Source organism: Rousettus aegyptiacus, unplaced genomic scaffold, assembly GCF_014176215.1.
Source record: "Rousettus aegyptiacus isolate mRouAeg1 unplaced genomic scaffold, mRouAeg1.p scaffold_m13_p_5, whole genome shotgun sequence".
In the NCBI taxonomy this organism is placed as follows: Eukaryota; Metazoa; Chordata; class Mammalia; order Chiroptera; family Pteropodidae; genus Rousettus; species Rousettus aegyptiacus.
The window spans coordinates 29,015,613-29,087,701 of NW_023416308.1; the positions used below are offsets into that span (position 1 = coordinate 29,015,613).

Sequence of the window (72,089 nt, forward strand, 5' to 3'; positions counted from 1 at the left end):
TCTGTGCTCAGGAAGCCTCTGACCTCAACTAAGTGTTCCTTCTAACCCTTGCTCAGCTTCAGCACCTACTATGAATTATTTTAAATCTTCTCCTCTCCTCCAAGTTTCCACCTTTATTACCATTACTAGCAGATGACAATTATCTCTTAATTTGATGGAGAAAAAGAATCTGGAGGTACTGAAGGTGATAAGAACAATGGCCTCCTCCTCTCCCTCCAGGGGATGCTAGTCAATTCTCCTCTCACTCTCTAGGCTCAGCTTGGCCTTCTCTGCAGGCTACTTCTTCTTGGTTTATAAACATACTCAATTATAGTCACTCGAAAAAAACCCTTTATATAGCTCTACTACTTGTTCATCTTTTAAGATCTGCCCAAAAGAAAAAAAAATCTGCCTGGTGTATTTCTTTCTCCTCTTAGCATTATTTTATTTTGTTGTTGTATTTTTAGAGCAGTTTTAGGTTCACAACAAATCTGAATGGAAAGTATGGCTCAACTGCGAACCCAGACACCCACTCTCATACAAAAGCAGAGCCTCCACCACTATCGACATACCACACTAGCACGTTATATTTGTTACATTAGATGAGTCAAGATTGACACATCATTATCACCCTAAATTTATAATTGCATTAGAGTAACTATGTGTTGTAATTCTATGGTTTTCGAAAAGTATATAATGATGTGAATTGACTATTGCAGTATCATACAAAGTAGGTTCATTGTCCTAAAAATCACCTGTGTTCTACCTATTTATCTTTTATCTCCTCCCAAACTCTAGCAACTATTGATATTTTTCCTGTCTGTATAGTTTTCCTATTCTAGATTGCTATATATTTGCAATCATACAGTATACGGCCTTTTCAGATTAGCTTCTTTCACTTAGTAGTATTTAAGGTTTCTCTATGTCTTTTAATGACACGATAGCTCATTTATTTTTAGTACTGAATAAGATTGTTTGGACATATCGCAGTTTATCCATTTACACATTGAAAGACATCTGAGTTTCTTCCAAGTTTTGACAATTACAAATAAAGCTGCTACAAATGTCTGTGCACAGATTCTTTGTGGACATGTATTTAATTTCTTTGGGTAAATCTCAGGGAGCACAATTGATGGGCCATATGGAAAGAGTCATTCGGTTTTGTATGAAACTACCAAATTGTTTTCTAATGTGACAATACCATTTTGTATTCTGACCAGCAATGAATGAGAGAGAGCTCTTGTTGTTCTGCATTCTTGTCAGCATTTGGTGTTGTCAGTATTTTGAATTTTAGCAGTTCTAATAGATGTGTGTCTTCTTGTTTAAATTTGCGATTCCCTTACATATGTTTAGTATCTTTTCATATGTTTATTTGCCAACTAGTGAGGTATCTGATCAGATGATCCCCACCCCTTTTTTCTTTTTTTATTCAAGTTGTTCTTTTTTTGATTGTTAAGTTAAAAAAAATTTTTTTGTATGTTTTTGATAACAGTCCTTAATCGATATATCTTTTGCAAATATCTTCTCCCAGTCTGTGGCTCATATTTTTATTCTCTTGACAGTGACTTTCAAGGAGAGAAGTTTTTAATAATAATGAGGTCTAATATATCAATCCTTTCTTTTATAGATGATTTTTATGTTTTATATAAAAACTCATCTGTAAACCTAAGGGCAGGTAGATGTTCTCATATATTATGTTCAAGGAGATTTAGTTTGCATTATCTTCTAAAATTTTTTTCTTTTTCTAAAGCTAACATATGACCATTGTAGATAATAAAAAAAAAATAAAGTGTAAAAATTATTCTACATATTTTTAGACTCATAAAGCTGTAGATTTAATAAATGCACATGCATATATTGTTTATGTATGTGTATACATTAATATGAGCATATACATACCTTTATATGCATACATAATATACATTTTAAAAATTGACATAACACTTTACATGTTTACAGTTTGTTTTTTATGTATAAGTGTATACACATTTTTTCATTATAATATTTTCTACAACATAAATAATAAAGTCTACACAGTATCTAATGGAATTCTTCTACTATGCTGTTCAATTAATTGCCTGTTAAGCATTTATAATGTTTCTCATTTTTAACAATTAAAACAGTACTGAGATGAACACCACATGTATTGTAATTTTTTAATTTCAAAATGTTTTAAGGTTCCAGAACATAACCCAACCTACCATCACCATCCTTTTCATACATTTTAGACTCAATTATTATAATAATTAAAAAATTAAAGAGGAAATAGTCAATGTACTTGCCTGCAAGTTAATTATATTTCACATATTTTGCAATGGCACCGTAAAAAGCCTAAGATGTAATGGGAGGAAAAGCAATATAAATTTCAGCTATCAAATAATATTAAATTAAAAATGCCTTCCTTTATTTCTTCCCCTTGATAACATATTTTCCATGAAATGAAATGGTTACTCTATTCTAAGACCCATGAAAATTGAAGAAACTTCCACAATAAGAAAAGAAGGCTGGTTAAAATAGAAATCCTATGTAAGTAGATATTAAAATGTCTATTAATATGCAAAAATCATCAGTTGATTTGAAGTGAATTTCATGAGCACACAGTTGTGCTTTGTGATTCTGGCCATTGGAAGTCCTACACAAATGAAATGCAGGACCTCAGTCTGGGTGGCACACTTACAGTGCTTTTAGGGTGACATTCTACCAAGGCCCCATGTCTGGTTAGTGACTCTCTGTGTGCATCTCTGGTTATCTCCTTGAAGGAGAGTCCTGATATTCGATTGCTGTGTCAGAGGAAATAACGTGCTTAGATTTAAAAATGCAACTATCATCCAAATAAATTATGTTTTTTTCCTACCACCAGTGTACAAGAACAGCTTTTGTTATAATCTCAGCCAACACTGGATGCAATTATTTTTCAGATCTTTGCTTATTCGATAGAAGAAAATGGTATCTCAGTATTGTTTTAACTTATACTTTTTGTTACTACTAAGATTGAATGTTTTTCATATATTTGTTAGTCATTTCTATTTTCATCTTAAACAATTGCTTATTTTATGAATTGCTTATTTAAATGCTGAGAACATTGATCTCCGTCTTACTGACATGTAACACTAAATATGTTTACTGTTGGCTAATATTTAGCAATATCCTTCTGTTTTATTATTATTTTCTAATATTTGACATTTTAAATGCCTATACATAAGATAAATGTAAGTTATAAATATAGTAATAAAATTAACCTTTGAAACTGAAATCAATTTAAAGAACTAAAATCTTAACAAATACTAATAAATGTTGTGTTCTTTTACCCTCTCTTATTCTTCTGCTCTGTTCAGAGGTGGTCACCACTACACAAAATTTTGTGTTTAAAATATCCTTATGTATTCTTTCTCTCCTTTAGGAAATTGTTATGGATTTTTGTTTATTTTATTTATTAAATTTATTAAATTTACTGGGGTGGCATTGGTTAATAAATTTATATAGATTTCAAGTGTACAGTTCATGAAGGAAAATGTCCTAATATTTTTAATAGATTTATGTTTCATGTGTTTAAGCCATGGACATATATTACTTAATTTTTATTTTGTGCTTTATATAATTGCCACTGTAACAAAGTAATAAAAGGCAGGGATTTTGTGACCGGATAGCCTGGGTTCAAATATGAGGGCTTATCTTCTTTTTTTTGTAATCGTGCATATTAGTACAGCTCCCTGTTCCACCCTTTCTCACTTGTAAAAGGAAGATGATGGTACCTACTACATACATAAGTTGTGAGAAGTAACTAAATTAATATGATGCATGACATATAGTTAAGGATATATAAATATGGTAGGGAGTGAAGTAGGGGGGAGGTAGATGAGGTAAAAGTGGTCAAATATGTGATGACAGAAAGAGATCTAACTATGAGAGGTGAACACACAATGTAAATATATTTATATGCCTTACTGTTAAAGTGTACACCTGAAATTTATTGAATTTAGTTAACCAATGTCACTATTAAATAAAAAAAATTTGACTCACAGATATAGAAGACAATTTTGTGATAGAGGGGACGGGAATTTTGTCCCGGGAGAAGGGTTAAAAAAGTATAAATTAGTATTTGTTAGATGGTCAGGGGATGGGGAGTGCATCAGAGGGAATGCAGTTATCATTAATATATTGGCTAGGTGGAAAGCCAGAGGAGAGAAGGAGCAATTAGGGGGATCATTTTATAAACTATATAAATGTCTAACCAATGTACTGTATACTTGAAAATAATAAAAAATAAATAAAATAAAATAAGTAAATTAGTCATGACATGTTACATATGAAATATGAAAGATATAGGACATTATTTATTATTTGAGCCCCAGGATAAGATGAAAATAATTAGAAGGATATACCATGCTCATATATTGAAATAATTTAAATTCTTAGGATGTCTATACTACTTGAAGAAATCTACAGATTTTATGTTATTTCTATCAAAATACCGATGGTCTTCTTCACAGAACTAAAACAAATAAACCAAAAAATTTATATGGAACCACAAAAGACCCCAAAGAACCAAAGCAATCTTGAAATGAAAAAAAAAAAAAAAGGTGAAGATAGCAAGCTCCCTGATTTCAAACTATACTGCAAGGCTCTAGTAATCAAAATAGCATGGCACCGGCACAAAAACAGTCACAGATATCAAAGGAACAGAATAGAAAGCCAGTTTTATAGAGTACTTTCTGGATATTATCCTTATCTTATACTTTGCTCTTTTTTGTATTCTGAGACATTTTTATTAATAAAGCCATTATTCATATTTGAGACTTTCAAAAGTATTAAATTTTATCTAATGATAATAAAAAATACCTTGATGGATTTAGAATCAAAACACCCAAGTCCCAGTCTTACCTGTGCAATTTATAAAATGTAAAATGGAAAAAGTCAAAAACATCTTTGAGGATCGGTTTCATCATTTATAAAATAGGAGCTAAGATTCTCTTCCCTATTTAACTCACAGTTCTTTCCTTAGGAAGAGATGACAGATAGATGTGAAAGTGTAGAAAATACTATAACACTACTTCTAATAGCAATTGTCATACCCGGAACACATCTCTGTATTAATATTTGAAATGAGTTAATTCAATTCTATGTCAAGAGACTTTAAACAGCCTTAGGTGGTTCCATCACCCTCCCACTAACCAAGGAAGATGTAAATCTCTGCCTCAGAATGTAAAAGGTCCCCATACTGAGAGTAATTTTAATGTTCAAAGGTATACATTTTGTACAACAAAGCATTGCATGTAATTCACCTACTTCATATGATGCTAAACTAAATATATAGCAAACTGTCCCAATGCTACAAAGAATACCAACTATTCTAGACTTAGAGAAAAATATCATGTCTGTCCCCAACATGAGCATTTGCTGACAATCAATTTTCAAGACTAATTGTAATCACAAAAGACCAATTCTAAAATTGGTACACGTGCATACATCCACATGAAGGATGTAATTCTACTATGTCGCATTGTGAAAAATCTAACTTTATGTGTTTGCCTTAGTCTGTTTTGTTTATGACTATAACATAACATGTTGCCACACATTACTAGGCACATAACAGGTAAAAAACATGTGTTGTGCTGTTTTGTTTTTACATAAGCAAATGAATGAAGCACTAAACAATTTTTTTTTTTTTTTTGCTGGGTCCAGCAAGTACTTTCTGCTCAGCCCTGCTTCTCAGGAGCTGGAACTAGGAACCATCTACCCGAATGAGCTTACAATAGTTAAAAGTGGGTTGCATGCCATATAATTGATGTTAGGAAGTGACTTCACAAAATATAAGACTTGAAGACTCTGTGTGTGTGTGTGTGTGTGTGTGTGTGTGTGTGTGTGTGTAAGCAGTGTAAAGTGGAATGGAAAATAGAGTTTGATAAAATTGGGGGTTCAGGAATTAAAGGGCTATAGAATTCAAGACCCCTTTTACTGCTGGTTTTCATCAGTCTTTATCATAATGCACCCTGATCATGCTCATTTCAAACGGAGCCTGAGCAACAGTAGCCATGAGCTTTGAGAAAGTTTACATTAAATGAATTTAGAATGTAATTGGAAACTTTCATTCTGATTCTTGACCAGGAGGTCCATTTTCTGTTACAGCTTAGAAAGTCCAAGGTTTTGCACTGACTCAGAAACATCTATTTCTTCATTCACAGACACAGGCAGATCCCATGGCTTACAGGATTGACTCTTAGCTGTACGAATTCAACAGAATCATACTTGCTCTCATAATTTCTTTAGTGCCATTCACGTAACACAAAAACTAGAAAGAATAACTCTATATTACACATGAAAAACACCCTAGCTTGATTTTCCTCCTTTGAGAGAAGTCCAAGTAGACATGTAGAGCTTAAGTTGCTAACTAAAAGCTATAGTTAAGATGCCCCTTTAAAAATTTTTTCACACATAACTTTTACAAACTCTATTTAGATTTTCATATATTTTTAAATAATCTGAAAGAATGGAACCTAAGTTGAGAAAAAGGTCTATATTTGGTAAGGATGAAACTAAATTAATTTATAGTTTGAGGCTTCAGAAAAGATTAATGATCACATTTAAAAAACAAATTGGAGCACTTCAAATAGTGATAAAGGACATAACAGAGTGCATGCATGTCTGCAACATCAACAAGGTTCCTCCAAAACACAGATATTACTTATCTATTTAGATACATTTCCCTCTAATAAAGAAAATTTTATCAAAGGATAGTAAGTGAATAAGTACAAAAAAATAAAACTACAACCGAGATCAACTATTTTTTATAAATAGAATTATTAAGTGAGATAAAGGGATGGGGTATGAGTATAATTTAAACCATAAATCAAGGATTTAGAAATGCTGAACATCTAAAAAATAAAAAAGCCAATATATCAGTTTTGCTGACTTTCACAAAAACTAAATCACGAACAGAGATTAGAAAAAAAAAGCAAAATTGAAAGTATTATTAAAATCACTTGACTAAGGATTAAGGCATTTTAGAGTAATAATTTTTGTTTGATCGAAATCTAATCGACATCTTATTCCAGAAAAGACTTTGTCTCAATTTGATTTATTCACCAAATGTTTCTTTCAAATTATCATTGCTCTACTACTACCTATAATTTGAAGTATTTATAGCTTAAAATCCACACAGAAATAGCATTAGAAGCCCGTCAAAACAAGAGAGATTCAGTTATTTCCAGGTCTTCTAGCCCTGTGGGTTTAACTTTCTCAATATCAAATAAGTTGAGTTTTTATCTCATTTGGAAAAATTCTGTGATCTGTACAATATCTCTATGGCCTTCCAGACATGCAAGAAAAGTCAAGAATGGTTTTTATTATTTAACATTTTACTTTCTACATTTGTTTTTCCCAATTTGAGTTTTAATTACTACTCACTATTTTATCTCCTGAAAAATGTCTTCTCTCTAAGTCTGCAAATTTAGTCAGCTTCTCCACCTTCATTCCCCCAAAATTATGAATATATGGTCATTGTGCATTATAAGTTTATAATGTATGGACTGTATATTTATAGGACCATATAAAATAGGATAAAATTTATATTGAAATGTGGTTTCTAAATCCTCATGACCTCTCCTCAATAAAAAATTTTTATTTATTGGTCATGTGTCTTGTTGAGTCCTGAGCTAATTACATGTTTTGGCTCCTTTGTCTTTCATACCTCATTCTTAGAATTACAAAAAATTTCAAACATTCCAAATTTGTTTTTTTTTTAATTTTGTGGAAAATGTACTTTCTTATTTGAGTCAATCTTTCCCAGCTATTCTACCACAAAATTTCTCCTCTTTCCCAACAATAAAAACCAACAAACTATTTGCTAAACAAACAAACAAACAAAAAAACAAATAATTCATGTGTCATCCTGAAACAAAACACATTCAACTTTCAAATGAATAATGTTTTTTCATATTACACGATTACTGAAATAAAAATAATAGAATACAGAGAAGCAAAGAATATGAGAAAACAAAATAAGCTTAGTAGAAGGCTAAGATTTAGTTTAGATTTTTAAAATTAAGGTATGTGACTATAAGTAAATCATTAACTGCTTGAACTTTACTTTCTCATCTGTGAAAAAATTATTTTGACAGTCTGTTATGTGTAGGGGTGAGTATGCAGTGGTAAGAAAACCCTATGTCAAAGAAAGCATGATGCCTAGTGTCTACCAGTGCAAACCAGGTTGTACTTGACAGTCTCTATGGAGCTTTTCATGACTTGCATTAAAGAACATGTTTTTGCCCAGTGTAGGGTATAAAGATGGGAGTAGAAGCACATTGTCTGATTTTTCCTTCCAATGGCAAGTGACAGTTAAGGCATTCCCATGACATTATGTCATCTGTTGTTCCTTGATTTGATTGTAAACCAGTCTTCTATTTCCAGAGAGAAAAATAAATGTTCAAAATAATAAAAAAAATCAGAAGATAATAAATTCCTTTCTTAATATTATTATTAAATGTGAAAAAAGATGAGGAAAATAAACTGTGCAAATGGTGAAATAAAAGAGAAGACCTACCCTCAAAAAGAGCAAATAAATTATTGAAAGGAGACTAAAATTTCTTTCAACATGATAATAAATAAAATCGAAGATTGACAATAAAACCTTTAATTAAAATTGAACACACCAAATCTCCACGTCCTCTGACTAACTGCGCGCGCGCGCACATACACACACACACACACACGCACATACACACACACACACACACAATTATTTCTGATCAAAACCTTCTCTTATTTGAATTTTTCTCAAGGCGATTCTAATATCTTTGTTTCTCAGGCTATAGATTAAAGGATTCATCATGGGAACCGTATTGGTGTAAAGGATAGAAGTGATTTTTTCCTCATCCAGAGACCCAGTAGAAGATGGTTTGAGATACATAAATGCACCTGATCCAAAGAAGAGAGAAACAGCAAGTATGTGGGAACTGCAAGTGCTGAAGGCTTTGAACCTGCCCTCCGTGGAGTTGATGCGTAGGATGCTGGAGATGATGAAGCCATAAGAGACAAAGATGATGAGACTAGGCACAATGATGTTAACACCCACCACAGTGTAAACGACCAGCTCGTTGATGTACGTGCTGGTGCAAGAGAGCTTGAGCACAGGGAGGATGTCACACAAATAGTGGTTGATGGTATTCACATCACAGAAGGTCAGTCTCAGCATGCATCCAGTGTGGGCCATAGAACCAGTAAACCCCATCAAGTACGAACTGAGCATAATATTGAAACACATTTTAGGTGACATAACATAGTTATACAAAAGTGGGTTACAGATGGCCACATATCGATCATAGGCCATTGATGTCAGCACATAACATTCAGAAATAACAAAAAAGCAGAAAAAGTAGAGCTGGGTCATGCACCCCATGTAGGAGATAATATTCTTCTTTGAAATGAAGTTAATCAGCATTTTGGGTGTAAACACAGAAGAGTAACAGAGGTCTGTGAAGGACAGGTTAAAGAGGAAAAAGTACATGGGAGTGTGTAGGTGTGAATTCAGCACGATCAGAATCATCAGACCGAAATTTCCCAACACAGTAACCACATACATTACTAGAAACAAGAAGAACAGGGGGAGTTGGAGCTCTGGTCGGTCTGTTAAACCCATGAGAATGAATTCAGTCACAATTGAGCCATTTCCGAGAGGCATTCTTCTCCCAGAAAATCTACAAACACAGGAGAAAAGGGTTATATGGAGAATAACTCAGCTCTTCCTGCAGTATCTTGTCCTATAAGTGGCTGTATACGTGGAATGCCTGGGACTAGCCCAACTGGGACCCAAAGACATTTTTACCATTGTTAGGATACTAAATGACACTAGGTTTCCCTTACCGGAGTCTTAATAAGCTAAATATAGCAAAGTACATCACAAACTTAGTCTACAGAGGGAAGGCCAGGTCTTCCACATGCAAACATAACTACAGAAAAACAAAACAAAACAAACAAACAAAACAAAAAATAAGCGAGAAGTTTGAACCATGGCAGAATTGTCTTTCTCTCATTTCAGTATCTCTTTACTCATGTGAACCCTCCCTTTCTAATAATATTGGAGGCGGGAACACTAGGAACCTAGTGCTAGACTCTAATGCAGAATCTTGTTCCAATTAAGGGAGAGGTTAAGTTACTGTCCTATGTCACTGCATAAAAGCCACAAATGAGGAGCAGTGAGAATTCTATACATTTAAAGAATACTTACTAACTGAGCGACTGCACATCCTAGTCTCCTAATAACTCTGAACATTCTCTGATCTCCCCTCAAACACAATTTTCACCTGTTTTACTTGAATTTCAGAAATTGTCACACTGCAAAGAAATAGGCATATCTTAGCTACCCGGACTTCCATCTGAAAATAAGGAATATATTATAATAAGTGGAATTTAGAAACTCACCTTGGGTGAGAAAATCTCAGTGCTCTCTTATCCTTGTATTAGCTCTCGTGGTCCTGGAAAAGCAATTTCAGGTTCTGAGGCTTCGATTACTTTGATCCTAAGAGAATAAAACCCACACTTAAATTCAGACATACCTTATAAATTTTTCTGAACTATTGATTATACATTCTGATTATGGCTTTGAGTTCTCTCAAGTAGCAGAGAAAAATAAACAGACTTTATAATGACCATATTTGCTACTTGACTAGACACAGAAAATTTAATGAGTTTAATGGTTTAATGCACTTGGTTATAAGTGTAGAAGCCTGCTCAGCCTTTTCCCCAGGGAGTAGATTTTATGTGCAAAAGGGGAATAAGGCGATTATATAAGTGGACTATGATCAGTCTCTAGTTCCTTAGACTCAATACTTCCCTGGTTTTAACTTCACCCAGGGGATTGTACCTCCCTCAGTATGTATCTGAAATAAATCCCCATCTCCCTATTATCATCATTTCTGAAAAGAAGTCTATGGTATTGTTTCATTTCCTGTTTATCACCGTATTTTAAATAGAAATATTTTCTGCAAAAGTTCTGCATCTAGGATTCCTCAGTTCTTCGACTGATTTTTGTTGTTCAAATATTGCAATAATTCACTTCCTGGGTGTCTCCAAAATAATTTGCTGTGTTGTATATCCCATCTAAAGTGTTAACGTTTAAACACCTACTGGAAATTTCTATCTGACCGTCCTCTTGGGTTGTTATATATGGCATTTATGCAACTGAGGTTATTAATTTCTTCTTATCATAGAAAAGAGTAGGGGCTATAGTGTTAGAAGGTATGTATATGGAACTTGCTACTTGCACTTTTACTAACTATAACACCTTGGATGAATTATCTATTCTCTCTGTTCCCCAGGATATCTTTATAACATAAAGATGGTGAAAATGCATCTCTCTTTGGGATGTTGTGTACTTAAATGAAAAAAAAAAAAGTAAAATGATTACAATGCCAGGCATATGTTAGTCAATAAAGGTCAGCTGTCATTATTTATGTTCTGATCATTTCCAGGAGATTCTGCATCTTAACACGTCAGACATTTTTCTTCTTAATTCTTGTGTTCCCCTATAACCTATAAGTTCTTTATGGACAAACATCTCTTCTGTGTTGTTTACTATTTTGCTCCTGGATGTTATGAACAACACAGAGTACATAGAAGGATCACAATAAATATTTCTAAAAATCATGTTGTTTTTTGATCGAAAACCTGAATAGTTTCTGTATTTCTCACATGCTGAGCAGTAATGTCCACTATCCCAATGACCTCTCTTATTTTTCCCTCTGCCACCACTACTCAATTGTAGTGGCTCTTAAATACTCTTCTAGCATCTCCGAATACTCTTATTTAGCCATTTCCACTGCTGTACTCTGAAAGCACAGAACTCTCACTTCCTAGTTCAAACTTTCAATGGTTTTTTAATTACCCACTGGGCAATTGAAATTTTGTAATAAAAGTTTAAGGATCAAAATTACAGAAAAAAATTGAGTTGAAATTTTTAAATTTTTGTACTAATCTTTATGATCCATAATTAACAATAAAAATTTATGTATTTATGTTACATGACTTGATTTGTTTATATTTATAAACAGTGAAATAATTGCTACAATGAAGCTAATTAAAATATCATCTCGCGTTTTCACCCTTTCCTTTTTCCTTTCCTTTCCTTTTTCCTTTCCTTTCCTTTTTCCTAAGGGCCTGGTGGGATTGCTTGCCGTGCTTGCGGACCTTGCCGGCCTTGCTTTTCCTTTCTGTCCTTGTTTCTTTCCTTCTTTGCGTGAAGTCTGGGTTTTCCTTTCTTTCCTTTCTTCCTTCCTTTCCTTTCCTTTCCTTTCCTTTCCTTTCCTTTCCTTTCCTTTCCTTTCCTTTCCTTTCCTTTCCTTTCCTTTCCTTTCCCTTCCCTTCCCTTCCTGTTTTTCCTCTAGTTAGAACATTTAAGATCTACCCTCTAGGGAAATTCCAAGTATGTAATACAATATTATTAACTACAGTCTCATTGGTATACATTAGATTTCCAGAACTTACTTATCTTTGATCTACATCTCTCTTTTCCCCTCCTCCAGATTCTGACAATCCCCATTCTACCCTCTACTTCTACAACTGATGATTTTATATTCCTCATATAATTTAATCATATATTATTTGTCATTCTTTGTCTCACTTATATAAATTAGCATATGTCCCCCAGGTTCATTCAAGTTGCCAGGAAAGGTAGAATTTTTTTACTTGCTGTTTTTAAGGCTACATGATATTCTATTTTATATATGTACTATGTATTACTTTTTAAAAAATACATTAATTCATCAACAGAAATTTAGCTTGTATTTATAACTTGGCTTTAATTATTATGGGAATTCAGAATCTCTTTGAGAAACAGGTTTTACTTCCTCTGTATATATACCTAGAATTGGAATTTCTGGATCATTACATAGTTTCAATTTTAATTTATGCCAAGGTTCCCTTTTCTTCACATTCTCACCAACACTTATCTATTATCTTTTTTTTTTTTTTGGTAACTGTTATTCTAATAGGTGTAAGGTAATATCTCATAGTGGTTTTGAATTGTATTTTCATGATTAGTGATGTTGATACCTTTATGTATACTTGTTGGCCACTAATATATCTTCTTGAAGAAATATCTATTTAGACCTTTTGCTCATTTTTTAATCAAATTATTTATTTTTGTCGATTGGTTTTTGTTTTTGCAATTGCTAGGGGTTCCTAATATATTTTGGATATAATCTCTTATAAGTATATGGTTTATAAATATTTTCTCCCATTCCATAGGTTGCTTTTTAATTTTGCTGTTTGTTTCCTTTGTTGTACGAAACTTTTTTATTTTGATGCAATCCCACTTGTTTATTTTACTTTAGTTGTCTTTGCTTTTGATGATATATCTGAGAAGATCATGGCCCAAAAGAAAGTCAAAAAGCTTTTCCTAAAAGACTTTATTTTTAGAACTGTTATAGAGTCATATAAAAATGAAGAGGAAAGTACAGAGATTCTCATATACCCTTTGGTATGACACTTATATAGCCTCGCTCATTATCAATAAACTTTTTTCATATTTTCTTCTAATTGTTTTTGTAGTTTCAAGTTATACCTTTAAAGTTTTAATCCATTTCGAGTTGATACCTGTATGTGATATGAGATAAAAGTTCAAATTCATTTTTATGCATGTGCATAATTAGTTTTCCTAACACTATTTATAGAACAGTCTATCATTTTTACATTGTGTATGCTTGGCAATCATTTAGATGATCAGTTGAGTGAGTCTATTTCTAAATTCTCTAGTCTGTTCCATTAGTTTATGTGTCCATTTTTATACCAGTACCATATCTTTATTTATTTGAGGTTTGTAATATATTTTGAAATTAGGAAATGTCATGCCACCAGCTTTTTTCTTATTGTTTAAGATTTCTTTGGCTATTGGGGATCTTATGTGGTTCCATATGAATTTTAAGGTAGTTTTTTTTAAATCTATTTTTGTAAAAATATCACTGTGAGTTTGATAAGAATTGCACTGAATCTTCAGATCACTATGATTTGTATGAATATTTGTTAACAATATTAATTTTTCCAGTTCTTGAACATGAGCAGTCTATTTATCTATGGTTTCTTTAATTTTCTTCACCTATGTTTTATAATTTTTGGTGTATAAGTCTCTTTGGTACTTTATTCTTTTTGATGTTATTGTAAATGGAATGTTAAAAAAATTTCCCTTTCAGAGATTTTATTATCTGTATATAGAAATGTGACTAATTTTATATGTTGATTTTATATTCTGCGACTTCACTGAATTTGTCTATTACTAGTAATGTTTTTTGGTGGTAACTGTAGGGTTTTCAAATCACGTCAACTGTATACAGAGATAATTTTACTTCTTTTTGATTTGGTTAACTTCTATATCTTTTTCTTTCTTAGCTTCTCTGGCCAGGATTTGCTAGGTTGAATAGAAGTGGGGAGAATGGGCGTACTTGCTTGTTCCTGATCTTAGAGAAAAAGATTTTAGTTTTTTACCTATCATTGAGTATGAGTTTTGTTAGCTGTAGACTTTTACTATATGGCCTTTGTTATAATGAATTGTATTCCTCCTATACCTTGTTAAGTATTTTTTATCATAAAAGGCATTGAATTTTGCTAAATTATTTGTAGGTGTTTATTGAGATGATTATATAATTGTATACTTTATTTGATTAATGTAACATATCAAAGTTTTTGATTTCCTTATGTTGAACAATATTTACATCTCAGGGATCGGTCTCACTTGATTATGGTGTATGGTCCTTTTGATGTATTGTTGGATTCTGTTTGCTAGTACTTTGTTGAGACTTTTTGCTTCTATAAGGATATTGGCCTATAGTTCTTGTGGTGTCTTTATCTGGTTTTGGTATCAGCATTGTCTTAGAATTTCCTTCTCTTCTATTTTTTTTTTGGAAGAATTTAAGGGTAATTGGTATTAATCCTTCTTGGAATATCTGGTATTATTCACCCATGAAGATATGTGATCCTGAGTATTGTTCTTGAGATGTTTTGAATACAGATTCGATCTTTTTATTTGTTGTTGGCATTTTCAGGCTTTCTGTTTCTTCATGATTCAGTTTTTGTAGATGATATGTTTCTAAGAACTGATCTATTTGTTCTAGGTTATCCAGTTTGTTGTCATGTACTGTTCATGATAGTTTCTTATAATCCTTTTTATTTCTAAGTTATCTGTTGTAATGGCTCTTCTTCATTACTGACTTTATTTTTTGAAGTCCCCACCCCCTTAGTTTACCTAAGCATTCATTGATTTTTGTTACCTTTAAAAACAAAAACTCAGTTTTGTTGCTTTTTCTAGTCTCTACTTGATTTATCTCTGCTCTAATCTGTATCATTTCTTTCTTATGTTAACTTTAGGCTTAGTTTGTTTTTGTTTCTGTTTGTGTGTGTGTTTTTTTTCTTTTTTGTTTGTTTGTTTGTTTTTTAGTTCCTTAAAGTGTAAGGTCAGGCTGCTTATATGAGATCTTTTTTTTTTTTTAAATGTAAGGGTTTATTGTTATAAACCTCTGTCTTAGAACTGCTTTGCTACGTCCCATAATTTCAGTATGTTAGAATTTTATTTCCAGTTGTATCAAGATATTTTTAAATTCCCTTTTGATTTTTCTCTGAGCCAATAGTTTTTCAGGAGTATATCACTGACTTTCCACATATTTGTGATTTCTTTCCATTTTCTTACTGTTACTATATCTAGTATCAGTCAGAAAAAATAGTAGGGAATATTTCTATCTTCTTAATTTGTTAAGACTTATTTTGTGAAATATTGTGATCTATCATAGATAATGTTCCATGTGCACTTGAGAAGAATATGTAATCATTTGTCGTTGAGGAGAATGTTCTGCATACATCTGGTAATTTCAATACAGCTGTAATGTTTATTCAAGTCAGTAATTCCTTACTGATTTTCTGTCTGGATGTTTTCTTCATCATTAAAAGTGGAGTATTAAAGTCACTTAATGTTGTTGTATTGATGTTAATTTCTCCCTTCAGATCTGTCAGTATGTGCCATATATATATATATATATATAAAATCTGATGTTAGGCGTACGTATATTTATAATTATTTTTTTCCTGTTTAATTAACATTTTTATAATTATGTAACAAACTTTTTATTTCTTTTTGACAGTCTTTTTTTTTTCTGATGTACCATCCTGCTATTTTGGGGAGAGGGGTGAGGGTTTACTATTTGTATGCAATATTTTTTTTCATCCCATTGTTACTGGAGAATGGGGTTCCCCTCTTGGTGCATTGTCCAGATTCTTGATGTCTTGAACAAAGAACTGAGCGAAACATCGAAACACAGCAGAAAATAATAGCTTTATTAGAAGCAATAGTACACTTCCGGACATGGAAGCAGGCCCAAGGAAGAGATGAATAGCTCGAAGGCTCAAGGGCTCAAGGGCACAGTAACAAAGTGTTTGAGTTTTTTAAAACTATTTGCTGTGGGTGGTTACTTTTCTTAGAAGAGTGAGCTTTCTTAATTGACAACTAAGATTGACAGGACCCAGTGACTCATCATTTGCTTTCCGCACATGTTTGTTCCTAAAGTTCAGTCAGTTGTAATAATTTTAATGAACCTCTGGGCACGTACCACCTATTATAATGGTGGTATAATGAAACTCAGGTGAGTTGAAGGTCGTTGGGGTCATTGCGCAGGTATGAGTGACTGGCTGAAACTAGTAGCCAATTCCCTCATTACTGTTTTCTTGCATGAGTTAAGTTTAGTCAAACAAATGCCTTCTGGTTTGCTTAATTGTGGGAGGAATAGGGTGGACTTTTTCTAGAATAGGATGACCTCACTGTCTTAGCAGGTAGATTTAAAACCCCCTAACTTTCTTGCCTAAACCTTTTTATTAGTGTGGATATTGAGGGATGGGAGATCTCTTTTGTATCTGCTTCCTGTTGAGAAGGGTCATAGTCCCTGACTTTTGGGGTTTTGTGGAACTCTTTCCCTCCCTGCCTCAGTCAGGATGAGATCTTGAGTATCCCACTGAAGTTCCATCTCTGTCCCTAGATAAGCAAATACAAAGATTCAAACTTGTTACTTGAATCATGTATCTAGTTATGTTTCTATTATTTATTTGCCTACCAAGGGGGTAAAGGAAATCAGCTTTGGTTAATATATTTCTTAAAAAAAAAAGAACTTGGGTTAAAAGACCAATCTCTTTTTGGAATCCAAGGGCCCTGTTTTGTCCTGAAACCATTTCTGCCTTATAATGGGCCAACGAGAATGTCGAGTTTCAATGATCCTTATCAATAGCCAGAGGACCCGAGTTACCATTCTTAAGGTTAATTATCTAATTTTGAAGAAAAAGGTCTTTCTCCAAAGGAGTAAAGTAAAGACTTGGTTTACTAAAAAAGATTAAAAATTTTGCAAGCGATGTCCTTATTACCATGACATTCAACTTATGTTTGTCCTTAAAGCTAAAGTGAGTCTCTGTGGAGGTACAATGGCATGGACTCTGAGCAGCTTCATCAGTTGTGGTCAGCAATGAAGACTGGAGGGTGGGTCCTCTGAATAAAATTTGCTGAGGTCCTTCTATTCTTTTCTTTTCTATCGGAGGAAGCAGCCACTAAAGAATCGCCTCTTGGTGCCAGCTCCGGAATTTATGCCATGTGTTGGTGATAGGGCGAGTGGTGGTTTTGATGGCTTAGGCCTTGGATATGCACAGGAATGGCTCTGGGCCCAGGAGGCCACAGTGACATGGACTCCAGGCCAACCTGTCAGCCTCTGCAAAAACCAAACGGGTCCTTGGTAGCAACTGGTACAGCTATTCACAGCAGCAATGAGGGTTGCTAAGGTCCTCAGCGGTGAAAGCTGCAGTGTCCTCCTGCTCTCCTCATCTCCCATGGGAATCCCCCTTGGCACCAAGCTATGCTGGCCTGAGCGATGGGTTGAGGCAGTTAAACACTCTCATGGACTCAAACTCTTCTATTTCACTATCCTCATACTGTTTGCCTTACTCTTCAGGCTTGCTAACTCATGGTCACAAAACGGCCATTGTCGCTCCAAGAACCACATCTGAAACCAGATATTTCCAAAGGAGAGAGCAAGAAAACAAAGTAAAAGAACTTCTTTTACATATTTTTCTCCTTATATTATAAAATAACTTTCTCTAGAAGTCAATACAGACTTCCCTTTATGTGTCTTTAGTCATGTGATTATGCCACATAGCTGACCAAGTTACAAGAACTGACAATTGATTATCTCCCATTTTCAGCATCTATCATCAGTGTTTTGAAAAAAGTTTCCAAAGAGAAGAGAGTATTATTAATTATATGATTTGAGTTTCAAAATTTAACTAGGAAACAACACAAGTGCTTTTCATATTAAAAGACACTAGCTCCCTTCTGGGACATCTTTGTACCTACCTACATTTCCATCTCAAAGATATTCTGACTACAGACGATAAAAACTTCAAATGCAAGTTATAATGTGTAAGAGCTAAGTCATGGCAAAGCAAAGAGGGAACACTAGGTCTTCAGGGGAAATCCTTCTTACGAAAATCTCAACTGCCTTGAAAATAAAAATGTTCTGTATCAAAACTACTACAGTGTGAAAAATAAATATGTGTTGAGTCTACTTACTTTCAACATTATAATAAATAGAATTGAAGGTTCACAATAAAACTTTTATTAAAATTAAACACAAAAAATCTCCATGTCCTTTGACTAACTGTGCGCACACACACACACACACACAAACTATTTCATATCAAAACCTTTTCCTATTTAGAGTTTTTCTCAAGGCAATTCTAACATCTTTGTTTCTCAGGCTGTAGATTAAAGGATTCATCATGGGAACTGTATTGGTGTAAATGATGGATGAGATTTTTTTCTCACCCAGAGACCCAGCAGAAGATGGTTGAATATACATAAATGCACCTGATCCAAAGAAGAGAACTATAGCAAGTATATGGGAACTGCATGTGCTGAAGACTTTCGACCTCCCCTCCATGGAGCTGATGCGTAGGATGCTAGAGATGATGGAGGCATAAGAGACAAAGAGGGTGAGACAGGGCACAGTGATATTAATGCTCACCAAAATGAAAAGTACCAGCTTGTTGATGTACGTGCTAGTACAGGAGAGCTGGAGCATGGGGAGGATGTCACACAAATAGTGGTTGATGGTATTCATATCACAGAAGGTCAGTCTCAGCATGCATCCTGTGTGGGCCATAGAACAGGAAAATGCCATCAAGTATGAACTAAGTATAATATTGGAACACACTTTAGGTGACATGACATAGTTATACAAAAGTGGGTTACAGATGGCCACATATCGATCATAGGCCATTGATGTCAGCACATAACATTCAGAAATAACAAAAAAGCAGGAAAAAAAGAGCTGGGTCATGCACCCCATGTAGGAGATAATATTCTTCTTTGAAATGAAGTTAATCAGCATTTTGGGTGTAAACACGGAAGAGTAACAGAGGTCTGTGAAGGACAGGTTAAAGAGGAAAAAGTACATGGGAGTGTGTAGGTGTGAATTCAGTACAATTAGAATCATCAGAACCAAATTTCCTAACACAGTAACCACATACATTACTAGAAACAGGGAAAACAGGGGGAATTGGAGCTCTGGTTGGTCTGTTAAACCCATGAGAATGAATTCAGTCATGACTGAGCCATTTCTGAGAGCCATTCTTCTCCAAGAAAATCTACAAACACAGGAGAAAAGGGTTATATGGAGAATAACTCAGCTCTTCCTGCAATATCTTGTCCTATAAGTGGCTGTATACATGGGAATGCCTGAGACTGCCCAAGTTGGACCCAAAGAAGTTTGTACCATTGTTAGGATACTAAATGACACTAGATTTCCTTATTGGAGCTTTATAAGCTAAATATAGCAAAGTGCATCACAAACTTAGCCTACAGAGGGAAGGACAGTTCTTCCATACGCAAACATGACTGCAGAAAAACAAAACATAACAAACAAACCAACCAACCAAACAACAAACAAAGAGACAAGCGAGACATTTGGACCAGGACAGAATCATCTTCTCTCATTTCAACATCTCTTTACTCATGTGAATCCCCCACCACTCTTAAAATTGTAGGCAGGAACCCTAGCACCTGGTGCTAGCCTCTAATATAGATTAGAGTTGGTGGGGTAAGAAACTAGATCGCTGTTCTAATTAAGGGAGAAATTAAGTTACTGTCCCATGTCACAGCATAAAAGCCACAAATGAGGATCAGTGAGAATGCTATCTATTGAGAGAAAACTTATTGACTGAGAGACTGCACATCCTGAGCCCCCTAATACCTCTGAACATTCTCTGATCTCCCCACAAACACAATTTTCCACCAGTTTTACGTGAATACCAGAAATGCACAAACTGCAAAGAAATAGGCATATCTTAGGTCCCTGGGCTTCCATCTGAAGCAAGGAATATATTATTATAAGTGGAATTCAGAAACTCACCTTAGGTCAGAAAATCTCAGTGCTCTCTTATCCTTGGTACTAACTCTCATGGTCCTAGAAAAGCAATTTCAGCTTCTGAGGCTTTGCGTCCTTTGATTCTAAGAGAATACAGTGAACACTTAAATTCAGACATACCTTGTAACTTTTTCTGAAGTACAGATTATACATTCTGATTATGGCTTTGAGTTCTCTCAAGTAGCAGAGAAAAATAAACAGACTTTATTATGATCACCTTTGCTACTTGATTATATATACGTGGTTATAAAAAGAGTAGAAGCTCGCTCAGCCTTTTCCCCAGGGAGTAGATTTTATGTGTAAAAGGCGAATAAGGCAATTATATAAGTGGACCCTGATCTGTCTCTAGTTCCTTAGGGATTCAATATTCCTCCATTTTCTCTTCACCCAGGGGATTGTACCTCCCTCAATGAGTATCTGAAGTAAACTCCCATCTCCCTGTTATCTCCATTTCTGAAAACAAATCTATGGTATTGTTTCATTCCCTGTTTATTCCTGTATTTTAAATGGAAATATTTTCTGCAAAGGTTCTGCAACCAGGCTTCCTCAGTTCTTCAAATGATTTTTGTTTTTTCAAATATTACAGTAACTCACTTTCTGGATGCCTCTGAAATAATTTACTGTGTTGTATATCCCTTCTAAAGTTTTAACTTTTAAACACCTACTGGAAATTTCTAACTCACTGTCTTGTTGGTTTGTTATATGTAACATTTATGTAACCGAGGTCATCAATTTCTTCTTACCATGCAAAAGAGTGAGAGGCTATGTATATTAAACTTCCTACTTCCTACTTCCACTCTACTAATTGTAGTACCTTGGACGAATTATCTAATCTCTCTGTTCCTCTGGTACATTTTTGTAACATGAGGATGGTGAAAAAAGCATCTCTCTCTTTGGGATGTGTAATTAAATGAAAAAATATATATATATGTAAGTAAAATAATTACAATAATGCCAGGCATATCGTAGTCAATAAATGTCAGCTGTCATTATTTATGTTCTTATAATTTCCAGGAGACTCTTTATCTTAACACTTATTAGACATTTTTTTTCCCACATAATTTATGTGTTCTCCTATAAACTATAAGTTCTTTAAGGATAAACATCTCTTCTGTGTTGTTTACTACTTTGCTCCTGGAGATTAAGAATAGCAGAGAGTGCATAAAAGGAGCACAATAAATATTTCTAAAAATAATTTTGTTTTTTGACCAAAAACCTGAATAATTTCTGCATTTCTCACGTGCTAAGCAGTAATGTCTTCGATCTAATGACCTTCACTCATTTGTAGTGGCTCCTAACTACTCTTTTAGCATTTCTAAATACTCTCTCTTATTTAGACATTTACACTGCTGTGCTCTGAAAGCACAGATCTTTCACTTCCTAGTTCAAACTTTCGACGGTTTTTTATTACCCCCTGGGCAATTAAAATTTTGTAATGAAAGTTTAAGTTTCAAAATTACATAAGAAATTAAGTTGAAGTTTTTCTTTTTTTGTAGTCATCTTTATGATGCATAATAGGGTATAAAAATTTTGAATATTATGTTATATGACTTGATTCATTTATGTTTATAAATTTAGTGAAATGATTTCCACAATCAAGCTAATTAAAATATTTATCATTTCACATTGTTATCATTTCCTTCCCTTCCCTTCCCTTCCCTACCCTTCCCTTCCCTTCCCTTCCCTTCCCTTCCCTTCCCTTCCCTTTCCTTTCCTTTCCTTTTTTTCTCTTTTCTTTTTCCTCTAGTGAGAACATTTAAGATCTACTCTCTGGGAAAATTTCAAGTATATGATATGATGTTGTTAACTACAGTCTCATTGGTGTACATTAGATCTCCAGAACTTACTCTTCTTTCATAAAGAAAATTTTGTACCCTTTGATCTACATCTCTCTTTTTCCCCTCCTCCAGACTCTGGCAACTTCCATTCTGGCCTCTAGGTCTACAACTTTGATGATTTTAGATTCCTCATATAAGTTAAATCATATATAATTTGTCATTATTTGTTCCTTTTTGACAGTCTATTTTTTTCTGATGTAAGTATAGCCATCCTCCTTTGTTGTTGTTGTTGTTTACTACATGTATGCAATATCTTTTTTCATCCCATTGTTACTGGAGAGTGGGGTTCCCCTCTTGGTGCTTTGTCCAAGTTCTTGATATCTCAAACAAAGAACTGAGCAAGACACTGAAATACGGCAGAAAAAAAAAAAAAGCTTTATTAGGAGCAATAGTAAACTTCCAGACATGGAAGCAGACTGGAGCAAAAGAAGAATGGCTCAAAAGCTCAAGGGCTCAAGGGTACTGTAACAAAATGTTTGAAGTTTTTAACCCTATTTGCTGTGGGTTGTTACTTTTCTTAAAGGAGTGGGCATTCTTGATTGACAAATAAGATTGACAGGACCCAGTGACTCATCATTTGCTTTCTATGCATGTTCATACCCAGAATTCAGTCAGTTATAATGATTTAATGAACTTTGGGGCACATGCATCATATTATAATGATGATATAATGAGGCTCAGGTGAGTTGAATGTCGTTGGGGCTTTCATTGCGCAAGTGCGAGTGACTGGCTGAAACTAGCACCTGATTTTCTGCTCACTTGTTTCCTTGTATCAGTCACTTTTAACTCAAAATGCCTTCTGACTTGCTTAATTGTGCAAGACTAGGGTAGACCCTTTTTAGAATAGGACGACCTATAATATTGGCAGGAGTCCCCCAAACCCCCTAATTTTCTTACCTAACCCTTTCTAAGAGCCATGAACCCACTTTTTATAGCTGTTGAGAAATGGGAGGTCTTTTCTTCTGTATCTGCTTCCTGATGAGGAGGGTTGTAGTACCTGTTGGGGTTTCATGGAGCTCTTTCCCTCTCTGTTTCAGTCAGGATGGAATCTTGAGTATCCCACTAAAGTGCCACTTCTGTCCCTAGACAAGAAAATACAAAGACACAACCTTGTTACTTGACTCATATATCTAGTCATGTTTCTGTTACTGATCTGCCTATCAAATGGGTAAAGGAAATCAGTCTTGGTTAATATATTTTGTAAAAGAAAGAAAAAAGATTTGGTTAAAAGTCTTTCTCTTTGTGGACTCTAAGGCCCCTACTTTGGCCTAAAGCAATTTTTGCCTTACACTGGGCCAAATGGAATGATCAGTTTCAATCTTTATCAATAGCCAGAGGACCTGAATTATCAGTTTTAAGGTAATTATCTGAGTTTGAAGGAGAAGGTCTTTCTCCAAAGAAAGGAGGAAAGAAAAGACTTAACTAGGTTTACTAAAAAGATTAAGAATTTTGCAAGTGATTGCCCATGTCACCATGACATTCAACTTATGTTTGTCCTTAAAGCTAAAGTGAGTCTCTGTGGGGTTATAATGACATGGACTCTGAACAGCTTCATCAGATGAGGTCAGCAATGAGGACTGGAGGGTGGGTCCTCTGTGTGAAATTTGCTGAGGTCTTTCTATTCTCCTTTTCTCCACTGGAGGAAGTAGCCACTGAGGGAATGCCTCTTGGTGCCAGTTCCGGGATGTGTGCCATGTGTTGGTGACAAAGTGGGTGATGCTTTTGGTGAGTCAGGCCTTGGATATGCACAAGAGTGGCTCTGGACCCAGGAGGGCACAGTAACATGGACCCTAGGCCATTCCGTCAACCTCTGCAAAAACCCAGTGGGTCCTTATTAGCAAAAGGTACACAAGCAAACTTATGTTTGCTTTAAGGACAAACATGAGTTGAATGTCATGATGACATGAGCCATCATTTGCAAAATTCTTAATCTTCTTAGTAAACTTAGTTAAGTCTTTTTTTTCTCCTTTTTTTGGAGAAAGAACTCCTCCCTTCACAAATCTGCTACCACTATGGAAGACAGCATGTAAGTTGCTCAAAAAATTAAAAATAGAACTATCATATGATCCACTTCTAGGAGTATATGAAAAAGAAATGAAATCAAGACCTTGAAGAAGAGATACCAATACTTCCATGTTTATCACATCATTTTCACAATAGCCAATAATATGAATATATATATATATGTATATATGGTATATGTGTGTGTGTGTTTGTGTGTGTGTGTATAAAATATTATCTAGCCATAAAAAAGGAAATCTTGCCATTTACAACAACATGAATGGAAGTTTAGGACATTATGCTAAGTGAAATAAGCTAGACACAAAAACAGATAACATATGATCTCACTTATATGTGGAATGTGAAAAAAATTCAGACTCATAGAACCAGAAAGTATAATGGTGGTTACTAGGGGCTGGAAGGTGGGGGAAATTAGAAGACGTTGGTCAAAGGATACAAACTTCCAATCATAAAATAAATAAGTTCTAGGGATCTATATTTGAAATTTGTTGAAAGTGGATTTAAAATGTTTTCACCTAATCCCAAATATGTGAGGTAATGCATGCTTTAATTAGTATGATTGTGGTAGTCATTTCACAATGTATATGTATATAAAGTCATAATGTTGTATATCTTAAATACATACAATTTTGTCAATTTTACCTAAGTAAAATTGAGAAAAAGAGCTGAGAAAAAAAAGTGCATAACTTTATGTGTAATGTCACACCAATTTTCCCCCTAAATATATCTGAAGATACAAAGAGGAAAGACTTGAAGGTAACACACCAAATTGTGAATGATCATTCCCCTAGTGTGGTAGGTGACATCTAGCATTCTAATTGTCTGAGATTTAGGGCCAAGAAATTGTCAGTCCTAGTGAGAAAACTGAACGCAATCAGTTCACCGTGGTTCCAGCCAAGTATGATGACTGTGCACAATAATGGAAAATGTCTCTACTGTATTTCTGCTGCTATTTCGAGACACCTAATTTTGTGTACTAAAAATTTCACAACCACTTGGCATGCACTGCTAAAGTATTTCCTTGATTTTATTCTGTTCTAATGACAAAGGCTTCAGATTAAATTTTAAAAGATAGGTTTTTAATTTCATGTACACAATAAGTAATACAACAAATCCCTATTTCATTTTAGATTTGGAAAATAAAGTTGCATATTTTTGTTTTTTTGTTTTTTGTTTTCTAATTTATGCTGTAACCAAACTAGTTTCGTTTGTTTGTTTATGTGTTTCAAAGATCAAACTTCCTCAGGGGAACAAAATTTTGTAGATAGGAGGGCTGGTTACTCAAAAAGTTTAGTCATATCTTTCTACTGTATCAAACCAGACTACTATTTTAAGTATCGAAGATTAAAGACCATTAATTTAAAGAAAGCTCATTTTCTGAAAAACATGGAAGTTTTTATTAAAACAAACTTTAATTTGCTTTAGCACAAAATATATCAGACAGTTCAAGCTATTAATTTCATGAATATTTATTTTTCCAGGTTCTATTCTAAGCATGTGTAAGAGAAAAGAGGGTGATGTAAACACCCAATGATAAAATTCTATTTTATTAGACATAGATATAAACAAAATTATGACAGTTTGAGATCTATCTATCTATCTATCTATCTACACCCATATATATAATATCTCTGATGTTATTATAACAAAAGTCAGGTTAAATTAATTTAAATTAATTAGATTCATTTCTCTCAGTTTATAACTGGTATTAACACATCCATACCTATTCTATAAGCTAATACTTGTGATTCTTCGTAACATGCATAAATATCTCAGTGTACCGCTGAGCTGTTGTTGAGCTTTCCACATTCCTTAATGCAGTACATATGGGAGTGTCTTTCTTTGATCTCACAAAGAATTATTAAAGAAAAAAAATAGTATTGTATCTCTAGATGCACATAAAACAAGAAATTTTAAAATTATGCATATTTTGCAAATGAATATATTGTTTATTTTTTCCCCAAATGTACAATATCACAATAATTAGTTGTCTCAATTTCAAAACATTTATGAAGATTCTGTCATGCGTCATCATATTATGCTACGTTACGCTACATTGCAGTATGCTATACTATATTTTTATAAAAAGTCATATTAAATATTTCTACAAGCATGAGGATTTCTCCAGTTTGATTGACATTAAAGACTTTACAGGCCCTATTTCTACTACAGAGTTTTTTGGCTTAAGCTACTATTCCTAAACGTCCTTTCAGGCTAATTTTAAAATAATTCTCCAGATTTTTATCTTTCTTCTCTTAAACTTTCTTTTTTTTTCTTTTTCTTTTTTTTTCTTTTTACCTTCAATTCCTTTCTGAAAGGCAAAATGATAATGTGGAAAGAACATCGGGTTTGAGGTTAGAGTAACTGAGTGCAAACCTGAGCTCTGCTGTGAAGTTTTTGTGTGACCTTGAGCTGAATCTCTGAATCTTGGTTTCTCCAACTAACCTATAAAACAGGACATTAAAACCTACATTATGAAAACACTGATAAAGAGACAGCTCTTGGTAAGAACTCAACAAAAGTTAATATTCTCTTCTCCAGAGTGGAAGTTACAAAGCCTTCCATGACAAGGTTCTGCCCATTCTTGTCTTTTTGTGTTGACCAGAACAAGAAAGGCTTCCAGCCTTTGTGAAGGGGACTTATTTTTCAATATCTGGGCAGAGAAGCCTCATTTAGGACCTCGCACTTTATTCTGAAACCAAAGACATTCACTAAGCTGTGGGTTATTTTGATACACTTATGAATGTCATAACATTGTCTAAATATTATAAAAATATTTAGAGAAAAAAAGCTGATCAGCAGATAGGACAATCGAAGTCTTCTTTCTGTTACATCAAATCCCTTGCTCAGCGCTCAAAATATAGTCATTTTTCTCAAAAAAAATCTCTGTAATTTCCACCATTGGTGGGTTTGAAGAAAATGAGCAGATTAGTGATCTTCATTCAATCTTATTCATCCTTAGGAATTAAAAAAAAAGCAAAGGCTCAAAAGTAATCTTTCTCATATCTCATCTATGAATCAAGAGACTATAATAGAAACCATGTCTGAAAGAAATCTGAAACACTGGAAAATTTAAAACTGTGTAGTCTAATCTCTTATACTACAGTAACAATTCCTAAAGTACTCAAAAACAGAAAGGACCACTAATGATTATTTTCAGGGGAAATAAGGAGGGGTGACCTCAATAGATAGTATTTCATTAAAATATTTACTTATGTCTGAAAAGCATGTGGAGAGAGGCAAAATGGAAGGTGGTCTAAAAAAGAGTAGGAATCAAGCTGATTATCTTAAGCATGGTTTTAAGAATAAAGGTCAGTTCAGGGAGTAAGCATGCAATTAAAAATAATCATGAGATTTAATAATGTGCTTGCATGCTTAAATGACATTCTTAGAAAAAAATGTATGTAAAGCAGAAACTTTGCATTGCAGAAATTTTGGAGAAACGCACTCACACATATACAAACACACACACACACACACACACACACACACACACACAAAAACACACACAGAGTATACATACGTGCCCCAACAACTAAACAACATTGGTTCTGCTTAATTTGCAATTCTCTTCAGGGTTTTCTTCAGAGCAAATATGACATCCTTGTTTCTTAGACTATAGATAAGAGGGTTCAGCATGGGGACTATATTGGTATAAAATATTGAGAAAAACTTCCCCTGGTCCATAGAACCATCAGAAGAAGTCTTGAGATGTGTGAACAACCCCGAACCATAGAAGAGGGCAACAGTTATTATGTGAGAGCCACAGGTTCTGAAGGCTTTGGACCACCCCTGAGCTGATGAGAGGTTGAGGATATTGGAGAGAATCAAAGCATATGAAAAGAAAATAATAAAGCTGGATATTATTACAATTGTACTCACAATCATGGAATTCACCAGCTCACTGGTATAGGTGCTGCTGCAGGAGAGCTGTAGGAGGGGGAATATGTCACACATGTAATGGTTGATGATGTTGGAATCACAAAAGGACAATCTAACCATGTCTCCTGTGTAGACCATGGCACCAGCAAACCCCATTACATATGAACCAAACATCAGCAGAGAACAAACCTGAGGGGACATGGTGACTGTGTACAGCAGGGGCTTACAGATGGCTACATAGCGATCATAGGCCATGGCTGTCAACACATAGCACTCAGCATGGACAAAGAAACAGAAAAAAAATAGCTGAGTCATGCATCCTGCCAGGGAAATAATGTTCTTCTCTGATACAAAGTTCATCAGCAATTTAGGGGTAATGACCAAGGAATGACAGAAATCTATGAAGGATAGATTGAAGATGAAAAAGTACATGGGAGTGTGAAGGTGAGAATTCAGACATATTAGATTAATTAAACTCAAATTTCCTATCGCAGTGACAATATAGTTCAATAAAAAAAGGAAGAAGAAGACTAACTGGAGTTGAGGTTGGTCTGTAAATCCTACCAGAATGAACTCAGTTACTGAAGAGTCATTTTCCATAGTCATTATCTGCAAGAGTGTGATCTGTGAGGAAACAACAGACAAATATCACAGTAGGAAAGAACTCAGATGCCTTGTTTCTAGACTTAGAACTTGTTCTCTTGAGGCTCAAGCATGATCGTCGGGGTTAGCATTATGGTAGAAGAGCCAGAGTTTAACTTTCTTCTCTCATTTGTCTTTTTCTTTCATGTTTTTAAGTCTGAACTGTAACTTGTCTCTTCCCCTGGGCTGACACAGTCCAGAATGAAGTCTTTCGGCGTGGGCACAAAAAGTGATGTCTACATTTCAGAGATAAGGCAACAATGTCTTCAAAAGATGATAGGTGGTTCAAGGCCACAGAGCTAGAGAGCAAAAAGTCAAGTGTTGTACCTGGGACCACTTCCCATAAAAATCTCTGAGGTTCTAAGTCAGTCATGTCACTGTGATCCTCACTGCACCCGACCTGCCTTCTCTCTCTTTACCCTTCAGATATTCAATATCGGGCTTAGTGAAAGTTCTGAGAGTGTCCCCTATAGTTCTACACTCCTCCTACCCATTCCCTTTATACAATCTTACCTCAAAATGAGAAAAAATTATTTAGTAATGACAGGTCACCTCCCCACACCTTTCCAATGCTGTAACTGTGGGATTGGAAACATCAGAACAAAGATTCAGCTACCAATTTAGTTTCCCTGGAGACCTCACTTCTGCCAGACCTAAGTGTTCTTTTCCCCTCCCTGTCCTGAAGGAGACAAAAATTCTGACAACGAATGATGCAATTCACTTCTGTTTGTGGATTTGTGTCAAATGTCTTCAATGCGAAGCAAAGGCACCATCTTTATGCTTCAAATCATCAGTTGGCTGATATTGTGAATTTATCTTATTCTCTGTGGATCTCAGCAACTTGTTGGGAAGCTTGGAAAGTAAGCCTTATTTATGATTAAAGTTTAATCAGGCTCCTGAGGGAAGAAATTATTGAGCCTGTGTTTACATTCCTTGCCAATAAGTTAACACTGGTCCCTTTGAGACTCAATATGCATCAAGTATCGGTTCACATTAAGAATTTTGAATCCTTGTATGGGGAGGGAGAAGCCTAGTTATCCTCCAGTGCTCATGCTGAATTCCAAAAGAAAAGTATTCAAGAGCAGAGTCATTTTCCATTTACAATACCTTTTTTTTTTTTTACATTTTTCTGTGATTGATCAAATATATGTCATAGCTTTAATATTATCTGTCTTTTGATGTCTTCGACATCTCTAGTGTACTATAACAGAAATGTTAAGAAAATGAGCTCTGGAGTCAGGTTGATTGAGCTTGAATTCAAATTTCTCCACTCATTACTTGTGTGACTTGGACAGGTAATCTCTCTGAGTCTTTTTACCTTATCTACATTATGAATTTAATAATAGTTCCTACTACATAAGATTGCTCTGAGGAGTAAATATATATTAACCTCTGAAGCACTTAGAACACTAAGTATTAGACTTTCTTCGTCTTCCTTATGTTCTCAATTCTCTATCCAAATATTTACTCAACATCCCTACTCAGAATGAATTCAGCATGTCCTTGTGGTCCCAGAGCTGTTTCTCCTCCTGTCATCCTTTTTAAATTACATCATCTTCTACCTAGTTAGCTACTCTAGAGGTTGTTATTCTGGGCTCCTCTTTCTCATTAACCATTAACATCTGACCTTCGAAGTTTACATGACTCTATCACTTTAAAATCCCTGGTTTCTGACCCTTGCTCTCCATTATACTGTCTGATAACAACACTCTCTTAACTTAAATCTGGAATATTCTAACATGTTCATTAACCTGGGGTCCTACCATCATCCATTACATTAGTAATTATACTTTTATTGATTTGTAATAAACTGAGTGGCTTGAAAGAATATCTACTTCTTAGTCACAGTTCTGGAAGTTAGAAGTCTGGTGTAGAATGGCATGGCTGGATTTTCTGCCCAGGCCAAAATCGGGGTCTGGGCTGGGCTGCATTCTCTCCTGGAGGCTCTGAGAAAGAATCTGTTTTCAAACTCAGTCAGATCATTGACAGAATTCCGTTATCTGTGGTTGTAAAATTGAGATCTCCATTTCCTTGCCAGCTGTCAGCTAGACGTCACACTTAGCTTCTAGAATCTGCCTGCATTCCTGGTCGTGAGTTCACCTGGTCTTCAACCCAGCAACGAATAGCACACTAACTCCTTCTTGTGCTTTGAATCTCTTTGACTTCTCCTTACAATATAGCTTGAGAAAACACTTTGCTTTTTAAATGCTGTGTAATTAGATTAAAGCTGCTATGATAATCTCCTTAATTTAAGGTCAATTGTACCACATAACAGTACAATCACTAGAGTAATAAATAACTCATCATGTTTACAGGATCCACCCACACTCAAAGGAGATGGGGTCATTTATACAAGGGAAAAGAAAACAATATTGGAAGTTCATTTTCTTTCAAATCCTGTCTATCGCATCTACCTTCTCTGGATAACTATTCTTCAAATATTTTATATAGCATTACCTACAAAAATGCAACATTCCCTTGGCTAAAACCATTCAGCTTCTCTCTCAGCACAAGTGCAAACCTCTCAGCCTATCAGGGGAAGCCTTCCAGGGTCTGCTTCCCAAATTTTGGTGTCCACAGCATTATCTCCTACGTGTCCACTTCTTGAATTTTACTCTCTAGTAGTACTAAAGGGCCAGAAGTTGTGTTCACACATTCTTATGATTTCTTGGCTCCATGTTGTTCCTCCCATCTGAAATGGCTTCTCCGTTTTTCTTCATTTGGATGCCACATTTGTTCTGACCTCTCCTTCTGTTCCCACTCCCAGCACCTAAAATAACTTCTCTGTATGCTGCTGAGTCATCTTGTGCACACTCACATTTACTCATAATGAGTTTTCCTTATACCTTCATTACACTTAAACTATAAACTCCTAAAGAGCAAGGAGTCATCTTGTTTATTTCTATTCACATTGCTATTAACAGATATCTCCTTTCTTTCTTCTTGTTCTTCCTCTTCTTGTTCCTGTTCTTCTTGTTCTTGTTCTTGTTGCTCTTGTCCTTTGAATACTTTAAGTTTGAATACTTAAATTTTGTTGCTCTTGTCCTTGTTCTTCTTGTTCTTATTCTTGTTCTTCTTGTTCTTGTCCTTCTTGTTGTTCTTGTTCTTATTCTTCTTGTTGTTGTTCTTCTTTTCTTCTTCTTCTTCTTCTTCTTCTTCTTCTTCTTCTTCTTCTTCTTCTTCTTCTTCTTCTTCTTCTTCTTCTTCTTCTTCTTCTTCTTCTTCTTCTTCTTCTTCTTCTTCTCTTCTTCTTCTCTTCTTCTTCTCTTCTTCTTCTTCTTCTTCTTCTTCTTCTTCTTCTTCTTCTTCTTCTTCTTGTCTTTAGCTCTATATTTCTAAATAGCATGCAGTTGCTGCTTAATTTCTCAGTTTCAGGCTTTGCTAATTGACTTGAGTTCGAGAAATAAAATTTACCCAGTTTTCACCTTCCATCACCATAAATATACTTCCTAAACTCTCCACCCTCCCAGTACAGTTTATTTTTAGTTAGATTAATATTTAATATTTATATGATTATAAGGATGTAATCGCATCTTTGCATGTGGTTAGCTTTGTACGTCTAAGTAAAGTGTACTAATTACTTTTCCTTCACAAACCATAATGCTCTTGGGTTTTAGATTACATAATGCTCTTGGGTTTTTGCTTGTTCAGTTTTCTATGTACTTATCAATTCTCTCAATACTTTTCCCAGTTGTTTAAATCATCTTTCAACACTTACAAAACTTTAAGTATTCAAATACATCTCTTTCATGGAAAATTTAAAATATGTGTTCTAAATGATAGGGAGGATCCAAAAAAATAATAAATGTTGGCCCAAGTTTCTTCTCTCTTGTAGCCTGTCATCTCCAATACATGCTTTCTTGAATCATGTTGGTCGAAGAGGAAACATCATGAGAAATTATGAACGGGACATTTTTATGGGTTTGAAACTAGCACAATTAACATTTGCTTACATCCCATTCTCTAGAACTCAGTCACCTGGTTGTAGTTAACTGATAAGGATTCTGTGAAATGCAGTTTAGTCTTGTGACCAAGGAGAGAAAAAAAACAAGATTGTAGAATAGCTAGCCTAGCCACACCATGGATGTCTTGACCACATCTGGTATGTCTGAAACTGTCTTTCTTTATAATCATACTTAAATGGCAATATTCAGTATGTGAACTTACAATTGTTTCCCTTACTTTCAGCTTAATACCACCATTATAAAGAGCCTTCCTTCCAAAGATCCTCCATTTTACATTTCCTACAGAATAACCTCCAGTATAAGGTATAGAATTCTGTGCTCTAGCAAACTACCAATATAATAGGAAGGCAAAATAAAAGCAACTTCTGACATGTAACATTTATAAAATTTGCACTTCAAGTATCTTTTCTAAGAGAATTATTGGAGTATTTGCTCTATTAAAATAAGAAAGACAATTAACACAGTCAAGAGGAGTCTAAGGAGACATAACAACTAAATGTAATTTGGTAGCCTCGATGAGATCCTAGAAGTGACAGTGACATTAGGCAACTACTAAGGAAATCTGATTAAATGCTGGACTTTAGTTATTGATAACATAAAAATATTAGGATATATATTTTTTTAATTTTAACAAATGCACCATAGGATTTTGATAGTAGGAGACACTATGTTCTTATTAATTTTTAAAAAATTTCTAAACTGTTTCAAAAAATAAAATTCATTTTAAAAAATAAGGAAGGAAACCAAGAAGCAGGGAGATATAGGATGCAAGAAACAGGAGACCTAACAGAGATAAGAAAATCCCTGGAAAGATGGTGAAGAAAGATCTCAAGGTGTTAGATTTTTAATAAATTAAGGTGAGATCGATAAATACATAGAAACAAATGAAAATGAAATACAACATATCAAAACTTCCAGGACACAATAAAAGCAGTAATGAAGAAAGTTCATATTACAGGCCTATCTCAAGAAACAAGAAGAATTCCAAACAAACAATGTAACATTACATTTTTAAACTGGAAGTAGAAGGAAAAAGCCCTAAGTCAGCAGAAGGAAAGAAATAATAAAAATTAGATCAGAATTAAATGAAATGGAGAACAAAAAGACAAAAATTAAAGCAACAAAGGGCTGGTTCTTCAAAAAGATCCATAAAATTGACAAATACCTGGCTAGACTCACTAAGAAAAAATAAGAAAAGATATAGTAAACAAAATCAGAAGTGGAAGAGAACGTATGATAGATACCACAGAAATACAAAGGAACATATGAGAAAACTATGAAAGATTATATGTTACCATATTTAATAACCTGGAAAAAATATACAAATTCTTAGAAATATACAACTTCCTAGATTGAGTTCCTAAAAGAACTGGAAGACTTAAATAAATCAATCAACAGTGTGGATATTGTAACAATCATCAAAAATCTCCCCACAATTAAAAGTCCAGGACCAGATAGCTTTACTAGTAAATTTTACCAAACATTCAAACCTGATATAATATCTGTTCTTCCCAGAGTTTACCAAAAATTGAAGAAGAAGAAGAAGAAGAAGAAGAAGAAGAAGAAGAGGAGGAGGAGGAGGAGGAGGAGGAGGAGGAGGAGGAGGAGGAGGAGGAGGAGGAGGAGGAGGAGGAGGAGGAGGAGGAGGAGGAGGAGAAGGAGGAGAAATACATCCTAACTCATTTTATGAGGCCAACATTACCCCAGTACCAAAACTTGGTAGGGATAGCATGTGTGCGTGTGCGTGTGTGTGCGTGTGTGTGTGTGGGCGCGCGCGCGCGCACACACACACACACACACACACACACACCTCTAGACCAATATCTATGATAAAAACGAATTTGAAAATTCTAAACAGAATGCTAACTAATTGAATAAAACAACACATTAAAAAGATTAAACATCACTATCAAGTGGGGCTTATTCCAGAAGCACAAGATGAATAAATATATGCAAATTGTTAATTTGATATATGACACAAACAAAGAATAAAAATTATATGATCATATCAATAGATGCACAAATAGCATTTAACAAGATATAGCATCAATTTATGATTAAAACACCTAATGATATGGGTCCAGAAGGAAAGTACCTCAACTTACTAAAGGCCATATCTGACAAATTCTCAGCTAATATCATAGGTAATGATGAAAAACTAAAACCCTTCCTCTATAGTCAGGAACAGGATAAGGTTGTTTGCTGTTATCAGTCTTATTTAATATCATGATGGACATCTGTGCTAGAGCAATCAGGCAAGAAAAAGAAATAAAAAGAATCCAAATTGGGAACAAAGAGGTCAAAATGTCATTTTTTGCAGATAAATGATACTCTATATAGAATACCCTGAAGACTCCACTAAAAAAAAAACTATTAGAGATAATAAACAAATATAAAGTTTCAGAATACAAAATCAATGTGCAAAAATCCATACTGTTCCTATTCTCTAGCGATTAATTTAAGAAAAAGAAACGAAAAAAAATCCTTTTAAAATTACAACAAAAAGGGTTAAATTTCCTAAGAATAAACCTAATAAAGAATGTGAATACCTATGCATACAACACTATAAGACATTATTCAAAGAAATTGAAAAAAGCACAAAGAAATGGAAAGAAATTTGGTATTCATGGATTGGAAGAATCAACATAGTTAAAATAGCTATATTACCTAAAGCAATATACAGATTTAATGCAATCAACATCAAAATTCCAATGATATTTTTAAAGAAATAGAACAAAAATTATTAGATTTGTATGGAATCATAAAAGACTCCAAATAAGCAAAGCAATCCTGAGGAAGAGGAACAAGGGCAGCGGTGTCACTCTGCCTGTCTTCAAATTATGCTACAAAGCAACAACTATCAAAACAGCATGCCAAGGCAGAAAAATAGAAACACAGACCAAAGGAACAGAATTGAGAGTCCAGAGATAATTCCCCATATATATATGGGCAAATAATTTTGACAAAAGAGCCAAACACATACAATGTAGAAAAGAAAGCCTCTTCCATAAATAGTGCTGAGAAAATTGGTAAACAACATGCAAAAGAATGAACTAGACTGCTATTGGTCACCATACACCTAAATTAACTCAAAATGGATCACAGACCAAAATTTAAGGCCTGGAACAATAACCTGCATAGAATAAAACATAGGTACTACACTCATGAACCTTGGACTTAAACAAGATTTTATGAATATGACCTCAAAGGCAAGAGAAGCAAAAGCAAAAATAAATGCATTGGATGATACCAAACTAAATAGCTTCTGCACAGCAAAAGAAACCATCAACAAGAAAAAGAGGCAGCAAACTGAATGAGAGAAGATATTTGCAGACACGCTTCTGATAAGGGGCTAATATCCGGAATATAGAAAGAACTCAAAAATAAAAAATAAATTTCAACAAAAAAAAATGGGCAGAGGACAAAAACAGACACTTCTCCCAAGAAGACATACAAATGGTCAACAAATGTGAAAGGATACTCAACTTCACGAGCTATTAGGGACATGCAAATCAAAACCACAATGAGATACCACCTCACACCTGTAGCTGTCATCAATGGGACAAGTAATAACAAGTGTTGGAGAGGTTTTGGGGGAAAAAAAGGAGCCCTCAGACACAGCTGGTGGTAATGCAAATTGGTTCAACCACTATGAAAAGCAGTATGGAGTTTCTTCATAAAATTAAGAATAGAATTATCATAGGACCCAGCAATTCCTCTTTTGGTATATACCCTCAAATTTAAAAACATTTATCCATGAAGATATATGCACCCCGACATTTATTGCTGCAATATTCACAGTGAATAAGACTTGGAAACAACTGAAATGCCCTTCAATAGATGATTAGGTAAAAAGGATGTTGTACATATATACAGTGGAATATTACTCCACTAAAAGAAAAGGTGAAATACTGCCATTTGCAACAGTATGGATGAATCTTGAGATTACCATGCTAAGCAAAATAAGTCAGACAGAAAAAGTTGAGAACCATACAATTTAACTCATATGTAAGATATAAAACTGAAAGCAGCAAACAAGTAAGACAAAAGACAAATCATGTGTACAATAAATAGTAAGGTACAATAAGGCATGAAGGGCCTGCTGGCAGTTCCCAGACTTTAATCCATAGGTTCCCTGTGGTTTTAGCCATAGAGAATGAATGATTTTATTTGTGTAGGGCAGCTACTTAAAGACAGTTTTTTCCTGTTTCCCCTTCCACAGGTGTGAGGAATGGGCTGTTAGCAATCCCAGCAGAAATCTTCCTTTGTTCTGCAGGTGTCCTCCTGACATGGCTGCAGAGCTGATCCGCATATTGCAGTCTTGAGTGTAGCTTGTTTTAATGAGTTCTCTTGCCTTCTCGCTACAGTAAAATGATTTCCCCCATAACTCCAGTACCCACCTGGCACCATACATAGTTATTGTAATATTATTGACTATATTCTCTATGCTGTACTTACATCCTCGTGACTATTTTATAACTACCAATTTATTTTTATTTTTATTTAGTTTTTATTTTCTACCTATTTATTTTTTTAGTGCTCTGTGTTACCAGCCGTGGCCTATGATCACTATGTGGCCACTTGCAAGTGCCTGCTCTGCCTAGTTTCCATGTCCCCTGTGTTCTGCTGATGTCTGGTCCATATGTGATGGGGTTCGCTGGTGCCACTGTTATGTAGGGTGTATGATTATTGCTGATCTTTGTGATCCCAATATCATCAGCCCGTTCCATGTGTGATATCTGGCTCCTCTCAAGTTCTCCTGTAAGAGCACCTATGCCAATGAGCTTGTGATTGCTGTTATTATAAGCACAGTTGTCATAGTAGCAAGTCTCACCTCCTTTATTATGCTTCAATTCTTTTCAAATCCTTTGCATATCATCAGCTAAGTGTTGGTCCAAAAAGTTTAGCACCTGTGGCTCCCACGTAATAACTATTAGTTTGTTATACAGATTTGGGCAGCTCACTCATTTAAAGCCGTCTTTTTCTGGGTCTGTGGGCTATGGGAAATTTTTTTGGTGTTTTACGCCAATGTGGTGCCCACGTTACCCTCTCATTTATAGCCTCAGGAGCATGGATGTCAAACTGGCTTGAAGAGAATCCTAAAGAGAATTACAAACTGTGCAGAACCATCTTTGCTTCCTTTGCTGTGTCTTTTTCTCCTCTTCCTGCTCTTTCTCATCTTCTTCCTCTCAGTCTTTTATTTATTCTCTTCATTTATCTTTCTAAAGTGTTCATGGCAGGATTCTGCTCTAATGTTTTTTTTTTCTTTTGCCACAGAACATAGCCCTGCTGGTATAATCCTAGCTTCAAGGGTCGTCCTCAGTCCCAAGGTAACCCTGATATGATCTTTACTCCCCATATCGATTAAAGACATTGGGATGATAAAATTTACTATTGAAGGATGACACTACCTACCATTTTTTTCAGATGTCTTTTCTATACAAATTAAGCCATGAAGTAGTGCGCTGTCTGACTAGTTAATTTTTCTTGCTTTTTCTGAAACCATTACATAGAGCCCTTTTCTGTTTCAGAGGTTATATACTTATAATTCTATTAAAACAGGGACAAGATGACAAAGTTTGTGGACATGGTGAGTTGTAAAAATTTCACAAATTTTTTAGGGCTGATGGCTCTTATGGATTTTCAGTCTCACATATTGGCATATTCAAGGAATTGAATACTTTGTTGAACCAAGATTCTTTTCTTTTATTATTGAGGATACTTGAGAATGAATCAACCACATATTCTCCCCTACTTTTTCAATCCCACCAACAACAAATAGCTCTATTTATTGCATTGGTCAATTGATACTGTGTCATAATAGAATTGAAATTGCCACCAACTAGTCTACGTGTCTGTGGAGTGTGATTATGTTTAAAAATTACACAATGATTCTCACCTAGCACCACTGTGAAAGGCAAACAGTTTAGCCTGCCCTGTTCTTCTCAGCAATGCTCCTGCCAGGCATCTGGCCTCACTGCCAGGTGGGGAAAACATGTAATGAATTTGCATGAGACAACAGTGCAAAAGAGAGCTGGAGGAGCTTTATCTGTGCACAGTGATACTCCTGAGAATAACCCAGATACTCCATTTGATTTCATACCATAAAACTATAAAAGAATAAGATCAATTGTAAAACAAAAATCTCTCCAGAAGGGCATAAAGCAGCCGCCATACTTCCCTTTCTGGATTTAACCCAAAGACAGAATGGATGAACAAGGTTGCAGAAATTCACAACATACTCTCATTTATCTGCAATATACTCTCATTTACCTCCAACGAGAGTATGTGAAATAGCCACTTTTTAAACAATATATCCATGAAAACCAGTTGGAAAGCATCACATTCAGGTCTGCACTACTACACCTTGCATGCTTCGAAACTGACAGCACACTGGAGGCCATTCAGAAAAAGCTTGCAGTAGTTTTGGGAGACTACACCGGACAAACTTTTCACCCTTATAGAGGTGGAATGTTTAGGAGCCTGTGTAAATGACAAATAAATGGTACAAATAAATGACAACTGCTATGAGGATCTGACACCTGAGGATATTGAAGAAATTATTGATGAGCTCAAGGCTGGGAAAATTCCAAAACCTGAGCCAAGGAGTGGATGCTTCTCTTGTGAGCCAGCTGGGGGATCTTACCACACAAAGCATTTGGCTTTGGTGTGCAAGCAGTCCTTTAATTTATATTCAGCTGTAAATATGACATAGGAGGAATAAAATATAAATCTATCTATATAAATTTTTAACATTGTTCATTTCATCCTGTGTTCACTTTGGTGGTAACGTAGCAACTTTCAGCTTTAAGTACCATGTCAGAACTTCAGAGCCCCATTGTAGTCTTCTGCTATCTATGGCTAACTATGAACATATCATTCCATGATCTAGCTAACTGTTACTCCAACTTCACCCATTTTCAACTGCCAGCTCACTTTTATTGATAATATTAGGTAACTGTGAAATAAAAATTCTTTCAAATTTCAAAAATAAAGTTACACAATGATATTCTTGGCTACAGAATAGACTGTCATGTGTAATATCAAGATTCTTTGTTGGCCTAACTGTGTAAGAGAGGTGCCCCTTTGCAAAGGAAAATCTGTTTCCTGATTTCAAAAAGCAAATAAAGAGATATGGCAGAAAACTTGCTCTGTTGGAATTTATTCTTTCAATACATAAATTTGACTTCTCCCCTTGGTCTCAGGAGAAAACTTAAATCTGTGGTTCATAACGTGTGCCACCTTTTTACAAATCCTATTGAAAGATAAGTCTCCTTCTCCTGTCCTTTACATGAGGAAATAGTTATGTGACTTGCTCAAGATCACACAGCTAATGATGCAAGGCCAGTTTTTGAACTCAATGTCCATCTCATGAAGAAATGAAATGAAAGAAGAAGTTGTTGTGAAGAAACACAACTTTTTTTTTTGCAGTTATTTCAGAGTAAGCTTAAAATTGAGTTTTCACAGGAACAATGTCTTCAGCGAAGATGCCTGTTACAGAGAAATGTTCTACAAGGCTTTGATGCCCAACAAGGAAAAATTTTCTGCTCCTAGAGAAGTTTGAATTTAAATGGAGTAAAAATGTGAGTTACAAATAAATGCTTCATCACAATCTTTTTATAATAAGGCTGAGGAGTTTGGAGATAATCCTCCCTGGTGAAGCATGTTACAATTTTCATAATATTAAATGCACTTTAACAAATCTAGTAAACGGTATGTTGTCATTTCAAAATAAGAAAAAAGATTCTTTATAAAAACATCAAATGTCTAACCACTACTTTGCACAATTGAAGTTAATATAATATTAAATGTCAACTGCAATTAAAAATTTTAAAAAGGCGACAACAATAGAAAATAGAACTCTGAGAATTTCTTATTTTGTGTTACATAGAAGACAAATTTTCTCCTGTCCTTGTAGTTCCTAGAAATGGGTTCCTGGGAGGTCAAGAGTAAAGAAGGTTTGATGTGATAGCACTCCAATAGCTTTGGTAAGCAGCAAGAACAATGAGACAAAATGGTTCCCACTGTCCATTTTAAAAGCCCAACCAAAGAGGTGTTCCATCACCTGATTGCCAACTTTAGCAAATGCATGCAGAGGGGTGCAGTGCCCATTGTGAACAAGAGGCCCATGGGACTGCTGCAGGAGTTTGTGCTTCAAGTGCCCAGAAACGCACAGCTGTCACCTGTAGGTGCTGCAGTCTGTGGTAGTGGGAAGCCAGGCAGAGAATCCTGATATTTACTGCTCCAGGCAGATGACCAACTTCTGGCTCCCCTTTTCAGATACTTCCGTCCATGTCTAGCTGATGTATGCCTTAGTTACCACCTAAGCTAGTATGATTGCTCTAAGAATGCCTTATGCAATTTAATTTGCCTTCTTTGTTATTTGTTATTATGAAATATTTTAAATGAAGAAGTAAAATTGGTTCCAAATTTGTTTAACATTAAATGTGTTAAAAGCCCTTATGATGATATTTGAATAATTTTGATTGTAAATTTTTGGATGGTTTTTAAAATAATTTAAAACTCTGTGTTAAGTTAGATCTAAAAATGCCAATTGGTTAAAAGTGAAAGGATGGAAAATATTCCATGCAAATAACCAAAGAAGACCATTGGTGCTATTTTCATGTAAGAAAAAAAAAGACTTTGAATTATAAAAGTTTACAAAGAAGGACATTATACATTAATTAAAGACTCAATAGAGGAAGAAAATATTTCATTATAAACATTACACGCCTACTAACAGACCATGAAAATATGTGAACCAAAAAATGACACAATAGAAAAGGAAGATAGTTCTGATAATAGTTAGAGTTTAATAACCCATTCTCAATAATGTATAGAATGATCAGATATAAGACAAGGAAGGACATGGAAGACTCGAAAAATGTAATAAACAAGTAGATCTATTAGACATATATAAAATGTTTTCCAGCACTGTTACTTCTAATATAATGTAAGATGGTAGTTGTAGGAGTAGAAATTTTTGCTTGTTTCTAGTTAGATGTGTTTCATCTTCAATCGAAATGTGAAGTTAACTGTAGATTTTGTTTTGTTTTATTTTAGATAATTTTTTTAATAGTAAATAAGTATTGAATTTTGTTGAATATTTTTCGGTGTTTATTAAGGTTATCATGTAGTTTTACTACTTTGCTCTTTTATGTAGCAATTTATACTGGTTAGTATTAGATATTAAATAAAACTTATATTCCCAAGATTATATCTCACTTGTCCTGATGTATTACCATTTTTATATCCTATTGGATTAAACATACTAAATTTTTAAAATAATGTTTGCATATATGTTTATAAAGAATATTGCTCTTTGAGGTTTTTGGACAATGTTATGACATCCATAAGTGAATCAAAAAAACCCACAGCTTAGTGAGTGTCCTTGGTTTCAGAATAAAGTGTGAGGTCCTAAATGAGGTTTCTCTGCCCAGATATTGAAAAATAAGTCCCCTTCACAAAGGCTGGAAGCCTTTCTTGTTCTGGTCAACACAAAAAGACAAAAATGGGCAGAACCTTGTCATGGAAGGCTTTGTAACTTCCACTCTGGAGAAGAGAATATTAACTTTTGTTGAGTTCTTACCGAGAGCTGTCTCTTTATCAGTGTTTTCATAATGTAAGTTTTAATGTCCTGTTTTATAGTTTAGTTGGAGAAACCGAGATACAGAGATGCAGCTCAAGGTCACACAAAAACTTCACAGCAGAAACTTCATCTAACTCCAAACCAGATATTCTTTCCACATTATCATTTTGCCTTTCAAAAAGGAATTGAAGGTAAAAAAAGAGAGAGAGAGAGAGAGAGAGAGAGAGAGAGAGAGAGAGAGAGAGAGAAGAAAGAACAAAGAAAGAAAGAAAGAAAGAAAGAAAGGAAGAAGGAAGGAAAGGAAGAGGAAGGAAGGAAGGAAGGAAGGAGAGGAGAAGGAAGGAAGAAAGAAGAAGAAAGAAAGAAAGAAAGAAAGAAAATTTAAGAGAAGAAAGATAAAAATCTAGAGAATTATTTTTAAATCGGCCCGAAAGGAAGTTTAGGAATGACATCTTAAGCCAAAAAACCCTGAAGTAGAAATAGGGCCTGTAAAGTCTTTAATGTCAAACTGGATAAATTCTCATGCTTGTAGAAATATTTAATATGACTTTTTAATAAAAATATAGTATAGCATACTACAATGTAGCATAACATAGCATAATATGATGACACATGACACAGCAGACCCTGGAAGGCTTCCCCTGATAGGCTGAGAGGTTTGCACTTATGCTGAGAGAGAAGCTGAATGGTTTTAGCCAAGGGAATGTTGCATTTTTGTAGGTAATGCTATATAAAATATTTGAAGAATAGTTATCCAGAGAAGGTAGATGCGATAGACAGGATTTGAAAGAAAATGAACTTCCAATATTGTTTTCTTTTCCCTTGTATAAATGACCCCATCTCCTTTGAGTGTGGGTGGATCCTGTAAACATGATGAGTTATTTATTACTCTAGTGATTGTACTGTTATGTGGTACAATTGACCTTAAATTAAGGAGATTATCATAGCAGCTTTAATCTAATTACACAGCATTTAAAAAGCAAAGTGTTTTCTCAAGCTATATTGTAAGGAGAAGTCAAAGAGATTCAAAGCACAAGAAGGAGTTAGTGTGCTATTCGTTGCTGGGTTGAAGACCAGGTGAACTCACGACCAGGAATGCAGGCAGATTCTAGAAGCTAAGTGTGACGTCTAGCTGACAGCTGGCAAGGAAATGGAGATCTCAATTTTACAACCACAGATAACGGAATTCTGTCAATGATCTGACTGAGTTTGAAAACAGATTCTTTCTCAGAGCCTCCAGGAGAGAATGCAGCCCAGCCCAGACCCCGATTTTGGCCTGGGCAGAAAATCCAGCCATGCCATTCTACACCAGACTTCTAACTTCCAGAACTGTGACTAAGAAGTAGATATTCTTTCAAGCCACTCAGTTTATTACAAATCAATAAAAGTATAATTACTAATGTAATGGATGATGGTAGGACCCCAGGTTAATGAACATGTTAGAATATTCCAGATTTAAGTTAAGAGAGTGTTGTTATCAGACAGTATAATGGAGAGCAAGGGTCAGAAACCAGGGATTTTAAAGTGATAGAGTCATGTAAACTTCGAAGGTCAGATGTTAATGGTTAATGAGAAAGAGGAGCCCAGAATAACAACCTCTAGAGTAGCTAACTAGGTAGAAGATGATGTAATTTAAAAAGGATGACAGGAGGAGAAACAGCTCTGGGACCACAAGGACATGCTGAATTCATTCTGAGTAGGGATGTTGAGTAAATATTTGGATAGAGAATTGAGAACATAAGGAAGACGAAGAAAGTCTAATACTTAGTGTTCTAAGTGCTTCAGAGGTTAATATATATTTACTCCTCAGAGCAATCTTATGTAGTAGGAACTATTATTAAATTCATAATGTAGATAAGGTAAAAAGACTCAGAGAGATTACCTGTCCAAGTCACACAAGTAATGAGTGGAGAAATTTGAATTCAAGCTCAATCAACCTGACTCCAGAGCTCATTTTCTTAACATTTCTGTTATAGTACACTAGAGATGTCGAAGACATCAAAAGACAGATAATATTAAAGCTATGACATATATTTGATCAATCACAGAAAAATGTAAAAAAAAAAAAGGTATTGTAAATGGAAAATGACTCTGCTCTTGAATACTTTTCTTTTGGAATTCAGCATGAGCACTGGAGGATAACTAGGCTTCTCCCTCCCCATACAAGGATTCAAAATTCTTAATGTGAACCGATACTTGATGCATATTGAGTCTCAAAGGGACCAGTGTTAACTTATTGGCAAGGAATGTAAACACAGGCTCAATAATTTCTTCCCTCAGGAGCCTGATTAAACTTTAATCATAAATAAGGCTTATTTTCCAAGCTTCCCAACAAGTTGCTGAGATCCACAGAGAATAAGATAAATTCACAATATCAGCCAACTGACGATTTGAAGCATAAAGATGGTGCCTTTGCTTCGCATTGAAGACATTTGACACAAATCCACAAACAGAAGTGAATTGCATCATTCGTTGTCAGAATTTTTGTCTCCTTCAGGACAGGGAGGGGAAAAGAACACTTAGGTCTGGCAGAAGTGAGGTCTCCAGGGAAACTAAATTGGTAGCTGAATCTTTGTTCTGATGTTTCCAATCCCACAGTTACAGCATTGGAAAGGTGTGGGGAGGTGACTTGTCATTACTAAATAATTTTTTCTCATTTTGAGGTAAGATTGTATAAAGGGAATGGGTAGGAGGAGTGTAGAACTATAGGGGACACTCTCAGAACTTTCACTAAGCCTGATATTGAATATCTGAAGGGTAAAAGAGAGAGAAGGCAGGTCGGGTGCAGTGGGGATCACAGTGGGGATCACAGTGACATGACTGACTTAGAACCTCAGAGATTTTTATAGGAAGTGGTCCCAGGTACAACACTTGACTTTTTGCTCTCTAGCTCTGTGGCCTTGAACCACCTATTCGTCTCTTGAAGACATTGTTGCCTTATCTCTGAAATGTAGACATCACTTTTTGTGCCCATGCCGAAAGACTTCATTCTGGACTGTGTCAGCCCAGGGGAAGAGACAAGTTACAGTTCAGACTTAAAAACATGAAAGAAAAAGACAAATGAGAGAAGAAAGTTAAACTCTGGCTCTCTACCATAATGCTAACCCCGACGATCATGCTTGAGCCTCAAGAGAACAAGTTCTAAGTCTAGAAACAAGGCATCTGAGTTCTTTCCTACTGTGATATTTGTCTGTTGTTTCCTCACAGATCACACTCTTGCAGATAATGACTATGGAAAATGACTCTTCAGTAACTGAGTTCATTCTGGTAGGATTTACAGACCAACCTCAACTCCAGTTAGTCTTCTTCTTCCTTTTTTTATTGAACTATATTGTCACTGCAATAGGAAATTTGAGTTTAATTAATCTAATATGTCTGAATTCTCACCTTCACACTCCCATGTACTTTTTCATCTTCAATCTATCCTTCATAGATTTCTGTCATTCCTTGGTCATTACCCCTAAATTGCTGATGAACTTTGTATCAGAGAAGAACATTATTTCCCTGGCAGGATGCATGACTCAGCTATTTTTTTTCTGTTTCTTTGTCCATGCTGAGTGCTATGTGTTGACAGCCATGGCCTATGATCGCTATGTAGCCATCTGTAAGCCCCTGCTGTACATAGTCACCATGTCCCCTCAGGTTTGTTCTCTGCTGATGTTTGGTTCATATGTAATGGGGTTTGCTGGTGCCATGGTCTACACAGGAGACATGGTTAGATTGTCCTTTTGTGATTCCAACATCATCAACCATTACATGTGTGACATATTCCCCCTCCTACAGCTCTCCTGCAGCAGCACCTATACCAGTGAGCTGGTGAATTCCATGATTGTGAGTACAATTGTAATAATATCCAGCTTTATTATTTTCTTTTCATATGCTTTGATTCTCTCCAATATCCTCAACCTCTCATCAGCTCAGGGGTGGTCCAAAGCCTTCAGAACCTGTGGCTCTCACATAATAACTGTTGCCCTCTTCTATGGTTCGGGGTTGTTCACACATCTCAAGACTTCTTCTGATGGTTATATGGACCAGAGGAAGTTTTTCTCAATATTTTATACCAATATAGTCCCCATGCTGAACCCTCTTATCTATAGTCTAAGAAACAAGGATGTCATATTTGCTCTGAAGAAAACCCTGAAGAGAATTGCAAATTAAGCAGAACCAATGTTGTTTAGTTGTTGGGGCACGTATGTATACTCTGTGTGTGTTTTTGTGTGTGTGTGTGTGTGTTTGTATATGTGTGAGTGCGTTTCTCCAAAATTTCTGCAATGCAAAGTTTCTGCTTTACATACATTTTTTTCTAAGAATGTCATTTAAGCATGCAAGCACATTATTAAATCTCATGATTATTTTTAATTGCATGCTTACTCCCTGAACTGACCTTTATTCTTAAAACCATGCTTAAGATAATCAGCTTGATTCCTACTCTTTTTTAGACCACCTTCCATTTTGCCTCTCTCCACATGCTTTTCAGACATAAGCAAATATTTTAATGAAATACTATCTATTGAGGTCACCCCTCCTTATTTCCCCTGAAAATAATCATTAGTGGTCCTTTCTGTTTTTGAGTACTTTAGGAATTGTTACTGTAGTATAAGAGATTAGACTACACAGTTTTAAATTTTCCAGTGTTTCAGATTTCTTTCAGACATGGTTTCTATTATAGTCTCTTGATTCATAGATGAGATATGAGAAAGATTACTTTTGAGCCTTTGCTTTTTTTTAATTCCTAAGGATGAATAAGATTGAATGAAGATCACTAATCTGCTCATTTTCTTCAAACCCACCAATGGTGGAAATTACAGAGATTTTTTTTGAGAAAAATGACTATATTTTGAGCGCTGAGCAAGGGATTTGATGTAACAGAAAGAAGACTTCGATTGTCCTATCTGCTGATCAGCTTTTTTTCTCTAAATATTTTTATAATATTTAGACAATGTTATGACATTCATAAGTCATAGCTTAGTGAATGTCTTTGGTTTCAGAATAAAGTGCGAGGTCCTAAATGAGGCTTCTCTGCCCAGATATTGAAAAATAAGTCCCCTTCACAAAGGCTGGAAGCCTTTCTTGTTCTGGTCAACACAAAAAGACAAGAATGGGCAGAACCTTGTCATGGAAGGCTTTGTAACTTCCGCTTTGGAGAAGAGAATATTAACTTTTATTGAGTTCTTACCAAGAATTGTCTCTTTATCAGTGTTTTCATAATGTAAGTTTTAATGTCCTGTTTTATAGTGTAGATGGAGAAACTGAGATTCAGAGATTCAGCTCAAGGTCACACAAAAACTTCACAGCAGAGCTCAGGTTTGCACTCAGTTACTCTAACCTCAAACCCGATGTTCTTTCCACATTATCATTTTGCCTTTCAGAAAGGAATTGAAGGTAAAAAGAAAAAAAAAGAAAAAGAAAAAAAAAGAAAGTTTAAGAGAAGAAAGATAAAAATCTGGAGAATTATTTTAAAATTAGCCTGAAAGGACGTTTAGGAATAATAGCTTAAGCCAAAAAACTCTGTAGTAGAAATAGGGCCTGTAAAGTCTTTAATGTCAATCAAACTGGAGAAATCCTCATGCTTGTAGAAATATTTAATATGACTTTTTAATAAAAATATAGTATAGTATACTGCAATGTAGCATAACATAGCATAATATGATGAGACATGACAAAATCTTCATAAATATTTTGAAATTGAGACAACTAATTATTGCGATATTATACATTTGGGTAAAAAATAAACAATATATTCATTTGCAAAATATGCATAATTTTAAAATTTCTTGTTTTATGTGCCTCTAGAGATACAATACTAATTTTTTTCCCTTTAACAATTCTTTGTGAGATCAAAGAAAGACATTTCAATAAGTACTGCATCAAGGAATGTGGAAAGCTCAACAACGGCTCAGTGGTACACTGAGATACTTATGCATGTTACAAAGAATCACAAGTATTAGCTTATAGAATAGGTGTGGATGTGTTAATACCAGTTATAAACTGAGAGAAATGAATCTAATTAATTTAAATTAATTTAACCTGACTTTTGTTATAATAACATCAGAGATATTATATATATGTGTGTAGATAGATAGATAGATAGATCTCAGACTGTCATAATTTTGTTTACATCTCTGTCTAATCAAAAAGAATTTTTTCATTGGGTGTTTACATCACCCTCTTTTCTCATACACATGCTTAGAATAGAACTTGGCAAAATAAATATTCATGAAATTAATAGCTTGAACTGTCTGATATATTTTGTTCTAAAGCAAATTAAAGTTTGTGTTAATAAAAACATATTTTTTTTAGAAAATGAGCTTTCTTTAAATTAATGGTCATAAATCTTCAATACTAAAAACAAGTCTAGTTTGATACAGTAAAAAGAAAGGACAGTCTTTTTAGTATAACATAGCAGTCTTTCAAATGACTAATGTTTGTGAGTAACCAGCACTCCTATTTACAAAAACTTGTTCCCCTGAGGAAGTTTGATCTCCTTTGAAACAAACAAACCAACAAACAAAATGGTTTGGTTACAACATAAATTAGAAAAAAAGAAAACATGCAATTTTACTTTCAGAAACTAAAATGAAATGGGGATGCATTGTATTAGTTATTATGTACATAAAATAAGAACCTATCTTCCAAAATACAATCTAAAGCCTGTATCTTTAGAATATAATAAAATCAAGTAAATACATAACCTGTGCATGCAAAGTGACTGTGAAATTTTTAGAACATGAAATTAATCATGGTGGATAAAATTTAGATGTCTCAAAATGGCAGCAGACATCTTCTGCTATTGTGCAGTCAGCATGCTTGGCTGGAACCACGGTGAACTGATTTCATTCCGTTTTCTCACTAGGACTGACAATTCCCTGCCCCTAAACCCCAGAGTACTAGAATGTTAGGTATCATCTACCACACTGGGGAAATGACTGTTCATAATTTGGTGTATTACCTTCAAGTCTTTCCTCTTTTTATCTTTAGATATATTTAGGGTGAAAATTGGTATGACAGTATACATAAAGTTATGCACCTTTTCTTCCTCAGCTCTTTTTCTCAATTTTACTGAGGTACAATTGATAAAATTATATGTATTTAAGGTATACAACATTATGACTTTATATACATATACATTGTGAAATGACTAACACAATCAAACTAATTAAAGCGTGCATTACTTTACATATTTGGGATTAGGTGAAAACACCTTAAATACACATTCAGCAAATTTCAAATATAGATCCCCAGAAATTATTTATTTTATGATTGGAAGTTTGTATCCTTTGACCAACATCTTCTAATTTCCCCCACCCTCCAGCCCCTAGTAACCACCATTATACTTTGTGGTTCTATGAATTTGAATTTTTTTCACATTCCACATATAAGTGAGATCATATGCTATCTGTTTTGTGTCTGGCTTTTTTCACTTAGTATAATGTCCTAAATTTCCATTAATGTTGTTGCAAATGGCAGAATTTTCTTTTTTATGGCTGGATAATATTATATACACATACACACACACATATATACACACATATATTTGTATATATATATTCATATTCTTGGCTATTGTGAAAAACAATGCAATAAACTTGGAAGTGTAGGTATCTCTTCAAAGTCCTGATTTCATTTCATTTTGACATACACCTAGAAGTGAATCATATGGTAGTTCTATTTTTAATTTTTTGAGTAATCGCCATACGTCTTCCATAGTAGTTGAAACAATATACATTTCCATCAAGAGAATACAAGGATTCCCCTTCCTGCACTTCCTGGACACCACTTGCCATTTGGTAATAGCTATCTTTACAGATGTAAGGCAGTATTTCATTGTGGTTTTGATTTGTTTTTCCCTGATGATTAGTAATGCTGGTCATTTGCATGCCTTCTTTGGAAAAATGTCTATTCAGGTCATTTGCCCATTTTTTATTTAGGCAATTTTAATTTTGATTGAGTTACATGAGTTCCTTACATATTTTAGTTATCAACCCTTTATCAGATGTATGGTTCAATTTTTTTTTTTTCATTCTAAAAGTTTTCTTTTCATTTTATTGATGATTTCCTTTAATCTTGAACTTTGTTTTTTTGGTCCCTTGCTGTTGAGTATTTTCCCATATCAGTAAATATTTCCTCTTATGAAAGCATTGTCCCTGATGCCATGCTTTCTCTTTCCACTTAGAGTTTTCATTGTTATTTATTCCTTTTATGATGCTACATCATGTGGAAAGTTTTCTTTTACCACATTCTCTTACCACTACCACTCTCTTTACCTAGGTTTTCCTTCTTTCTTGTATAGGATTAGTAACTCATAAGGGAAATACAGCTTCTTAGTATTGATGTTCTTTTAATAATTTACTTTTTGAGTTATTGAAGTATCCGCATGGTTAAAATTTCAAAAGATACAAAAAGGGTAAACAATGAAAAGTCTCTTTTATACACCTGTTCCTCAGCCACTCACTTTCTTCTTGCATAAGGCAACCAATACTATCAGTTAGTATCAGTATTGTCAGTAATATTTTATTCACATATAATACAATTTATTTTACCTCACTGATTTTACACAAGTGGCAGCATACTATACATACTGTTTTTTTAATTTGCTTTTTGTCTCATATATACCATTTCTTGAGAAACAACTGGAGAATGAGTAAGACTTACGATCCAGGAAAGAGTAAATTTAGAAGACTCATAAGGAGATGTCCCAGCATGAGAGGTGTACAGATGACCTTGAAAACAACCAGTCCAGACTGGAATAGTGGGATAAGAGGGTTTTTTTCACACTTATGATTTTTAAAATATACTTTGGAGATCATGTCATATTCATACATAAAGATTGTCTTAACATTTTATATGTCCATACAACATTTTTGTACAACTGTCTAAAGATTTTTTGATCAGTCTCTTTTGTATCCCAGTTTTTTGTTATTATAAAAAATGTTACAATGGACAACCTAATATATAAGTCATTAGGTTTGTGCATAAGTTTTTAAAGTGCAATTACTGAGTCTGAGGGTATATATACTTGTAAATATGATAAACATTGTCAAATTGTCCTAATTGAACCCATTTATTTGATTCACATTAGTTTAAATTATCTCTCAGACAAATCTATTTTTCAACACTATTCTTCCTGATACTGGAGCTAAGACTCTGGAGATTACATTTCTGCTTTGCCAGTTGGCTTACTCTTTGGTTTCACACGAGTTTGCTGCTGCCAGAAATACAAAACATTTAAAAAATATAAAAACAAATTGAAACAAGTTAGAGGAAAATGACCTGAATTCCCTTAGCATCAATTTAATAATACACAATGAAAAAACAGCAAGCATTCCACCTCCAAATGTCATATTGATATTATGTAAATAAACCACTAGAGTTAAAAATTTAAGTTTTTTCTTCTGAAAATATGAAAACACAATTGTATGGGTAAGTGTATTTGGGGGGGAATGCACCATTTAGTATCACATTGATGAGATTCAGTGCCTAAACTCCCACTACAGAAATCATAAAGAGATAAAATCCTTCTTTATGTTCCTGGCTGCCAGAAAACAGGCACATTGACCTAGGCTCAGCCAGTTGCATGCTCCCACTTGAGAAATTAATCTGATCTGAAGAATGTAAGAATAATGAGTCAGTTGGGAACAATTTGTGTGGCATTGCAGCCAGGATGTTACTGCTGAAATATGTTCTGGCCTCTGGAGTTGCCTTGGTTCTTCCAGTTCTCCAAATGTGGTTTCACAATTTCACATGAAGTCTCTGTATCCCCAATATTCTTTCTATAAACTCCTACAAGCACTTTCTACTGCTTGTTATAACCCTGATATAATGTTTTCCCCCTACATTCATACAAGTAAAATTATGGACTAAAACTGACAAAAGATATATATATGAAAAGTTAAACATTGCAAAAAAAATGTTTCAGGGTTTTTGACTCACAATTAATAATCAAAAGTAATAGTCTTTACAACCATCACTTATCAAAAGAGAAAATTCTAGCCTCCTACTCTGACAAGCAATATTATCATCTTTTTCAATAATGAGTCCTTTTTCATATAACATCAACTTTGCAACAATTTTGGATTTTTGCCACTAAAAATCATTAGCGGTAAACTTGACATATAAATTTTGCTTCTATTAGAAAATATGGGAAAGGTAGGAGCAAAAAGACTTATTTCACTAAATTGTCTAATTTGGTCTCTATTCAATTCAGAGGCACTCTGTTTCCCAGCTAAAGTCAACAAAACATTAATTTTATTATCTATGAACTCTGGAACATACATTATTTATTCAGGATTAAAAGTAGAACAGAAAAGAATTAGCAAATAAAACGGCATTTGACAGAGTGTGCTCATTATCTCAGCTCTACACTCAACTCTCCTGAGTATTTCTACATATTAAAAACACCCCTGATATCTTGGTACAACGTCATATAATTTAAATGTTACCCTTGTCCTGAAAGAATTTGAAGTTTATGATAGACTGTGATAAGCAATTTTATATTCACAGTGAGATAGGTGATACATTGGTATCCAAGCACATAGGATTGGTTTAAGAGGCTGGGAGACTTACTAGAGAAAGTAATGTTTGAACAGAAAACAGAAAAAAAAAATTAATTAACTGAACTAAAGGAGAAATATATATTGTCAGATGGGAGGTCAGATGGAAGCATGACAGGGAGAGAGTATCCTAGAAGAAAAAAAATAAGAAAAGAACCAAAGATGATAGAGGATGATGCCTTCTAGGAAGAGCATAAGCATACAATAAAATACTATATAAAAATTACAAGTTAGGATTGTAAGGAATTATAGCAAAATATTAATAGCAGTGAATTCTGTGTAGAGTTTAAGGTATGGCCTAGGATTCAGGGTGAGGATCTGGTCAGTCCTAGCAGGGGCTGCAATGAAAACATGTATATAAGACTAAGGTCAGGCACCCAAAGAAGCTAGGGAAGCTTGCAACCGGTCGAAGAGAATGCAGGTTCCCACAGATTTAGTATATGCCCACCTAATATTGAGTTTAGGAACACAAGGTAATGTCCATGAATGATGGACATAGGTATTCATATTGCCCATCATGGTTATTTTCAGCTCATAAATTAATATGGATGAACTGGAATAACACAAGCATTAGAATTTAAAAGTGTATAATGAGACCCCTTCCTCTCTAAGTTAACCAGACTAAGCTCTTATTGTGTTCTCCAGAGTTCTTTTATTTAGAAATAGAATGTAAAGTGAATTCACTGCTCTGATCTTTCTTGCAGTGATGACTCTCTTAAATTGCCTAAAGTAATAGTTATTGATAATACCCACTTATTCATTCATTCAATCATTCCACAAATATTTTTTGAACATCTATTAGATTAGGAGCTGTACTTGGAACTCACACTATGATAAGCAGTTGTAGCTATGACTTAGTGGATAAATGTCCTGCTTACCTATTTTTGGTGATAGAATATTAAGCAAAAGAAAGATAAAAAATTTGGTAGAGAAAAATCAATGCATAGAGGGAGTAATGTGTGCAATTGCGCATTTGGCATCACTCAGAGGAAAATGGACTTTTTACATGTATGCTTGATACTGTTTCTTTACAATAAAAGTAGTTTTTTGTATTACCCAACCTTTGTCAAATATCATTAGAATAATTATTATAATTAACAAATGAAGACCACCAAATGATTGATTTCATTATGAAATCTAATGACAATGGACATTTGACCTTTGGACTTCCTGGTAGGATTTACGCTGACTCACAGAGTCTCCTAGTACCCACAGAAGAAAAACAATAATCACCAAGAAAACCTGTGTGAAAGGAAATTTATATCTTCTAGCCCTTGATTTTAAAACTTTCTCTCCTGAGTAGCTGGTGATGGAGGTCAAAATAACCCAATAGGCGGTGTTGGAGATTAAAACAAAAACCCAATGGTGTTAAACTCCTTTAGTTTGTTAAAATAACACAGCTTTTTAAAAAAAATTATATTTTTACATTTTTAATTAAGTTTATTGGGGTAACATTGGTTAATACAATTAAATAATATTTAAGGGTACATTATAATTTGACATCTATATGTTCTATTTGTATTATTACCACCCAAAGTCCGGTTTCCTTCAGCTAGCATATATTTGATCCCCTCTACTCACTTCGGCTTCCTCCAATCCCCTTATATTTGAACCCCTTTACCCTTTCTACTTCCTCTCCTCCCTCACCCCCTGTCCTCTGGTATCCACTAGTCCATTGTCCATGTCCCTGAGTCTCTGTTTGTCCTGCTCATTTATTGCTTTTAGGTTTATATCCCACATATAAGTGATATTATGTGATTTTCAACCTTTTTAGTATGGCTTATTTTGCTTAGTATGATTATCTTGAGGTCCATCCATGTTGTCACATATGGCAATATTTCATTTCTTCTTATTGCTGAGTAATATTCCATTGTATATATGTACCACAGCTTCTTTAGCCAGTCACTTATAGGACACTTTGGTTGCGTTCATGTCCTGGTCACTGTGAATAGTGCATCCTCTCCAACATTTATTATTAATGTTCTTTTGATTATAGCTATTCTAACAGGTGTAAGATGGTATCTTATTGTGGTTTTAATTTGCATTTCCCTCTTAGCGATGTTGAGCATCTTTTCGTATATTTGTTGGCCATTTGTATGTCCTCTAGGAAGAAGTGTCTGTTCAAGTCCTCTGCCCATTTTTTTGATTGGATCATTTGTTTTTTTGTTGTTATTGAGTCATATAAGTACTTTTTAGTTTGATGTAGTCCCATTCATTTATTTTAGCTTTTACTTCCCTTGGCTTTGAGGTAAAATTCCTAAGATCTCCAAGGCCCTTGAGTTTAGTTCTTGTATTCAGGTCCTTAATCCATTTTGAGTTAATTTTGGTGTGTAGTGATAGACAACATTCTAGTTTCATTTTTTTGCAGATGGCCTTCCATTTTTGCCAGCACCATTTATTGAAGAGGCTTTTCTTTCTCCACTGTATGTTTTTGGCTTTTTTTTTGTAGAAAATTATTTGCTCATAAAATGTGGGTTTACTTTTGAACTCTCGGTTCTGTTCCACTGGTTCATGTGTCTGTTTTTTGCCAATATCATGCTGTTTTGATTGTGTCATTTTGTAGTATAACTTGAAATTGGGCAGAGTAATGCCTCCAGCCTCTTTCTTTTTTCTTAGGATGATTTTGGCAATTCAGGGTCTCTTGCTTCCTTACAAATCTGATGATTTTTTTGTTCTATTTCTTTAAAAAATGCCAATGGGATTTTAATGAGGATTGCATTAAATCTGCATAATGCTTTAGGTAATATGGTCATTTTAACTATGTTGATTCTTCCAATCCAAGAACACAGAATATCTTTCTATTTCTTTATATCTTCTTTGACTTCTTTTAATAGGGTCTTGTAGTTTTCATTATATAGATCCTGTACATGTTTTGTTAAATTTATTCCTAGGTATTTTATTATTTTTGTTGCAATTGCAAAAGAAATTATATTTTCCACTTCTTTTTCTAATGCTTCATTGTTAGAGTATGGGAATGCTATGGATTTTTTAACATTGATTTTGTATCCAGAGATGTTACTGTATTTGCTTATTATTTGTAGTAGTGTTCTTGTGGAGTCTTTTAGGTTTTCTACATAGAGAATCATGTCATCTACAAATAGAGACAGTTTGACTTCTTTGTTTCTTATTTTGATGCATTTTATATCTTACTCTTGTCTGAGTGCACTTGCTAGGACCTCCAATGTTATATTGAATAAGAGTGGCAATAGTGGACAGTCTTGCTTTGTTCTAGATCTTAGAGGGAATGTTTTTAGTTTATCATCATTAAATATAATGTTGGCTAAAGGTTTGTCATATATGGCTTTTATTGTGTTAAGTTACTTTCCTTCTATACCAATTTCGTGAAGTGTCTTGATCATAAGTGGATATTGTATCTTGTTGAAGGCTTTTTCTGAATCTATTGATATGATCATAATAATTCTTACTTTTTAATTTGTTTATCTGGTATGTCACATTGATCAATTTGTGTATGTTGAATCATCCCTGTGCCCCTGGGATGAAGCCCACTCGATTGTGGTGTATAATCTTTTAATATGTTGCTGTATTCAGTTCGCTAGTATTTAATTTATGAATTTTGCCTCTGTGTTCACGAGAGATTTTTTTTTGTGTTATCTTTACCAGGTTTTGGTATCACAGCAGTATTGGCCTCATAAAATGAGTTGGGAAGTATCGCCTTCTCTTCAATTTTTTTGGAAGAGTTTGAGGAGAATAGGTATTAAATCATCTTTGAATGCATGGTAGATGGCTTGGTGAAGCCATCTGGTCCAGGACTTTTACTTTTTGGTAGGTTCGTGATGATTAGTTCAATTTCCATACTGTTGATTGTTTTATTTAGATTTTCCAGATCTTCTTGATTCAGCCTAGGAAGATTGTATTTTTCTAAGTACTGGTTCATTTCTTCTAGGTTATTAAATTTGTTATTATCTACTTTTTCATAGTATTCTTGCATGATCCTTTGTATTTCTGTGATGTCAGTTGTAATGTCTCCTCTTTCTTCTCTGATTGTGATTATTTGTATTCTTTCTCTTTTTTCTTTAGTGAGTCTAGCCAGGGGGTTGTCAATTTTATTAACTTTCTCAAAGAATCAGCTCCTTGTTGATATATATATATATATATATATATATATATATATATATATATATATATTCAATTTCATTTGTTTCTGCTCTAATTTTGGTGATTTCTTTCCTTTTGCTGACTTTAGGCTTCATTTGTTCTTTCTTTACCTTTTTTATTTTGAAGACTATTTCATCCGATATTAGTACCACTACTCCTGCTTTTCTCTGAATGCCATTTGCTTGAAATATCATTTTCTACCCTTTCACTTTGAGTCTAAATTTGCCTTTGGAGATGAGATGTGTCTCTTGGAGGCAGCATATGATTGTGTTTTGTTTTTTAATCCATTCTGCAACTTTGTCCTTTTTTATTGATGAGTTCAGTCTATTTACATTTAGGGTGATTATTGAAATATGAAGTCTTCTCATAGCCATTTTATCTTTTGCTGTCTGGTATCTCAGTGTTTCCATTGCTTCCTTATTCTTGTATTTCTGTTTATTTTGGTTGGCTTTTGTGGATTTTGCCTCTGGTTCTTATTGTTTTATGTTATATACTTCAGTTCTGAATCTTTGGTGTGTGGTTACCATTACAAATATGTAAAAGTTACATAAAGAGAGTTGTTCCTTTTTTTCTGCACATGCCTTATCTCATTATGAATTTGAATCTTTGAATTCTCCCTTTTTCACTCATTGTTGTTTCCGTTTATCCCTATGTATGTTAAATGTTCATTACTATCTTACTATAATAAATCTCTTCTTATTTTTAAGTTTATAATTCCTTCTTTCTAGTAAGGGTTGCACTTCTCTGCTTCTATCAGCCTACTAGTCACCTTACTCCTAATTATGTATTTTTGTGTTTTTTTGTTTTAGGTGAGCTTACACCTTTCAGTATTTCCTGTAGTGCAGGCCTCATAGTGGAGAATTCCCTTAATATTTGTGTGCCTGGAAAGGTCTTAATTTCTCCTTTATATCTAAAGGAGAGCATTGCTGGATACATTATTGTAGGCTGGTAGTTCCTTTCACTTAATAGTTTAAATATTTGATTCCATTTCTTTCTGGCTTGTAAGGTCTGCGCTAAGAAGTCTGATGATAATCTAATGGGTTTACCTTGATAAATTATCATTTTCTTTTCCCTGGCTGCCCTGAAAATTCTGTTTTTGTCATTGATTTTTGTTAACTTTAATACAATGTGTCTTGGTGAAGGCCTTTTGGGGTTGAGATAATTGGGTGTTCTCTTGACTTCTTTAATTCTAACCTCCAGCTTGACCTTTAGATTTGGGAAATTCTCATTCACTATTTGTCTGAAAATACTTTCTAGTCCTTGTTTTTTTTCCTTGCCTTTAGTAATACCCATTATCCTTATGTTTCCTCTCCTGATGGTATCAGCTAGTTCTTGTATTTATAATTCATTATTTTTTATTCTGTGGTTTCTCTCTTCTTCCTTCTTATTTATTTCTAGATTTCTGTCTTCGATATCACTGATCCTTTCCTCCATTTGGTCGACTCTATTTCTCAAGCTTGCTATTTCATTTTTCAGTGTGTTCTTCATCTCCAGAAGTTCTCTTTGGTTCCTTTTAATGGTTTCAGTCACCTTGCTCTGCTCATCTAGTTGTTTTTTCCAATTCCTGAAATTGTTGATTAAGTTGTTTTGGATCTCATTGCATATTTTCAAAAGTACCATCCTTAATTCTCTGTCATTTAAGTCACATATTTCTATGTCAGTGAGCTTCTTTTCTGGAGATTTTTCTCTTTCTTTCTAACATGACTTGTCATCTTGGTTGTTCATGGTATTTAATGGACAATTCCTCCACTTAGGCATGAAGGAAGTGTATTCTGTTGTTTTTCTGGAAAGAAGATTTATAATATAAAAGCCTCTCTTTAGTTGCTTCAAAGGAGGCACTTTTCTTTTGGTTTCCAGTAGGTGATGTCTAAGCCTCTTGGATCCCTGCTTTATATAAAGCCTAAATGTCTTTTTAAAATTTTCTTGTAGATATTTAATCACACTTGCTACTCTCATTTTCAGTCCCTGTCAATGTTAGTAACAGTTTCATTAGTGCTTGCTCAGATTTCCCTGGGGCACCGTTGTGATTGGTCTCAGAAGGTATGGGGGTATGAACCTTCTTGGTTGGGATTTGGAAGCTGCAGCTCAGTCTTTGTTTTGTAGCCAGGGCTGATAAAAATCAACTGTTATTTCTATGCGGTCCTGTCCCACTTCTCTGCTGACTCTGATGACTATGTCCTGCTGCTGGCTAGGTAGGAGTCCCTGACAACCAAGGCTAGCTGCACCTAGTCCTGAGCTTGAGGCTGCTTAGCAAGAGGTATGGGACAAGCCAAAGCCAGATGCTACATGTTTGAGGTTTTGTGAATCTTTGAGATATTTTAGGAAATTCCATAGTATGAGCCATACAAGCTGTTTATATGGAAAAGTCACTGGAAGTTGTTTGAGTGGGCCCACAAGTTGGGAGGGGCAGGATCTCAGGGAATTACCAGGGCAGGGCAACCAGTGTTAGTCACATTGATGGAGACTCTGATATGGCAACAGCCTGCATCTGTGCATTAGGAGAATATAGTGCTCAACAAAGAAACAATAAATTTTGCCAGCATTTCTGTCTGAGAAAAAGATGCCCCTCCAGTACTCACCCCGAAGCAAGACAATTTAGTTCTTCTCTATATGTCCTTGGCCCCTTTTGAGCTGCTGCCACAGTGCTGGAGCTCTGAGTGAGTAAAAGCCCTTTAAGAGTAGCACCTGGAACTCCAGCAGCCCTCTGTCTCACTCAGCCATGATCTTTGCTGTTTTCACAGACAGATATTGTGAGGACTTCTCTTCCAGGCATTGCAACACTGGAATGGAGAGATCAGGACCCCTTGCTCCTCCATGAGGAATCTCCACAACCAAGATATTCCTTCCAATTCCCAACCACCACACATAGGTGTAGGACCAGCTTGTTTTGTGTCTCTGCCTCTCCTACTAGTCTGTAAATGGCCTCTTTTGTATATCCTTAGTTATAGGACTTCTGTTCAGTTAGACTTCAGGTGATTCTCATTGATGGTTGTTCTGTAGGTTAGTTGTAATTTTGATGTGGTCATGAGAGGAGGCCAGCACAGGATTTAGGTACTCTGTCAACTTTTCTGAAACTCAAAATAACACAGCTTTTGAATATATCTTCTGGAGTTAGTCATAGATCTTTGAGACTAGGCATAAGGCTAGGCATATATTTTTAAGATTTAACACCAAAAGAACAATCTGTAAAAGGAAAATTTTATAAATTTAACTACACCAAAATTAAATGTTTGTGTCTGTCAAAGACCTTATTAAGAGGATTAAAAAAAAAAAAAAAACGAGCTGCAGACAGGGAGCAAATATGTGCAGCTATATATCTGACAAAGAAGTGGCTTCAAAAATGTATAAATAACTCTCAAAAGTCAACAGTAAAAAAAAAACTTAATTTGAAAATGAGAAAAAGACATGAAAGACATTTCAATATAGAAGACATGCAGGTGGCAACTAAGCACATGAAAAGATATTCAACATCATTGGGGAAACACTATTAAAACTACAATAAAATATGACTACAAATCTATCACAATAAGTAAAATTTTTAAAAAATGGCAACACTAAATACTAATGATGATGTAGAAAAATGGGATTACTCATAAATTTCTGCTGAGAATGTAAAATATTATAATCGCTCTGGAAAACAGTCTGATAGTTTCTTATAAAACTAAACACATAATTATTTAGCAGTTGACTTGGGCATATATGCCAAATAAAGGAAAATTTTTTTCAGACAAAAGTACACAAATGTTTACAGCAGCTCTATTTATAATAATCTCAAACGGGAAATAACCCAGGTATCCCTTAGTAGACAAAAGGTTAAACTGTGTACTTCTATTCATATCATGGAATACTATTTATCAAAAATAATAATAATAACAATAACAACAACAAAGACAACAACAACAACAACAACAATAATAAAAGAATCCAGTATTGATACATGAAACAACCTAAGTGAATCTCAAGGGAATTATGCTGAATAAAAAAAGCCAATCCCAAAATATTTTGCACTGTATGATTATAAAACAACTGGAGGGATCTTTGTAGCAATGAAACTGTTCTGTATATTGACTATGGTATTGAATACATCAACCTACACAGATAATAAAATTGCATAGAATTAAACTCTCTCTCTTTCTCTCTCTCCTTCACACACACACACATACACAAGCAGATAAGTAAAATTAAAACTAGGAAAGTCTGAATAAGACCAAGATCAATGGATTACATCAGTGTTAATATCCTGTTATATCCTGTGATGTTATACTATATTCTCAAGATGCTACCATTGGGGAAAATGGAATATAAGATACATGGGATCACTCTGCATTATTTTTGTAATTATATGTAAATCTATAATTCAAATTAAAAGTTTAATATTTTAAAATATGAAAAGTATGGGCTTTTATCTCTGAAACAGAAAAATTAAGGTATTTAACAATTTTTTAAAGTATATTCTCCTTGAAACTAAAATCTTAAGATATCACCTATTTAGATTGGCTTTATTATTGTCTTCAATTTAATGTGAATGAATGGTTCAGTGTAATCAATATTTACATACTACAACAGCTTTCTTAAGCTTTGGTGTGTTCTTAATACATGTTATTATAGGGCATTCTTTTCTGCATTTTATGCCTACTTGAATTAATTTCTCTCTACTAATAGAGACACGCAACATATCAAGAGATCCCCCAGATTCAAAATGGGCCCCCTAGAAGTGCGTGTTTTAAATGCTTGTTTTGTCTCATTTTGGTTCAGATTCATGAAAATAAAGTTACACTCAATCAACTTAGACTCAGTGTTCAGAACCAAAGAGTTGATCATGTATCTTTGATTCTTACACATTTGTCTAACTCATTCTCTTTGGATGTATAAGTTTGCCCATGCTCAACACTGCTAAATTTTACCTTTCTTCTCTACCCCTTTCTATTACTTCTGCATTCAAATATCTTTTTTACTTATCTTGAATATGAACTACCTTTCCAGAAACCTCTTTTAAAACTTTTACATCTCCAAAAGCATTCACCCTCCTCCTTTTCAGGGAGCATTCACTTTTATGAGACGTATGCCAGCTTTATAGCAACTAACAATTTATACAATATGGAGCATAAAGAAAAAAAGAAGACCAAGGCTTCAAAATGGTTTCTGGACTCCTTAAAGTTCTACAAACTTTGTCATCTACATTTCAAAAAATGTGTATATATGTGCAATATATATGTATATTAAGTTCCTACAGGGGAGCAAGACTATAATTTAAAAGTGCATGACATTCACTTGCCCTCTAGAATTTAACTTTGGGGGAAAAAATCTTCTAATCACTTTGTTATTACAGGACCACTATTTTGAAATACCTATATTTGTTTTGCCAAAGTTGGTGTGTAAATTTTAATTACAATAGTTATAAAATTTATAATGCAATTTTTAAATACAAAAAAGAAAGAAGAGAAAGAAAGAAGAAAGAGAAAAGAAGAAAGAAAGAAAGAAAGAAAGAAAGAAAGAAAGAAAGAAAGAAAGAAAGAAAGAAAGAAAGAAAGAAAAGAAGAAAGGACGAAAGACAAGAGGAAGAAGGCAGGAAGGACGGAAGGACGTCAGGAAGAGAGTCGCTAGAGATCCCTCTCTCCTCTATGCGGTAGCTCCTCGATCGATCTCTCTGCGCTCTCTCACCTCCCGGCCCTCAGCCCAGAGAAGAAAGAAAGAAAGAAAGAAAGAAAGAAAGAAAGAAACCAGGCCAATACAAGAATGAAGACGCAACTCACAAGAAAAACTGAAAATGCTGAACAAAGAAGTTCACTTAAACGGCCACCAGGTTATGCTGGTGACTCAGTAACATTGTTTAAGACAAAACAAAAATAAATACAAAGATATACATTGATTCATACATACATACATACATACATACATACATAAGATTTTTGCTTAAGATTATATTTTGCATATTTTAGGCCTCTAAAATGTATAGCCATTGATATTTATATAACGCCTTATTTAAAAATTTCAACTCATTATTAAAACATAAACTTAAAAAAAAGATGTTCTTTAAAGCAAATTTTCAATTAAACAGGTTGAATACATTCAATTTGCAAAATTTATCAGGCACTTATTATATTTTCTTGTGAGGAAAGAATGAGTAAGATGTGGCAATTATAATATAAATAATATACGAAGGATTCCAATTTAATAAATCACTAGAATGTTAGCACATGTTTTTCTAATTGGTTTGTTTATTGCTCTATTCCCAGCACCTGAAATATAATACAATAAATAGTTATTGAGTAAATGAAAGATTTGATAAATTAATCTTTATGATAGATGTTTCTAGAGAGTGTTATGAATGTAATTAGTCTTTGTCTTCTTTAGTTTTAAATGCTTATTAATATAATCTATGGTCTATTCCTAAAAACAGTATTTTTAACCATCTTAAAATAATTCAGTGAAAATTTAAATTTTACAGATCCCTAAGACTTTGATATATACCCAAAGTAATAGCTTCATTTGCTGTCCTTTAGAATAAATGGTGCCAAGAACATAAATTCTATCTTTGATATTCTCACCAGAATATTTATATCACTAAATTTCATTATGAAATTATTTGTACTAATTCTACTTTCAATGTACAAAAGTATATGACACTATTTTTTAAACATACATGATGTCCTAGAAATTTTACTTCTGGATATTTATCTGAAGAAAGCCAAAACACTAATTTCATTAGATATATACACCCCTTTGTTCTCTGCAGCTTTATTTATAATAGCCAAGATATGGAAGCTACTTAAGTGTCTATTAATAGATGACTGGATAAAGAACAGGTGGTACATATGTACAATGGAATAGTACTGGCCCATAAAAAAGAATGAAATCTTACCATTTGCAACAATGTGAATGGACCTGAAGGTATGCTAAGTGAAATAAGCCAGAGAAGAAGAAATGCCATATGATTTCACTTATATATGAAATCTAAAGAATAAAATAAAACAGAAACAGACTCATAGATGCAGGGAACAAGCTAATGGTTGCCAGATAGGAGGGTGAAGGGATTAAGAAGTACGAATTTGTAGTTATGAAATAGTCCTGGGGATGTAAAGTACAGCATGAGGATAATAATCAATAATATAATAATAACTATGTATAATGCCAAGTAGCCACTAGACTAGCCAGGGAGACCACTTTGTAAATTATGTAAATGTCTACATTAAATGCTTTACACTTGAAACTAATAAAAAATAATATTGAATGTCAACTGTAATTGAAAAATCAAAAAGCAGGGGGAAAGTCAAGGGGAATAAGAGGTTCAAACTTCCAGGCATAAAACAAATAAGTCATGGGGATGTAGTGTACATCATAGGAAATACAGTCAGTAATACCATGATAGTGTTGTGTGGTGCCAGATGGTGATCACTTTTTTAGATATGTAAATGTTGAATAACTGTGATGCACACCTGAAACTAATATAATATTGTATATTAGCTATATTTTAATAAAAATATTTAAATAAAATATGTGATTCAGAAATATCTTACCTGAGAGGCCAGAGAACTAGGTAAATTCCATTTTCCATTTATCATCAGCTGCAGAATGATCCCAGGAGTGTTTGTTCCAGCTCTTTGGGACTACCTCAGGTCCCAAGAGGCTGACATTGGCAGTTGGAAGTTACACTGAAAAGATAGGGTATGAGAGATAATGGTGGACACTAGTTCTAAAAGTCTTGGAAAGGATATGGGAAGGAAGAGCCTTACACTGCAGAGCATCTCTGAGAAGGAATTAGCCAGGCTGATGCATAGTCCAGGAGGACAAACTATCTTTTAAGAGTCCTCAACTGGCAGGAATGGCCCAACTCCAGTATCTGTGCATGCTTCATCATTGATAGGAGCAGCCTGCGGTGAGTGTGGCCTCAACGTCAACATTGCCATGGTTCCTTGTGGTGCCATAGCTGACTAGCTGCTGGTAAAGCTTCTCTATGAAGGAAGAACTGAACAGAGCACACACCTGGCTATTAATTGACCTCACCATTTATTAAAGAAATTATAGTTAAAACCATCCTGTTCCCTCAGCCATTTATTTCCTCATTGTAGGTCAGTCAGGGCAGGGGACTGTATCTTGCTTGTGCTTTAGGAGACCCAGGCTTAGCTCTGCACCCTGGTAAGGTTGGCCCTCAGTTGGCCTATGAAGAAGAGACAAAGATTTTCTCTGTCTTTTCTTATCCCCTTAGTCTTATAGTCTTGTTGATTTCAAAATGACTATCTGCTTATTTAAAATGTCATAAAACATTGGGAAAAAGCAGGAGATGGGCTTCCCTGTTTTGTATCACAAATCACTACTTTACTTCACTAATGGGGCTTTCAACAGACAATACTGGATGTCAACTAACCAAGAGGTCAATCAAACAGTAAATCATTCATGCTGATAAAAGGAATATAGCTGCATCACAGAAGATAAATTGAGCTCAGAAAGGTCCTGTGCCACCCTTTGTACAGAGTGGTTCTCTCTTGACCAGTTTTCAGCAGTGACTCTGATACCTGGGCTTAGTCCAGAGCTCATCATGCAGATCTTCAGTAAGTTTATGTGCATGTTCATGAGTCATCAGACTGGAAACAGCATCCAGCCTGGGGATTCTGAGACACCAGAATCAGAGGTTGCCCCAGGGTATCTCCCCTGAAGGACTACTCCTCTGAAGTGTGGAATTGCCCATTTGCATTCAGGCAGCATTGATTGCAGTGAGCAACAGAATGATAGAGGCATTGAACTCCCTAGCATAGGATGAGCAGGTGCCTCCCTGCTTTGCAGGGCTGTCACCATCTGAGCCAGTAACATGCTTCCACCTGAGAAATTAATCTGATCTGAAGGATGCAAACAAAATGAGTTAGTTGGGAACCATTCGTGTGGCATTGCAGCCAGATCGTTACTGCTGAAATATGTCCTGGCCACTTTTCCAGCATAGACTTAGCCTTAATCTTTTCCCAAAAATTATGTCCTTGAGTTCCAATTCTGTTTTTCTCCTCTTGCTCATCCTTTCTCCATATTATAACATCTGATTTATTCTTTTATTCTTTTACCTAACAGATACTCATTAAGCATGTGTTTTATCCTAAAAATACTGAGAGGAAAAAAAATGCACATGCATGTCACCAGGAATAAGTAATCTAGATAGAAAAGTGAACACTTAGTCATGATTTAGGGTAAGAAGTGTTGTGAGGAAGGATAAGTACAGGTTACACTGGGAAGGACTTAACATTTTTACACTGGAGGGGAAATGACTATGCCTTCATATTGGTCAGCCATTGACTCATAACAAACAACCATAACACCTTATTGCTTTATAACAATATGCATTTATTTCATTCACACATCTTTGGAGAAGTTAATGATTTGTTCATCATTTGGACTTGGTTTAACAAGTGTCTCTAAGCTAAGGGTTGGGTTTAGTCTGCTCACATATTTGTTATCGTGGACCGGTTTATTCATCTTGCAGCAAGGACAACATGCAAGAAGAAAAGCATTTTCCAAGCTTTCGCTTGTTTCATGTCCGCTAACATTCCACTGGACAAAGGAAAACCCATAGCCTTCACCCAGGGAAGTAGCCTTTTTGAACTATAGTTTGATCTACCCCATACTCTCTGCTTTGTCTCTGCCTCAGAAACTAGCTGGTGGTGGGTGGGGAGAAGGAGAAGACTGGCACGAGAGTATGTATCCAGGTAAATTCTATTCCATTATCCCCATGCAGTAGCTTGCAATCATTTTGGGATAACTTGCCTTAATAAAACATGTAGACCATTTTTCCAAAAAAAAAAAAAAGGAAAGAAACAAAAAAAAAAAAGCAAAAAAGCACTTATACATGAAACCAACATTGCATATCTAGTTTTGGAGACAATGCATTTTGGCATTTGGCAATCATGTCACCAAGCATGATTTCTGCTCACACAGGCACATTTACAGTATCCTTCCCTCCCCCCAACTTCAGCATCTAAGGGGAAAAATCAAATCTATTAACTCTTCCAATAAACATAACTTGATTTAAATTTACCAAAAGACAAATCTACCTTGAAGGCCTACAACCAAAGTGGCAGACAGGGCTGACCCTGGTCAAGGCACCACTTTGGGGTTCCCTATTGAGGATGGGATATAACCCCATGGATTCTCCCTACCTTGACATTGCCAGGTAGAATCCAGGAAGATAGGACCATTGACAGAGATTTTGGAGAGGGGCAGTTACAGACCGCATCCTCTCAGGTCCACCTCCCCTCTGTCCATCTCTAATCCCCAACAGCCCCATGCTCACATAAGAAAATATAGATCAGGAAGGCAGCATGCTGCTGGCTGACAGCTGTCCAGTGGAGTGTTTCTAAATTTGGGTTACAGAAGGTATTACAAGGGTAACAAGACTTTCTTGAAGTATCTCTGCCTTCTGGCATATTTATTTTACTTTAATTTGCAGGAGCTGTCTTCCTGTTTCTTTGTTATTGTCTCAGTCTGTTTGAGTTACCTTAACAAATTACCATAGACTAGGTGGGCTAAACAATAGAAACATTTACTTTTCACAGTTCTAGAGGATGGAAGTGTGAAATCAGGACGCTAAAGTGGTCAAACCTTAATGAGGGTCCTCTTCCTACTTTATAGATGAGTGCCTTCTCATTGCATCCTTATATTCTGTAGAGCAGAGAAAGTGAGCTCTCTCATGTCTGTTCTTATAAGGACATTAATTCCATCATAAGGAAGTCACTCTCATGGTCTAATTACTTGCTAAAGGACTCATCACCAAATGCCATCACATTGTGGGTTAAGATTTTAACATACATTTTTGAGGAAACACAAACATTCTGTTCATAGCAGCTACTGAGCCAGAAAAGGCTTTTGAAAATAGTTTTCATTTTTACATTCAACACAAGAGGCTGCCAGGATTTCTGGGCCTGTCAAATTGGTCCAGTCAGCCTGGTGTGGAAGGCTTTATTTCTATTTCTTAGGAGACCCCTCAGGTCTATACTATAGGCTCATTGGTCAGAATTAGGTGAGATGGGGGCTTCAAGGCCAACTGTAAATGTTTCTAGGAGTGGGGAGGGAAGATTTGGATGGAATAAGATGTACCCTTATGTTAGGCGATGAACATCCAGAAGGCAAGACTTTTGCATTTTTACACCCTCCAGTCTTGCACTCCATCTGCAGTTGCCTGCTTCTTTGGGATTTTCCCAAGAATGCTCCCTATTCTGCTGCTAAAAGCTGACTCCTTTCTTTCTCCTGGCCCACCAGCTCTGCTCCCACACCTCACTAGTAATGACTTGTGCATTCCATGATCTCAGAGCCATAGTGTCAGCCCAGAAGGAGATGCTACACATACAGTGCCCATTGCCACACCTGTGTCATAGTCAAACTGATTGAGTGGATGCTGCCTGGAGAGACTGGATGACACCTGAGTAAGGTAGGGGAGTCAATGTCCCATGGGGTAGAAATTGCCCAATGTAAGATGGAAAACATCAGGAGGGGACCAGCAGGACACTGCTTCTACCTGCCGTCTGTGGAGAGCCTATCTTGAGCTACAGGATCCACATAGCCGCTCTGAAGATGTCCAGGAGATCCATCTATCAGCTCTGTTTGCCACCAGGTAGCAGCTGGCTCAATAACCCCTGCTCTTATAGTATGTTTCTGTCTTCCTCATCTCACTTACTTCTTCCATGAATTCTTGATTCCCTAGGATTACTATCACCAATAAAGTGGTAGCACAGAAGCTGACTAGCTCTATTTTGTATCTGAGCTAAGACACAGTGCCAATAGTAAGCAGAGATGCAGAAGCTGGTGTTGATATGGGACCAGAGAAGGAGTGGCTCTTTACCTGAAGCTTGAAGGGACAGCAGGAGCAGAGACAGAGTCAAGATGTGTCTACAGCAAAGGGTACATGGGTTAGTGACTGGCTTTACCTGCTTCCACAGTACACACACACACACACACACACACACACACACACACACACGTGAAATAATATTCAGCCACAAAAGCAAAGGAAATTTAGACATTTGCAACAACATGAATAAACATTGACAGTATTATGTTAAATAAAATAAGTCAGATAAAGAAAGATAAATGCTGTATAATCTTATACGTTGAATCTGAAAATGTCAAAATATTGAATCAAGGAGTAGAACTGTGGTTGCCAGAGGCTGTGGTGGTGTGGGGGAAAATGAAGAGATGTTGGTCAAAGATTACAAACTTTCAGTGATAAGATGAGTAAGTTCTGAGGTTCTAATGACTATACTTAATAATATTATGCAGTATGCTTGACATTTACTTAGAGAGTAAATATTGTCTAATCACAAAAAAAACAAATGATAAATATATGAGGTGATGGATGTGTTAACTAAAATTATTGTGGTAATCACTTCATAATATATACATATATTAAATCATCACATTAATATAGTTCCATTTGTCTATTTTACTTCAATAAAACTGGAAAAAATCTACCTTGCCCGTAAAATATACTTTTGTCCTCCAACCAGGCATAAGTGCTTGGGAATTATCTGATTTTATTACCCACATCTCTTTTTACCTCCACTGACACGGAAAATCTAGGTAACAACAAGCCAACCTGACAAGAGGCTACCAACGTCTGCTTAAATATCGTCTGACTACTGTTTGATGTGTACTACATGGAACACTGAGATGCAAATGAACTTTACAAAAAGGAAAGAGACTTTTTAATATGCTTGCAATTATGTTGTGATGCAGACCGAATTATATTTACTCTGACTTTGATATTAAACCATAGGTAGATGCTTAATTTATAATATATACAGTCTCGACAAAAATAGTATGGAAAAGTAAATTCAAATTCAAATAAACATAGTAAACAATAAGCAAATAAAGGTATTCTATTGTGCACATCAAAACTTAAGGAGGTATATCTCCTATTAAGTGTTTTTACTATAATAAGAAATAAAACAAAGGAACGTGAGTAAACTTTTAGAAGTGATGGATATGTCTGCTACCTTGATTGTGGTGATGGTTTTACTGGTGTATGCATGTGTCCAAACTCTTGAAATTATATATGTTAAATATGTGCAGTTTTTAATATATTATTTATATTTAATACATTATTTACACATGGGCTTTTTTTAAGGGTAGGGCATTGCCACTGGATTTGAGCCTGCATATTCCTCTTTCTGTCTCACCCCCACCAAATAAGAGTCTTAATCAGGACTTTGGAATTTACATTCATATTCTCACCCAGGCTCCAGGGAACATGCCCCAACCTTCCAACTAGTTCTTACTCTGCCTTTGCAGGAAGTCAAAGGAACAGGTATGTGCTAAGAGCATCTCCCACTTGCCTGGGCTCTGAATGCTGGCCTTTGAGCAGGAAGCCCATCCCTGGCTAGTATATCTCCACAGGTCTCCTCTGGGAAAATACCAGCCTCCCTGCTGGTTGGAGATTGGAAAGTAGTCGGACACAATTATATTCAACTCATAGAAATTTTGCTGTGGCATTTAAGAGAGAGATATTAAACAGAATCATAGGAAGAAAGAGGAGAGAAAGAGGGAAGAGGAAGAGGTTCCATAGATGCTGCCTCTAGCATGTATCAGAACATCCTGGCAAAGGAACATTTGGGATATTCTTTCAGATGACAATGTTTCTAGGGCAAATAAGATGCAATCTGCGTTTCAGCTGTGACCAGAGTCACATAGCACTAGAGCTATCTGACTTCTAAGTCCTTTGTTAAAACACCCCAAATCTAAGGATGGGTAGAGGGTACAAGGATACAGTCTGACTAGAGGAGCTAGCAAACGGTCCCTCAGTAGCTTCTTTAGATTTCTGCAACTGGGAAAGGAAGGGTGCTTGGTGATCAGAGGATGAGCTTGTTCTAGGTTGAGTAGAACCATTCATGAAAAAGGATAGATAAAGCCTTGCAGACAAAGGAGGCTTTCAGAGGAGTCACCATTTTTGAGGAAGGTCAGTCAGCAATTTAGTAAGTATCTACTATGTCCTGAGACTTGTGCACAATGAAACCCCTGCTAGGCCAATTGTGGACTGGTGTGCTTTAGGAGATGTGGTTTGGTTTGCAGCTTTACCACATTTTTGTTCTAAAGAACCGACTTTTAATAAAACAATCTATTTTTAGATAAGGAAATGTATATTGCAACCTTTTTCAAGGGGGGATCTTATGAATAAGAAAAGAGAGCTCAGGGAAGCTGAAACGGGTGTTTGCTCCTGGAGTGGCAATGACATTTCTGCCTGACTCTGACATTGTACTTTTATTTCCCTTGCCCTCCTTTGGGATTCCTTTTCATGGTTGAGTTAACCTGGGACATGGAAAGCACTAGGGGTCCTTTGAAAGCCAGTAAAAAGATTGTTGATTGATCTTTTCCTGATGATCCTTGGAGATCATTGCTCCAGTCAACACTCAGAAAATTCAGAAGCACATCCTGAACTGCTGTGGAGGGTCAGCTTTTCCAAAGTCTTTGAGATTTCATAGGGTTGCATACAGCTCAAGGACCTGCTCACAGGACCAATGCAATAGAGTCTGACAGGTATAGTCATTATCTACTGTCTCGGTTACATTCCTTTCCTCTTATAATGGTATGTGTGTATATGTGTGTGTGTGCATGTGTGCATGCATTGTCTTTGTCTATGTGTGGGAGTGTCTGTGTATGCTCACATTTTGCAGTGCCAACCACCTTTTATATATTCTTTTCTTTTCCCTTTCTTATATTCTTGACTGCATTATTAGGCTGTCTCAGAGCGGTTGTCATACTGCACTAGAGAGAATAGCATTGTAAAATTTAATGTAAAAACCCTCACCTTCTCACACATGCACACTCACACCCACTCTACTGTACCTTCAAATGGGTGTTTGAGGAGTGAGCCTTTAAAATGAATCCTGAGGTTTTAGTCAGACTCAGAAAGAGAAAAGAATGGCTGGTTTTTCCCTTTGATTTTGGTGGTTGTTAATGTCTGGAAAAAGACCAACTTGAACAGACAGCAGAGAAATTAGGAGGTCCAGATGCTCTTAGGCATTGAGCATGGTCTAGAATCAGAAATCAGAGAGGCTAGAAGTGTTAAGAGAGAATCTTCTCACATTTTAAACTGTGGA

The 72,089-nt window shown here is 35.0% G+C and overlaps 4 protein-coding genes and 1 pseudogene across 4 annotated transcripts; 2 read left to right on the plus strand and 3 right to left on the minus strand.

Moving 5' to 3' along the window:
- Positions 1 to 908: 908 nt before the first annotated feature.
- LOC107505988 (olfactory receptor 147-like) lies at positions 909 to 9,655 on the minus strand. The gene is made up of 2 exons (XM_036221551.1): positions 8,750 to 9,655; positions 909 to 1,016 (listed from the first exon to the last, which is right to left on the minus strand). Exons 1-2 carry the CDS (start codon positions 9,653 to 9,655, stop codon positions 909 to 911), a joined length of 1,014 nt encoding a protein of 337 aa, XP_036077444.1.
- Positions 9,656 to 18,686: 9,031 nt separating this feature from the next.
- Positions 18,687 to 19,619, minus strand: LOC118602866 (olfactory receptor 8B3-like). The gene has a single exon (XM_036221114.1). It carries the CDS (start codon positions 19,617 to 19,619, stop codon positions 18,687 to 18,689), a length of 933 nt encoding a protein of 310 aa, XP_036077007.1.
- Positions 19,620 to 27,829: 8,210 nt separating this feature from the next.
- On the minus strand, positions 27,830 to 28,774 carry LOC107498312 (olfactory receptor 143-like). Its single transcript, XM_016121291.2, has one exon. It carries the CDS (start codon positions 28,760 to 28,762, stop codon positions 27,830 to 27,832), a length of 933 nt encoding a protein of 310 aa, XP_015976777.2. The 5' UTR covers positions 28,763 to 28,774.
- A 9,558-nt stretch (positions 28,775 to 38,332) lies between these two features.
- Positions 38,333 to 39,478, plus strand: LOC118602955 (annotated as a pseudogene).
- Positions 39,479 to 45,565: 6,087 nt separating this feature from the next.
- LOC118602871 (olfactory receptor 143-like) lies at positions 45,566 to 46,510 on the plus strand. The gene has a single exon (XM_036221163.1). The coding sequence runs from the start codon at positions 45,578 to 45,580 to the stop codon at positions 46,508 to 46,510; it is 933 nt and encodes a 310-aa protein (XP_036077056.1). The 5' UTR covers positions 45,566 to 45,577.
- The last annotated feature ends 25,579 nt before the right edge of the window (positions 46,511 to 72,089 follow it).

Excerpts from the sequence above, each read along its gene's own strand:
- LOC107505988 (XM_036221551.1), bottom strand. The coding sequence starts at position 9,655 with ATGCCTCTCGGAAATGGCTCAATTGTGACTGAATTCATTCTCATGGGT. Across the intron at positions 1,017-8,749 it reads ATATTAGAATCGCCTTGAGA|AAAACTTGGAAGAAACTCAG; the intron begins AAAATTCAAATA and ends TTTGTAATTGTC.
- LOC118602866 (XM_036221114.1), bottom strand. The coding sequence starts at position 19,619 with ATGGCTCTCAGAAATGGCTCAGTCATGACTGAATTCATTCTCATGGGT.
- LOC118602871 (XM_036221163.1), top strand. The coding sequence starts at position 45,578 with ATGACTATGGAAAATGACTCTTCAGTAACTGAGTTCATTCTGGTAGGA.
- LOC107498312 (XM_016121291.2), bottom strand. The coding sequence starts at position 28,762 with ATGACTATGGAAAATGACTCTTCAGTAACTGAGTTCATTCTGGTAGGA.